The sequence below is a fragment of the Lactuca saligna genome, chromosome 5, assembly GCF_052625555.1.
Source record: "Lactuca saligna cultivar CGN05327 chromosome 5, ASM5262555v1, whole genome shotgun sequence".
Taxonomy (NCBI): domain Eukaryota; kingdom Viridiplantae; phylum Streptophyta; class Magnoliopsida; order Asterales; family Asteraceae; genus Lactuca; species Lactuca saligna.
Window position 1 is genome coordinate 263,588,772 of NC_136421.1, and position 72,089 is coordinate 263,660,860.

General features: G+C 37.5%; 2 protein-coding genes and 1 long non-coding RNA gene across 5 annotated transcripts; 2 read left to right on the forward strand and 1 right to left on the reverse strand.

Annotated features, from left to right (window-relative positions):
- The first annotated feature begins 7,666 nt into the window (after positions 1 to 7,666).
- LOC145047670 (O-fucosyltransferase family protein) lies at positions 7,667 to 10,808 on the forward strand. 2 transcript variants are annotated; one of them, XM_078996007.1, is made up of 10 exons: positions 7,667 to 8,080; positions 8,335 to 8,410; positions 8,517 to 8,584; positions 8,679 to 8,767; positions 8,881 to 9,078; positions 9,149 to 9,353; positions 9,427 to 9,594; positions 9,669 to 9,836; positions 9,918 to 10,105; positions 10,216 to 10,808. In XM_078996007.1, exons 1-10 carry the CDS (start codon positions 7,739 to 7,741, stop codon positions 10,382 to 10,384), a joined length of 1,671 nt encoding a protein of 556 aa, XP_078852133.1. In that variant the 5' UTR covers positions 7,667 to 7,738; the 3' UTR covers positions 10,385 to 10,808. The 2 variants fall into 2 exon arrangements, with proteins under 2 accessions (XP_078852133.1, XP_078852134.1); XM_078996008.1 differs by lacking the exon at positions 7,667 to 8,080 and adding an exon at positions 8,167 to 8,237 and having other exon boundaries at positions 10,216 to 10,806.
- Positions 10,809 to 10,887: 79 nt separating this feature from the next.
- Positions 10,888 to 16,369, reverse strand: LOC145047669 (uncharacterized). Of its 2 annotated transcripts, XM_078996006.1 has the most exons (8): positions 16,115 to 16,369; positions 13,943 to 16,024; positions 13,725 to 13,839; positions 13,529 to 13,617; positions 12,620 to 12,858; positions 12,449 to 12,535; positions 12,265 to 12,364; positions 10,888 to 12,193 (listed from the first exon to the last, which is right to left on the reverse strand). In XM_078996006.1, exons 2-8 carry the CDS (start codon positions 15,938 to 15,940, stop codon positions 11,318 to 11,320), a joined length of 3,504 nt encoding a protein of 1,167 aa, XP_078852132.1. In that variant the 5' UTR covers positions 15,941 to 16,024; positions 16,115 to 16,369; the 3' UTR covers positions 10,888 to 11,317. The 2 variants fall into 2 exon arrangements, with proteins under 2 accessions (XP_078852132.1, XP_078852131.1); XM_078996005.1 differs by having other exon boundaries at positions 13,943 to 16,369.
- A 3,624-nt stretch (positions 16,370 to 19,993) lies between these two features.
- LOC144998042 (uncharacterized) lies at positions 19,994 to 22,404 on the forward strand. Its single transcript, XR_013660087.1, has 4 exons — positions 19,994 to 20,485; positions 20,575 to 20,775; positions 20,913 to 21,149; positions 21,897 to 22,404. It is a non-coding gene; the product is annotated as an uncharacterized LOC144998042 (long non-coding RNA).
- The last annotated feature ends 49,685 nt before the right edge of the window (positions 22,405 to 72,089 follow it).

Genomic DNA, 72,089 nt, shown 5'->3' on the forward strand with positions numbered 1-72,089 from the left:
CAAGGTTACTGATAACCCATTGGGCATGCTATTTGCCCACTGAGACTTCGAGTAGTCTCCATGGTTGCTGATAACCCATCGGGCGTGTTGTTTGCCCACTGAGACTTCGTATTGTCTCTAGGGTTGCTAATAACCCATAACTGTTTATTTATGATGTGCTATGTGTGGTATTTTATAGAACTCACTAAGCCTTATGCTTACGGATTGTGGTTTACATGTTTTAGGTTTTCTTATATTAAAGGAGGGGCGCAGCTCGACTGCATCGCATCAATGGGGGACTTGTGCACGTGATAATTATTAATGATACCCTGATAATTGTTTTAAGATCTTATGGCTGTGATTTAAATAAACACTTAATGTTTTAATTGAAAATTTTAGGGTTGAAATTTGGGGAGTTACAACACGAACCCTAATCAGGTATGCATTCTTTAGTCATTTCACTCTTGGACTCTCCTTCAACCACTTGACCTATCCTCTCTATATTCTCATTGGCGGAGTTTAAATTAATTATATTTGTGATTCTAGCTTTCTAGTTTCCTTTTTTTTGTTCGTCTGGGGTTATGATGCATACAGTATGCATAATTTCTTCTCTTTCCCCTCCTTCTTAGACCTTCCATGTTTTTGTTTTTATTGAAATGTGTAGGGATTTGGTGAAGGGGATTTATCTGTGTGTTCGAGAATCCATTGATTTCAATATTTATCTAATTTGAACTGGGGTTGTATTTGACGCTCCAAATTAGTTTCAAACAGATAACCAACTTTTTGTATTTTCAGTTCATAAATAGTAGGGGTGAGCAAAACCGAACCCGAAAATCGAAAAATTGACAAAAACTTAAACCAAAAAACCGAATCCGAAGCATAAGCCGACAGTTTGGGTTTAGAATTTTCAAAAACCGAAATTTTCGGTTTGGGTTTGGTTTTTAGGTTTGGTAAAACCGAAAGAAACCGAACTGAACCGAATTTCATATATTATATGTATTATGTGAGTTATATATGTATATATATGTAGTTCTTGGGTTATAAACACAAACTGAAGCATTGCACCACTGGTTAACGAATTTGGCGATTGTTTGAAATGGCGCAGGTACTTTAATTGAGTCCCACATCGCTTGGGATATCTAAATATCTCTTGACCTCTCCATTATATAGTTGATGGTTGAGGTGGGATTAGGAAATAAGTTTGAGATTTGGTTTGAATTATAAAACTGAAACCGAACCGTGAAAGCGAAGTTTAAAACCAAATACCGATAAACCGAACCCATTGGTTTGGGTTTGAATTTTCAGAAACCGATCATTTTTGGTTTGGGTTCGGTTTTAGGTCAAAACCGACCCAAACTGACTCATGCACAACCCTAATAAATACCGAAAGATTAATATAGATTTCACCAGCTTGCTTTTGTAGTTCATCAAAACACGTATATTTTAGTTTTTAGTTTTGCAGTTAACATTATTGTTAACCTTAATATGTATGTGACATCCCCAATTTCATGGCCAGAAAAGACCGATTTAATTTATGCTTTTAAAATAAAATCAGAGTAATCATTTGATTAAAAGAATTATGGAATTTGTTCTCAAAACAAAATATGATAAAAATTTATCAAATCATTTCTTAAAGAAATGTATATTCATTATATAACAAAACATTGGGATGTCATGTTCCGATACAGACCAAAAGCATAAACAGTACATTATAAGCCTTACAACAAATATTTACAACTACGGACTTATAATTCAAAAATCCCTCTTCAACCTTCAAACTACGCTCGGGGTCCACTACCTGTAATACAGAAAACTGAGTGGGTTAGGCTTGGGAGCCTGGTGAGCATATAGGGTTTTCAACCCACAATAAATAAATTTATTAATTTCATCAAACATCAATAACCCGATTTCTCATTCCCGTTATCCTCACTTTACGTCCCTGAAACAACTATCACAAGGGACCTAACCTAAGGATTTTCATCGGGGCAAAAACACTGCTTTGGGGTTTCCCAGCAATTTATGTCAAATAAGGCAACCATGTGGGGGATGAAGTACAACAAATGAACACCCAAGTTCAATAACACCTACAGGTTGCGAGCTTGCCAACGTTCCACAAGACTATCTATAAAAGTCTGTGGTCGTCATCCATACTCCGCTAGATGACTGGATCACAATAACATCGAGGCCTCTCATCATTTTATTTCATCACACATCAACTATCTACCCATATTTTACCCAACATTTTTGTAGATAAAAATACATATACAATTTAAATCATTTTAAAACCTGTATAAAAACATTCATTCAACACTTATCTCAAATAAACAAACAATAAATATACACATAGCATGTATTTTATAGAAAATACTTCGTATCTATGTGTAAGATGAAAGTGACTATATACTCACTTGATTAGACAATAATCGGGCAATACTTCGGCTTTAAAAATAATATTCTTCAATGAAACCGGAAGTTTTCTCAAAAACCGAGCTTCACGCGGGTAGAGTTTCGGCTCAAAAACTCTTTTTCTCGGGATCTTCGGGGCTCTCGGACTTGCTTCGGGTGTCAGGATGATACATTAGGCTTGGGGGGTTAAAAGTAGGCTAAAAGATAAGTTGGGAGTGAGAGAGAATTGGGTTTGTAAACAAAACCCGTAAGCCCTCGAGTTCTATTTATAGGGGCTGAACCCTGAAAATTATGATGGATGTAATATCTTCGTACGTTGGGCGTACTATGAGGCGGTCCGGTACGCTGCGCATGCACCGAGTACGCTGGGCGTATTTCTCAATTGGTCATTACGCGGGGCGTTCATCCTAGTACGTTGGGCGTACCCTGATGCGTGGCATCAGATGTGTCAACTTCTCTTGATACGTGTTGTATGTGTCAACTTCTCTTGTACGTTGGGCGTACTTACTTACGTTGGGCGTACTCCCATTTATCAAACTTCAAAAATTCGTAATTTTTGCATCGAACTCCATTTTTAACGTTCTTTATATCCACGCGTAGGTGAGATTATGCTCTACAACTTTCGTTTAGACTCCGTCGGCTAATTTTGACTTTATTTTTAAAGTTATATTTTTAACAAAATGAGACAGAAAAAGTCCGTTAAAAATTCATAACTTCTTCATCCGACATCTGTTTTCGTCTGTCTTTTTACCGTTAAACTACAATCAACAAGATCTTCGATTCTCGTTTAGATTGTTTCAGTTAAAAATCACTCAACCTAAATTTTGAGTTTTGGGCTGCATACTGCTAAGTCAAAACTTCGAAAAATTATAACTTCCTCATACAAAGTCAGATTTGGACATTTTTTTATGCACGCTCTCGGTTTAACGAATACTATGATTTTCGTTTAGATCATTAAGGCTAAAAAGCACTTTAACGAAAATTGTTTTTTTTTTACGTCATATAGCGTTGTGTTGGTTCTGTCGCGAAACTTTGGCAGGTCATAACTTCTTCGTTATAACTCAGATTTCGGTATTCTTTATATATCACTGGAACCCTTATTTCAACCACTACAACTTTCTACGTAGATATCGATTTTATCTAATATTTATTTTCGACGCTCATTTTATATTCTTAATTCATTAAATTATAATAATTAACCAAATAAACACATAATTCACATAATATTCATATAATTCCTCTTTATTACTTCAATATGAGTTACAAAGGTTAACCTAGACTATTACATTATATTTTTTACTTATCCCAGAAACACGGGCGTTACAATGTAATAGGTCTCAACCTTAATATGTACAACCTTACTTCGTGCCTTTTTGTAGGTTGTGAGAGGATAGTTCATTGTACTCCCCAATAAGAATTCTTTCAAGATATCATAAGCATCATGAAATCTTATTTATATATACTTGCATTCTTTATTTATTAATTTATGACAGTAGCATCTTCCCCCGATGAATTTACCCATTAGACTACAATCACATGGATAAGAATATTCTCTCAATTTTGAACCTATTTTTTATTTGTTTAAATATTTATTCGATTTCGTGCAAATAAATGAGTTTGTAAAACTTAGTGGAGATCAACTTGTTCCTTATTATGCTGATAGATTGTGATATCTTGCCAAGCATAGCTGATAAAGAAGAGGAAGTATGGGTCATAAGTTTATACTACCTTTTTTTAAAAAAATGAAAATGTTTTTCATATAATATGTAATATAATTATTTTATTATTTATGGTTTTGGGGTAGCTCCGGAAATAAACGATGAGCTCCGTGCAATCCAGGCCGACCTAACCGAAGGTTTTGATGTAGGGGCAATTATGTTAATTGCAAAAGGTATACCGTTACTACTATTGTTGTTCTAACTTGCAGTGATTTTTATTGTATATGTTGTTATTTAGAATTTCTTTTTCCCTTTTACCAGACAGTTGTCTAGTGAATATGAGCATGCACGAATTGAATCATTGCACTAGATTTCAACCCTTTAGATACATATATTATAGTTTTTAGTTTTGCACTCAACCTTAATATATAAAAGGTCTTGTCCTTTTTAAATACTTTTTGCTCTGATATAAAAAGAAGAGATTGAGGGGATTTTTGCACTTGTAGCTCTAATTTTTTCCTTAGGTTTATGGTTATCTAGCTTAAAGGATAGATTTCTTTTACACATTCTTAATCCTATCGATAGTTCAGTACCATCTTTGTTGTTTTCAGGTTATGTGAAAATGATGAAGTCATTGATTTTGAGAGCATGTTCTACACAACATTCTCAATCCTTCAATAGGTACTAGTTCATTAAACTTCGTATATATCTCAGACAAAAGGACTTCATTTTAATTTATTCCTTTCCTTTTTCATTCATAATCTTTACTTATGTTAGAAAATATAAAATTTGTATTGATTTGCTTTTTTTTATTGTGCAGGATATAAAGTCCCCACATCTCTAACAAAAGTTAAGCTTAAAATGGGAACACACCAAGGAAGAAATAAGGTGAAGACAAACCTAATCCAATCCAATTGGCAAGAGAACAATTTTAAAATGCTGCAAATTAGGAGATGAACTTAGATTGAGAGGTTTTAAAAGATTTAGAAGGAAGAGAAGCGTCTCATTGTCGAATAAAAAATGTACCTTATTAAGCATTTTGGAAGATATTTTTGTTTGAAATATTGATAATGTTGTTGTAAAACAAATTAAGTTTTAATTTAAGTAATGCTTTTGTGTTTTCTATTTGTTATCTTAATTGTTTTTATTACTTTATATTTCATTAATTTTTATAAATAAAACTAGACCAAATTTGCAAATATAAATGTTTGTGGTAAAAACAATTGTAGCTAAAAACAAAAAAAAATCTTTTATTTAACAATTATTTAGTGGCATTAAAAAAAATTAAAACCAAAAGTGCTACAGTGGCATAAAAAAGTGTCACTAAAACCCAAAAGGCTACAACGACACAACCAAAAAGTGTCACTAAAGGTCTTTAGTGACAGTGTTTTTAGTTACACTTTTTTTGTGCCACTGATTGTCAATAGGGTTTTTAGTGGCACTTTTTTGGTTTTTAGTGACACTTTTCTGTGCCACTAAATGTCATTTTATTTGTAGTCAATGTTCTAGAAGGAGGCGATGTGGACCAACAACGAGGCAACATGTGGCAGCGATGCAATGGAGGACTGTCATCACAGGGCGCAACGTGCCTATGAAGAGGTGCACGACATGCCTTCCTAACAACTATAAATATGCTTCTGATTTTCATTCATTTCACACAATTTTAAATTTCCTTCTCACTCAAACACTTCCCTCCTTTTTGGTCCAACTTTTCCCTAGACTTTAGAAGTATTTAACGAGGCTCAGAGTCGTCGGAGAGTCCAACAAATAGGAGCTTTCAGGTCAAAGTTCTGCCTACGACTTTTCTGGTTTTCACTAGAAATTTTTGTAAGTTAATCTATATTTACTAGGATTTTAGGGTAACTTATCATTATGTTTATGACTCTTATTAGGAACCTATAAGTACTAGATTAGTCATTAATTTCAATTAAATATTCTGATTGGCTTACTTACGGGAGAGATATCTAGAATTGGCATGTTAGCTTGGTTGTTGGATTTCAAAAAAAGTTATATACCGAAATGGTCTTGCCTCCCAACTGTCATGCCTGACTGATCCTTATTTGATAGTCATGAAAGTATATTTGGAATTAGTGAATGATCTAACTTCTACCAGATTGTCATATATATATTAATAAGTTATAATACTAGATGTTAATACTTGATAGACGCGTTACCACCAGTTGGATCATTCGAAGGATAACTGATAGTCGTCTGAATAGTTGTTCAGGTGAGTTTTCTCACTATATTGTATACTCTAGTATGTATCATATGCATGTTAGGATGTGATTGCCTTATAGTATGCTATTAGGCCACTAGACCAACTTAGTTAATTGTCTGTTGTGTGGAATTGTTTGTCTGCTAGATATTTATTGAATAATTATGTGGGATTTAAAGCGGACCAACCCCGTGCTGGAGGCCAATAGACTCGGGCGGACCAACCTCGTGTTGAAGGCCAATGGGTGGACCAACTTTATACTAAAGGCCAAGGGGCAGACCAACTTTATGCTGAAGGCCATTATGTGAAATTATTGGTGGATCGGCAAAAGGTCGTGAGTCAATATGTGTATGTATTGTATATGTATTATGATATATGGTATTTTGGAGAACTCACTAAGCTTCGTACTTACCCAGTTGATTATAAATGTTTTCAGGTACTTCCTAGGTTTGTGAGAAGGGCAATGCTCGACTATACACACACGAATTTGCATCATGTTTTCCGCATAATGTAATTATATTATGATATATTTAAACAAATAAAAATGAAAAGTTTGTGTCGAAAATCAGGACAAACTCAAACCCTAACTCCATTATATTCTTATATTGGCCAAAACTTATGCATGGTTCCAAGGAAACCAAAGCATACTACTTTTTCTACCAACACAAGACCAGAAATGAACAAAAACCAAACCTAAGGTTCTGGAGTTTTCTAAAATCCAAGAACACTCTTCTAAAGTACCTCAAAACATGAAATGAGAATCATAAGCAATAAATGTAGGAACTTTATACCTTCAAAAGCTCCAAAAAGTGCAAGAGATGCAAATTATGAAGTATCAATCACTTCCCCAAGCTACAAGATCACCTTCTTCATCATCCAAGAACATTCCTATGTTTGGAACATTAAAACACGCACTCAATGCACTAAAAACACACTCACACACAAACACACTGGATTTTTATTTTGGGGGTGGAGGCTGATGAATGCATGCAACCCTAAAAGTTAGAGCCATTATATAAGGCCCAAAAGCAAATACCTAGGGTTTTGAACCCAGTGGCTACCTTTTCGCGACCAACACGGGACCATGTCGCCATTTAAGTTATGTGGCAGCACCACAACCATCATCTAACTGTGCTGCCATTTAAGGTTTTTCCTAAAAACCTTATTCTCCTAATTTTAAGTACTTAACAGATCAATCCAGAAAACGGATATTACATATACTAAATTTTTGGGTTTTGTTTTAAACGCACTATTATCACTGTATGATCGACCATGATCCTCGTCCCAATACAGTAAGTATAAATTAAGAGTAGTTAAAAAGTAATTATTAGTTACCGTTCTAAAAAAAAAAACTATACAAAATAATCGAATTCGGAGACGACTTACTCCTTAAAAATGGGATGTACAGAAAAAGACAGGAGAGAAGATCTCACTTTTCCCCCAAACGTCACTACGCCTTGAACCCAAAAAATAATATGCCATGGATGCCACTCTCAATTACTACAGCAGCAGCAGCAGTGGCAAATCTTTGAGCTCACCCCCGTCTCCTCCTACTACTCATTCCACTTCTCGCCGGCGAGGTCGCTCTTACAACACTCGTCGACGGCGTCCACATCTCTTAAACGGAAATTTTTTCCGGCGACGGATCTTTGGCTACTTGCTTCTACTCCCGTTATTGTTCTTATCGGCTGTGATCACGTTCGTCGGCCCCTTGTCCGCAATGCTATTTCCCAATCCTTTGCCTGGCTCCATTTATCGTAGTCATGAGATCTTCCAGAATCTCCTGACTGACATTCAATCTGACACTTCTTCTGGAATCCAGGTATTATATAGTTTATTATACTATTATTATTCCCAATTTTAAATCCTTTTATCCCCAACCTTTACTGCTACAGTTCTGTAATATCTAAATCTCGAAGAGGGGGGCTTTCACATCTTAATTTCTATTGGTTTCTCATCTTTATCCAAGATAGATCACAGTATTGTCCATTGATTCAGCGAATACAGTAATTAATTGTCGGCTACATTACATTATATGCTTGAAGCTGATTGGAAATTTGTATTTTGTTGACTTAGTTGTCAGATGTATGGAGACAAAAAATGAAGTTGACAGAGCAGAAACCTTGCCCTATAACATCTCATCAATATCTTGGTATTTGTACTTCTACTTCAATTCAGTGGTAGTCTCTTCTAATGATTATGTATTTTTCCATCTTCTTTATGTGTACCTATAAACTAATGAAAATCTTTTATAACAGAAACTGGCATACCTGATCAATACTTGATTGTGGAGGCAAATGGTGGTCTAAATCAACAGCGTTCATCTGTAAGCCTAATGAACATCCATAATCCATTAGCTTACTTATTTTCTTCTCCTCCTTGTTATATGTTAACATAACAATGAAATCTTTAAATGGCAGATATGTAATGCAGTGGCAGTTGCAGGTCTTTTGAATGCTACACTACTCATTCCTCTTTTTAATTTTCATAATGTCTGGAGGGATAGCAGGCAAATCCTATTACTTAATGAACATCCATTAATCTTGAAATGCAATAAGGAGTTTTTTTTTGAGTTTTTGTTGCTTGCAATTAATATTCTTTTCTAATCTTTGTTCTTTACAGTGAGTTTGCAGACATATATGATGAAGACCATTTCATAGCCACCCTTAAAGAATATGTTAATGTAGTTCGTGAGCTCCCAAAGGAACTAATGGAAAATTATAATTTTAGTATAAGCAATATACCAAACTTTCGGGTCCCAGCTTGGGCATCTGCCAATTACTACTTAAAACAAGTTTATCCTGTCCTCAAAGAACAAAGGTTGGTTCTTAATATTATTTTAAAATCTGGGTATTTCTTTATTTTTAATTCTGTGAAAAATTCAATTCAGGATTGTTCGAATAGCTCCTTTTGCAAATAGATTGTCTCCAAATCTCCCTCCTCATATTCAATATCTTAGATGTGTTGCTAATTATGAAGCATTGAGATTCTCTAACTCCATCATCACAGTTGCCAAGATGCTAGTCAACAGAATGACTGTTGATAGTTCAAATTCAGATGGAAATTACGTTTCTATCCACCTTCGGTTTGAAGAGGTGTGATACTATTATTGTCCATTTGTTTTCTCAGTTTTATAGTTTCCAATCTTATTGATTGCATGTGATTCAGGACATGGTTGCCTTTTCATGTTGTGTGTATGATGGAGGGAAATCTGAACAACTTGAAATGGATTCAATACGCCAAAAAGATTGGGGTGATAAATTTAAACGTAAAGATTATATTATAGATCCTGTTCGTAATCGAATCAATGGAAGGTGTCCAATGACACCTTTAGAGGTTAGTTTCAAGAACTCATGAATTTTATAATTTCTTGAATTTTACTTCGTGTTTGAGGGTTAATTTCTTTAAAGGTAGGAATGATGCTAAGGGGTATGGGATTTGCAAACACAACTCCAATTTATTTGGCATCAGGAAAAATATATCAAGCTGATAAAAATGTAGCTCCTTTGAGGAAAATGTTCCCCCTTTTACACACAAAGGAGTTACTTACTACCCCAGATGAGCTTGCTTCATTTAAGGTTAGTGTCTTAATACATTAAGCCATATTAAGGTAAAAAGAAACAACACCTTAGTTTAACTTGTGTAGTTTCTTGATGTAGGATTATTCTTCAAGGATGGCTGCTTTGGACTACATTGTGTGCTTTTTCAGTGAAGTTTTTGTAACAACACAAGGTGGAAATTTCCCACATTTTTTGATGGGTCATAGGAAATTTCATTATGGACATGCAAAAACCATCATGCCAGATAAGCGCAAGCTTGTTGTTTTGCTCCACAATACAACCATAAGGTAATTCATAATATCTTGTATGAATAAACATATAAGCTTATGATTGATGAATCTTTATATTTGAGTAAATACAATACCAAAATTGTTTTTTTATTTTTATTTTTTGCTAGTTGGGATGAATTCAAGAAGGAGATGCAAGTAATGCTAGCTGAAAGTGACCACAAGGGTGTTGCGATACCCAATATCAAGAAAATCACAAGAAAAAACTCGTTATATTTAAACCCCTTCCCAGAGTGTCAATGTCTTAAAAAACCAAATTTATTTGAAGAAGAATATTGATGCATTCATGATTGATGTAAGAATGTGAAAATTCCATAAGTGAGGTCTAAGGTTGGCATATATGCATGCATGCCCGTTCAAGATACCCTGATACTGTGATTTACCTTCCTCATGTTGGTAATGAGACTGGTTGGTGGTGTCAAAGATATCACCATAGATTTGTACTCATTCCATGATGTGGCTCTTATAAGGCTTCAAGTGAAGATTTTAGTTTTGTGAAGCCACATGGATTAAAAGTTCTCTTTTTTTTTTTGACCAATAGATTTCTAGGTCTCAGATTTTAGGCTCTGTGTATTATATTATTAGTTAATATTCATTACTGTTGCTTTTAACCCTTTTCCTATATGGGTAAATGTATGACTATGGTGCAATGTAACAATATATGTAGTTAAAGAATAATGTATAAATCTATAATGGTTTCTTGCGTTTGATTACAAATATATCATTTAATCATGTATTCAATTTTATAAATCAACATAAATCCAATATAGAAAATAATGGTGTGACTAAAGAAAATAGATCTGAAAAGTCAAATACTACAGTCGTTATGATACAAATAAGTAAATTGTAATGGCAACACCAATACTCCCGTTGAAGATAGTTGTAATTATAAATTTTGTTACATATCGAATAGAATTGGTAAAAAAATTACTCTGATAAATATGTTGTCCTCAAAAACCCAATCAACCTAATCGTTTATTAACTTTTCTTGATACAACAACAGTGAGTCAAGTCGAGTCAACCCACAAAACCAATTACAAACTCAAACCTCATCAGCAGCATCTTGCGTTTATACATTCCATTCCAGGCTCTGCAGCAACTCACGAATGGAATTACTTTTCATGTGATTTGGAAAGATTTTGGTTCATATTCTTCCCATCATCTTCAAATCAATAGGTTATATAACATAATCAAAAGCTTTAATATGGATTTTCATTTCTCCTTTCCTGTTGAAAATTGAATTAATTCTGCTATATTTGCAGCTGAATTTGGAACAGATGGAAGTGATTCCATTCCAGACAATTGTGGTTTGTGTTCAAGAGAAACGTTTAAGGATATTGCGTCCATTGGAATAGCATCAGTGATTCCGTCATCCTGCACATCCGTTAGTTCTTTGCTGGAATCGGAATCCGTAGATACAGAAACTGATTCCTTTCCCATGAGCTCACGTGGGTTACCTGGAACGGAATTGGCACCACCTGTTTTGGTGGAAGGCATCACATTCCCATTCTGTGGAGCAAATCCTACTCCCTTGGAATCGGCATCAGCAATTCCGTTTGTAGTCTCATTACCACCCCGCACACCTTTTCTCACCGGAATGGCAACAGAAATAGCAAAATTTTCAGTACTCTCTTCACCATTCTGCATAACTGTATCATCACCATCAAGCTGAACATCGGAATCACTAATAACATTTGGTTTTCTTTTCAGAACCGGAAACGGAATATCAACTTTAACAGAACTGATAGAAAGAGTGGCATCGCTAGCATCTTGAGAACCGGAATCCGATGGAGCAATTCTTTGTCTCGACTCTTTAACATCGGGAGAACTTGATTCCGATTTGTCAGGCTTCGGAATGTTGCTTTCCAATTCCAATTCCATTCTTATCTTATGTAATGATGAACCTTTCTCTGGAATTAGCGGTTTCTGCAACATATCTGTTCCAGGAAACACCAACATGTTGATGGACCTCATTTCTTGTCTGTGTGTTTCCTCAAGAGGCTTGAAACCAAAAACATCAGTCCATGTATGCATGTGTTCAGCAATGGCAGGAATGATCAATTTCTCAATATGAAGGGATGAGAGTACCTGAAAAGAAAAGGGTATACAAGTAATTTACACGCACCAAAAGCAAATAAAAAGGTTCTACTTTTTCTTACCGATTCAATAGCAGATAACAGCCTACGACACATCCCTTGGCGTCTATACATATGGCGGGTCCCAATAAATGGCATCTCTGCTAGCTGGGTCCCGTGGATCCTAAACAAATTTTATTAAAATTTGAAATTAAGGTCAGAAATTGACAAATTTTATTAAAAATTAAGTAAAGCAGCAGAAGCCTACCTGATGGATGCAGCACAAATCATTTCATCACCCCTCTCCAATATAGCTGTAAAGAAGCCACTGTAGTTTAACCTGTTAAAGTTTGATCTGCAAAAAAAAATTACAAAGAATTAGCAAATTCAGACATCAACTTAATGGGTAAAGAAAGTAACAGGGTATTGTTAGACTTACCCACAATTGTAAACAACATTATGGATTAAGTTGATTCCACTTCTCCTATCAAGAACAGGAACAAAGCACTCATCAATGACTGAAAGAGCAACAGCTAGCTTGGAATTGCATTCCACTCTTTGTGATAACTCCATGGATGAAGCATCTGGTGGAAGATCTGATCGACGAATAAGAGACCATGAGAATCCAGAACCCACTTCATGTTTCACCCCAAGAAGCTTCTGCAGGTGGCTGTATACCTGCAAATTCAACATAATTACAATTTACACCACAAAACTAGAAGAGAGAATGTCATAAACAAATAACACAACAAAAAGATAGTTTCTCTTTTTTTTTTTTTTTATGTCCTCCCAAGGAAATTGGAACTTTAGATATTTCTTGCAACTTTTAATTGTTATAAATATTGTAACATGTTGTGTGTAACTTTCACTGACTTTAATTGCTATGTTTCAAGAAAAGAGGCTGTTTTAACAATCTCTTGCATCTAAATGAACACGAGTGTTATTCTAGAAGTCTAGTGTAGAATGTAATCTTTCCCTCAAACTTCTTTTTTAACAATCTTCCTATTTTGGTCTTCCATATTTCTAAAATCTAAACACTCCCCAAAGTTACCATATCCCTAGAATATACCAAAGACCTAGTCATTAAAACAAATATTTTGTCAATGAGTTCTCTCAGTATGCTTATATATACATGCACAAAGGCACAGAGCTCTAAACATAGAACAATCTAAGAGATAAAGAGATATGAATGCAGGGTAATGGTGAAATGAGAAAAGGTGAGAATATAAATCATGATCTCTTTGCACACATACTGCACATCAAGCTTAAAGCAAGTGAAAACTAATGATGATGATGATTATGAGATTAAAACCCATTAACTCAGAATAGGAAAGAGAACTTTTAGTACCTCTAGACACTTCTGGCCACAGAATGACAGGTTTGGATCAGTGGGATCAACAGGCTTCTCATTCATCTCCAGGCTGCATGATTCATGATCTGCAACAGCAACAAGTTTTAAATTTAATCCAACCAACAAACATTAAAATCACAGTGATTAATGAAACAATCATATGATCAGATCACAAACAAATAGCAAACATTACATTTTTTCTCACAAAGGCAGCATGCAAGAAGTTGACTTTCAGTTCTAACACCAGCTTCAGTTTCACAGTATTTACATGAGCAATTTGGACAATGCCAATCACCTTGAGGAAGCATCTGAAATCACACGATTCATAACAATGAATTCATAATACACATACAAATAATATATCCATATATCCATGGGTATAATATAAAGCAATAAAAACACAATTAATACCTTTATGCCTAAACAGCTCTGGTGAAAGGTGGATGGACAACCATCACAACAAATCAAATCACCACCATCGCCACATAAGCCACAGGTGTCATCATTAGGATCATCACCATCAACATCTACAGCATAAAAACCCTTCCTTTCCAACTCTCCTTGTTTATTCCATGCCTCAATCTGACACTGCATCAAAGATTTTCCAGATTGTCCAAAAATATTCAGATATGGCTGCTTGAGTTTGCTTCCTGCATGAAGCTCAAACTTCAAAACTGATAAGATTTTGCTACAACAGCCACAATGGATTCCATCTTTTGTAATCCACCCTTCTTGCATTACTCGTGTCCTTCTTCTGTTCATATATTCAACTTTCTCACTCATTTCCACTGTTCCAGAATCAATCAACCATGAAAGAAGGGTTCGTTTCCCTGAATAGGAAACAAACCTATCATTTTCAGAGCCTTTCCCTTCACTTCTAACCAACAAAACACACCTTCCGAGTTTTCGACTTTTTTGCCCCTGTGTAATTTGAGAATCATATTCATGCCCAAGTCCAACACTTCTCTTTGCAGCAGGCCTCTCTTGCTTGACTGTTTCCATGTAATAATTATCATTTGAATCATCAGCATCACCATTGTTGTTGCCTTCATCTCTTTTCTTCTTTTTCATTTCTCTTTCAATTTTCTTACGGGTTTGCCTGGTTAGTTTACTAAGTGTTTCAACGGGTAAAGGGGTAAATTCACCACCAACTTGTGAATGATCTTTCTGTTCTTCCTTTTGAAGTGCCTCATAAGCTTTGATTATAGACCAATAAGCAGTTCCTGTTGGATTGATGTAGACAGCATCAAGGTAGTCTCTGTTCCTTCTTGGTCTATAATCAATGGTCCAACCAGCACCAAGAAGCATACTTCTAATCTTCTCTCTTAATAATTGCTTTTCAGTGCCACTTCCACGTTTAACCTTGCTTTCCTTCCCTTTAACTGGAGTATCTTTTTTGGTTTGTGGGGTTATTCTTTTTTCAATTTTAACCATTTTTTCAGCAGATGGTTTTATTGGTAATGATGTGTCACTATCATCTAAAACTGGCTTTTCCAAATCCAAATCAACTTCACCTTTCACTTGATTCTTAAATGAAACTGGTTTCTCAGGATGCCTTGAAGCAGAGTGCAATGAAGATGGCTCCATAGCTGCTTTTTTCCTATTAGGACCTTCCCAATGATCATGGCTTTTATGGGACATGTTCTGTTGTTTCTTTTTGTAAACTACTGGCCTAGATTCTTTCCACTCTTCAACTTCTGGATGATGATTATAACTTTGATGTGGAACACTCATCTGCTTATGCTTTTTTACCATCACCTTTAGGACACCATTTTTCCCTTGCAACCTGATAGGTTCATCAGAAACTTCTCTGTAATTAAGGGGTAAATGGGATTTATCGTCCTCCATCTTGTATCCACTTTTGATGCCATGAATAGGCCTACTACTCTTTCCACCCAAAATGGCATTCCTTTTATCATGAAGGAATTCCCTTCTCTTATCATCGATTATCCTACTACTACCACTTGCAGAATTCTTTAGATCCCCACTTTGCCAATGTAACTTCAACCCATGTCTATGATCGTTAGCATCCTTCCTATTCATCCTCTCATGGAATCCATTATACTCATCAAACTCATGCATATTTATCCCATTATTTACCCTTTTCTCAATCTCTGATTCTCTATTTCCCATAAAACCCCTATTACTAAAAGATGAACCATTGTGAAAATTATCAAGTTTTTGGCGGTAAGGCTCTGTGAACTCATCACTGGACTCGGAATCACTCCTAATCGGTCTGGGTCTTTTTTTCTCTTTTGCCGAGTAATATAGCTTCCTTGATGACGAATCGCTAAACCCTTGAACTCCGCCAACACCATCTGCTACCTTCTTTTTGATAATCAAGCATCCAGAAGAGCTTTTTTTCTTTACCACGTCTATCGAATGGACAGATCTCCCCACCTCTTTCATGTCACCAAAGATAAACAACAGATGCCCCCAATTCTATCAAATCCGACATAACAGAAACACCGGCAATCAACGATACTTACAGATCTAGGCTCGCCAAATTGAAACAAGACAACAAATCAAGATCAACGACCTTGAAAGCGAAAAGGCATGTGAAAAGAATATAGGTTTTCTTACCAGGAATTAAGTAAGAATAAGCAAAGTTTCCCAGCGGAAAAATGTCGATTAAGGGAATTTGATCAGGGAAAACCCAATTTCAATCCAAGGACTTGGATTTGCGTGTGTTGGAAGAATACTACTAGTGTGTATCTGGGGGTCTTGTAAGTTGTAATGATGCAATCTATAGCATGGATCGGATACCTGTAACATTAGCAGGCAAAACCCTTTTCCTCCATTGTATCCGGTCGAATTATGTTATATTAAAATTCTTTTAACTTCTTTTTTCCTCTAGATTTGGTTTTGGCATTTTAAAGCTTATAACTGGAAATAGATAATTATTTTTTCGTTTATTTATATTTTAATAAGTAACGATTTTTTTTTAAATGTTGATAAGTTACAGCCGACCATAATAATTATACGTGAACACTTCTAACAAATTTGTTACTAAAAAAAATTTAACCAAATATGAAAAAACAAAAAGATAACTACAATGATAAGTTAATTTCTCTTCATTTTTATTTTACCTTTAAATTTTGATCTAATATCTAACCTAAATGATATATATTTTAAAATCATAATATTTTGATAAATATCTTTTTAAAATATTTTCAATAAAGTTTGCTCCGTATCTTGACTTGTTTTTTTCTATAACAAATTGAACATGCTTTGCAAGTATATGCAAATCTCAAGTGTTCTCATAAATTTTAATTTTTATATTTAAATCTTAAACAATAAAATTATTAAATGATGATATGTGTTTTACCGGTCAAATCAGGAGTTTTTATTTTATTTTTATTTTTTATATCAACGTAGTGTATTTTAAATATATATTTACCACACTGATGTAGTTCTAAAAATATTTATCATTTATGTTAAATTTTATATCAAATCAAAATTAATATGCAAATTAAAAAAGAAAAGAAAAATTGACTTATCATGATAATTACCTTTTCGTTTTGTTCATATTTGGGTAATTTTATTTCTGTACACATCTATGTAATTAACTTATTGGAAGTGTTCACATCTGACAATTATTTATTAATATAAATAAATAAAATAACTTAATAGAATAAAATATTTTTTTATTTGTATATATTTAATTATCGATTTTTTTTCATAATTAACTATTTAATTTGTTTTTATAAACATTCAGTCTTTATAATTAACTACCCTGGTTAAGCAAAAAAAAAAAAGTTAATAAGATAATATATTTTTCAATTTATATACATTTAATCCTTAATATTTTTAATTTATTCTTTATTTTATGTTTTCTTTCTTCTTGTCTACATTTTAAAATCAATAACTACTAATTTGATGCTCTAAAGCCTAATTTCTGTAGTTGCAAACATTGGATGTTGCAGACATCAAATATTTACAATCAAGCAACATGCCATTTTCAAAGTGGCCTATTCATTTTAGATCAATTAAATATTTTTCTTTTTTAATTGCACTTTTTATTGTAATGACTACACATTGGAATCTTAAAGTCATAGTTATACTTTTAACTGTGGTTTCTAGGTCTCCAACCTTTTCACAACTAATTTATTGGGTTCCAAAACATATAGTTATCTATTTTAACATCTCGAATATTCAAATTTAAAGGCGTTAAAAGTACATATCCCTTAAGAAGATTATGTCCACGAAATCACTTTGTAGTCTAAGAAAACAGGGTAACAAATATATCATCTCTTATTCTTTAGTCTCCCAAGTAAGGTTTTGTTTATAAGTAAGGTTTCATTTCACCTATAAGTAACCCTTCAATACGTAACTCACGTTGATGGTTAACTTTTCATATACCATGATGTTGATGTTACATCAAGCAAATATCATAAACATGTGGCCTCAAATATTTTCAACATTGTTCTGATAAATAATCTAAGACTTTATGGACATAACCTATAGTTGCTACTTGGTTCACTTGTCCACCAAAAACTCTTGTCATCGTGGTATTGTAAAACAAAATAACGAAAAGTAACATTGACAAGGAAAAATGGTTTATGGTATTTTTCGTAGGCCACACCTGTGAAATGATCAAAAATGGCTTGTGAAAATACCACAAACATATAATTTATGAAAATACGAAAAACATATAATTTCACATGCATGGATTGCGAAATTACCAAAACTGACATACAAAATACCGTAAACAAGTAAATTTGTAGGTACGACATACAAAAATAACATAATTTACAGGGCCGGTCATATGAAATTAAATCCTGAAAGGCCCAGGACAAACCAGAGAATAAGGATCCCTGTCGTTATTATAAGTTTTTTAATTTTTAAATAAAAATATATAATATTTTTTTTTTGGATAATCTGCAACTGTCCACTTTGCATCCCCTTCCCCATAATTTATCAATGAAATTATTTATGTTTGAATTTTAAAATTAGTCTGTTTGTAGATATGATGAGTAAAAATACATAAAATTATCTGCAAAAAGATCAAAAATCTTTTTTGAATTAAAAGCAAAAGCAAAAGCAAAAAATTGCTAGAAACCTATTTTAGACACTTCAAATATGGAAAAACATTTATTTTCGCAGAAAATATATGGAAGATGGATTTTTGCTATTTTGTAGTGTTTAATTGTCAAATCTATACAATTTACAATCTATACGAATATAACAAAAAAGAAACTTACTACCTTCGACCCATTTATACTCTTTTTTCAACCATATTGTTCAAAGACAAATTTCCTATATTACGAAATCAAAAGTCGAAAAATGGGATTTTAGCTAAAGGCCCATTGACCCATTTGGTAGTCCATCATGTCCATTTCGTAGGCCTTCTGCACTTCTCTAACAAATTGGTGAATGGTGATTACGTTTGGAAAAAAAAGTTAATTTTTTTTATAATTTTTTTTAGAAAAAAATTTATATTTGTTCTTAAATTATTAATCTGTTTAGTTTCCCATTTCTTTTTCTTTGCGTAGGGCGGGCTTTTATTTTTTTTTTGACATATTCTTTTTTCTTAGATTAAGTATGCATTTTTTTTCCCTTTAATTCTCCTTTTTCATGGTCGTATAATCAATTAATCATGCTTCATCTTGAATACATCATATATCAAGCTTTGGGCTCCAGTTTCGCCTCAACATCATAATCAATCATCGAATCCTAAAAACTAAATTAAAAGATATATAGTTTTGTAATAATTTCGCTGCTCATGTCATTACTAATTGATAATTTAACGACTTACAGGTCATTGGTGGGTTTTCTAAGCATGCAAAAAGAGAAGTTGGAAAAACTATCCAACAATGAGTCATGGAAATGGATGGTGGAAGTAAATATGGAAGGTGGCTTCAATTAATGTTTCCCATACGAAGGTGAATGTGGGTGGTTTTTGTTTCAATGAAATGAAGAAAAACACCATATGGTTTAAAGTTAATTTGTCACATTTGTCATTTTTGTGCAACAAATAAATGTTTACCCGATTACAACCAACATGTTCTGTTATACAATCAATTTTCGTCATACTGTACTTTCTAACGTTTCATAACCTTTTACACATTCACTTTACTGGTAGCAGACCTATTTACTCATCTTTTTTAAGCATTTGCATCATTTAATATTTTTGTTAGGAGATAATGCAAAACTTGCAACCCAATTTCGTTTATCTGTGTAAATAAATTAATGTTAATAATGTTAGAATGATATATAGAATGGCTTGTAAATAGAGTATTTATATATATTGGTAGTTAGCTCTTGTAAATTTTATAGAATAAGAATGGGAAGTATCGAATTTATTAAGCTGGTTAAACCAAAACTTAAATAATCTATAGAGAAAAATATTAAGTAAAATAGTTGAAATTAATAAAGTTGGCCCCTCGATGGAGTATATAAATAGGAGATCTTCCATATCATTCACATGCCGTTATGCACCATGCAATCTCTCACTGTCCCATCTTCGTTAAAAAGTTTAAAATTATATTCAGATTTTTAAAATTATATTCAGATGGAGTATATAAATAGGAGATCTTCTATATGATAACACAGAAAACAACCAACATAACATAGAACTTCATATGCAGAGAGGTGCAACCCAAGAGTTAGAAATGATAAGAGTTGCTGTAGAAGACTTCTTACCAAAGACTAATCTTGGAAGATCCTTGTTCGTTTGTGCTATATGGATTGAAAGGGGCAGGATTAGATTTCTCAATTTTTGGAATTATGGTTCCAGTTTCTTGAGGCACTTGTTCATGTTGAACATAAGGATGAGTAGTAAATTAACCTCCTTAAGCCATGTAGCTCCATTGTCACAACCCTCTTTACAAGCTCTGCTACAGCTTGTAACTGGTCAACACTCCCTTCATTTAGTAATCGTGGTTCCACAATTTGAAAAAGACCGGTTTTCATTCATGCACTTGACAAAGTGGGTTTGGGTCTGTGTACAAGGTATGATATATATATAGAAAGTACTTTCAGTTAATTATTATATCTCTATATATAACTTATAATACGTAGTAACTTGAGAATCTCAGCAGGATAACCTTCCTGGAGGAAAACTAGTTGCAGTGAAGAGGTTGTTAGGCCACTATGGACAAGGCTTACCAGAGTTTAAAAACGAGGTTACAGTGATTACTATAAACTACAACATGGAAATCGTTATTGCATTAGATGAGATGAAAAGATTCTACTCTACCAATACATGCCAAATAGAAGCCTAGATTCCATTGTAGTATTTGGTTAGCCTCTTAATTCATTTTTAACAATAGAATTATCATTAAAAGACTAGCCATATTATTCTGTTTGTGAAAATATACACGCTTATTACTCCAAAATATACATAAACGTGAAAAAATTATCTTCATTCTTTTGCAAGATCCAAAGTTTTGCACATGATTGGACCATAATATGAGATTCACTATCATTATGGGAGTGACAAGAGGACTCGACTATATGCATCGTGATTCATGGCTGAGGATTATTCACCGGGATTTCAAAACAAGCAACAGTTTGTTAGACGAGTATATGAATTCAAAATTTTCAAATTTTGGTTTGGCAAGATCCTTACAAGAAAAGATACAAAAGCTATCACTAAAAGAGTTTTCGGAACCAAGTAAGTTTGTTAGTTTCACAAAGTCAAATTAAGTGTTGGTAATTTGTTATCATGAATGTTATTTAAGTGTAATGAGATTACTTTGTTAACCAAAAGTGATCTTGATAAATATTAAACAAGTAAGGAATGTGTGGAGTACACACTAATTTAAGTTTGATCAAGTATCAAAGTACACTGTCATTTAGGGGCGAAGCCCCTGAACGAACGGGGTTCCAGGGGCAAAGCCCCTGGGAGCAGGGTCCAAGGGGTGGTAGCCCCTGGTGGGGTCTAAGGGGTAGAGCCCCTGGCTGGGATCGACAGTTTTCAGAATACCCGTTTTATGACCGTTTTGGTGGTTTTGTGACGGTTTTAAACTGTCATATGATAGTTTTCAGACAAAGATCTAAATTCAATTTTTGGTCTCTTTTTTGGTACTCACAAAATCATATCCTCTCATTTTCTTTCTTTCTCTCTGATTTAATCTGAGTCTTATCCAATTGAAGATTTGGGAGTACCACCCAAATACTTCGATTAGAAAGTGATTATCACGATTCTCAGATTTCCAAGTGTCATTAAACCCATAATTTTAACATTAAGTGTATGCATTATGTGGGATGTTCTCTGTGAAATCTGATGTTTTTAGCTTGAGAATAGTATTAATCGAGGTCATAATTAAGTGGAAAAACGAACAAAGGATTATATCGATCCCAAAGAAGTACAAGCCTTTAAGATAAGCCATTGGAGTTGTATAATCTTTATATATTTCAGGCACAGAGTTTATGGAAGATAAGCCATTGGAGTTGATGCATTAAATACTAATGGAATCATGCAATCCAAATGAAGTGTTGAAGTGTATTATTGTTGGACCCTGTACAAGGACAACCTACATGGAAAACATGGTTTTGAAGCTTGGAGGTGAAACAGCTAGCCAGTAGCCACCCTCCCAACTGCAAAAGAACAACCCATTAGTTTTAGGAAAAAGAACATGCTACTTCTTCATCTATAACTTGTCTAAACCAGACACCCAAAGCAAAAACATTATTATAATCACTGAATTAATTAGATGGACGCTACCAATGTATATATGCTAACTACAACTTGGATTTATCAAAGTGGCTAACAATATCAAGAGTAGGGGTGTACATAAAACCACATAAACTGCCCGCACCGCATAACGCGATTTAGAACTTTAGTGGTACGGTTTGTGGTTTGAAATTTTATTAAACCGTACTTTGCGGTGCGGTTTGCGGTTTATAATTACAAAATTGCAATCCAAACCGCACCGCATGTGTGTATATATGTGTATATGTTTTTTGATTCAATGTCATAGTTAAGTACTATCTATGTATTTTAATTATTGTTATTATTGTATTAATTAATTCTTAATAATATTGTTTTTAAAAACCACCAATAATTATAGATCTTGTTAAAAGTGACACAATTAATCAGACATATAAGTTATACGAATGTACATTTTATCGTCGTATCAATAAACAGAGATATAAACTATATATAAAATGTTGCATGAAACTTAATTTCCACATCTAAATCATAATGAAATGCGAGAGTGTCATTTTGTAATTACGTATTTAAGATTAATAATATGTTACATTATGTAGGCGATTTTTTCAAACCGCAAAACCGCACAAAACCGTCTGCGTCAAACCGCACCACACAATGTTGTTTATAGCTTTCGCGGTGCGGTTTGTGGTTTTGGGTATAAACCGCACCAAACCGCACCGCGCACACTCCTAATTAAGATTTGTTGGAAATATATCCATCAATCAATAGGTAGACTAGGTGTGAACCCATATATTACATGAGTGTATTTTAAATAATTAAATATGTATAAACATTTGGGAAATTTGAATTTATAAGAAAAATGATAAAAATATTGAATTACTAAAATTAAAGTGTTTTTTTTTCTTTTAAACTTAAAAAAATCATTTAGATAGCATAATCAAATCAAATTAATCATATTTTATTTTAAAATTTTGAAATTATAAGGAAAATCCATTAATGAAATTGATATGCATTTATTATTAAATTTAAATACCATATGGAATTTAATAAAATAGGAAAACCACAAAATTACATATGGAATAAAAAATAATTCAAAATAACCACAAAATGATATGTGGCAAAATGAATGAGAATGTAACAAGTGGCAAAAAAAACCTTTATTTATGAGAGAAGACTAGTTGTGATACTCATATATTATACGGGTTAATTAAAACAAAATGTTAAATACAAATTATTAAACAACAAGTTTATTTGAATTTGGAATTTGAAATAAATATAAATTAAAAAAAATGAAAAAATTAACTTAAAATTATGTATTTAGTTCTCAAACATGTGTATTAAATGTGTTAATTATAACAAAATTTTAAATACGAAGGTTTCAGTTGTAAATTTATTTAAAATTGAAATTGAAGTTCGAAATTTGAAATTAATATATTTATTATGGTATGTTTAATTTATAGAAACTAAATTAATGGTATATATTCGATATCAATAATGATAAATGAAGTAAATGACAAATGGAAAATAAATATCTCAAAATTATGATAAAATTACATATGACATAATGCATTAGAGTGTGACAAGTGGCAAAAAAAACCTTAATTTATTAGAAAAGATTTAGGAGTAGATTAAAAGGCATGTGAGTTAGCCATTAAAATTTGAGTTGGATTTGGGTTTATTAAATTATTTGCACATGTGAGAAAACCCTATTGCGATCCTCGACAAATGTCTATTTTCAATAAAGCTTCTTTTTTAATACTTTTTTCTTAGTTGAATATGCGGTCAATTATATTCTTTAAATGAATTTTGATAAGACGTAAAATCTTTCTTATGCAATATATGATCGTTTGGTGAGTACAAGTTTTTTTAATCAAACGTTGCTCATCAGAACGAGTTGTTGGAAACCCGAGATCGAGCTAGTGACTTTCTTATCATTTGTCATGTTTCCGGATTTAATAAAGGAAATGAAATAAGGGGATGAAAAATAAGGAGAGAAAAAGAAAAAGAATGTAATGTAAAGATATATTTTATTTTCGTGTTCTCCGATTCGAAAGAAAATGAAATAAATGAAGTTGTTTCATGATAGAAAACACAACGTTCGTGAGATGTGTCGAAGAAAATAATTATTATAGATGCTAAGTAATTTTTTTTTTAATATTACGTTGAAGGGTAAAATTGGTAAATAACATAGACTTATATTTGTATAGAATTACTTTATTTCCAAATGGTAAAATGACTTGTAAGGGTAACGAAGTATTAGACTTGTACAAAAAATATCGTTGAACTTTCTTTTATACACATCATCAATCAACTATAGCTTTTGTACACATATGACCATTAAGCTTCACATTTGTTTAAAAAATACCATTATGTTACCGGTAATAGTAGGTCACCAGTCACGTAACATGCCATGTGGCTGCTGATATGGATTTTATTGTATATTATGTACACATTATACCATTAAACTATTTTTTGTACACATTATACCATTAAACTTTCTTTTGTGTACATTTTACCATTAAACTTTTTGTATACATTTTACCATTAATCTTATATAATTTATTCAAAAAATATCATTTCAAAAAATACATATTTTTACATAAAGTGAGTTTTTCATCACCTATTGTGACTCACTGATTTTGTAAGGTTTGGGGAAAAGGTTTTTTTTTACAATGATACTAAGGACTTTCTTTTATAATTACATTGTGAATTTATGTTGGCCATACATTGATTGAAACCCACAAGGTTTGAACTTGAGACTTCTATCTGGAGCGGCGAAGAAATACTAAATTGTTCATTATTTTAGCTAATGTCTAATAAACATATTCTTATAAGTCATTTTCTTAGGAAACTACGTTTCATGCACACTTATAAACTCATGAAACATTTTGTACATGTTACCTTATTATAACCCCCCTCCCCTTCTTGATTATGGTTGATGATTAAAAAAGTGCATTAAAATCATATCGTTGTTTACCGATAGGAAAATAACTTATAATGATAAGTTTACTAAAATTTAGAAAATCAGTAAAATCCACATCATGTGATGGGAAACCTACTTTTATGTAATAATTTGTATTTTTTGAAATGATATTTTTTTCAATAAATTATATAACATTAATGGTAAAATGTGTACAAAAAAAGTTTAATGGTAAAATGTGTACAAAAAAATTTTAATGGTATAATGTGTACAAAAAATAGTTTAATGGTATAATGCGTACATAATAAACAGTAAAATCCACATCAGCAGCCACATGACATGTCACATGGTATGCTACGTGGCTGATGACCTATTATTACCGGTAATATAATGGTATTTTTTGAACAAATGTGAAGTTTAATGGTCATATATGTACAAAAGTTATATTATATTGGTGATGTGTGTACAAAAAATAGTTCAATGGTATTTTTGGTACAAATCTAATACTTTTTTACCTTTACAAGTCATTTTCCCTTTCCAAATCAGTCAAAGGAAAGTTGTGAGGTATAAAGTAGGATCACCAATAATCTTTCTTTTTTCTTCAATCTATTTTTTCCGTTAAAAAACTAAGGTACTGTTATAAAATATGATCAAATAACAAGATAAATTATAGAATAAAGAAAGACATGAGAGTAGAGAGAACTTTTTATTCCAATACTTGTGATGAAATCATCAATTTCTAATACATATGGCTCACTATTTATACTATCCAAATAAGAAGAAAGATGAGCTATAATATGAATGCACATTATGATGGTGTAATATTACATTCATAAAATACATTGAAATGGTTGTTACTAATGCTAAATAATGATGGAGAGTTATAGGAGAAATGGAGAATCCAATGGTCATTCACAAACTAATATTTCATAACACTCCCCCTTGAATGACGATTGTATCATGCCTCGTTAAAACCTTAATAGGTAAAACCTCATGGGAAAAAACATTTGTTAAGGAAAAAGAGTACATGATTAATAATAGATATTTGGAACAATTGCCTCGTTAAAAACCTTGCTAAGAAAACCCAGTGGGAAAAACATAGCTAAGGAAAAGAGTACAATGTGTTTCCAACTCCCACTGATCATCACATCACTTGATTTCCTTAAAGCGTCGCATTCCAATATTTTGTACCATGTTTTCAAATTTGGATGTAGGGAGGGCTTTAGTGAAAAAATCTGCCAAGTTGTTACTTGATTGAATTTTCTGGATGTTGATGCCACGCTCTTTTTGAAGATCATGAGTAAAAAAAAACTTTGGTGATATATGTTTGGTTCTGTCTCCTTTGATAAACCCTTCCTTGAATTGGGCTATACAAGTCGCATTATCTTCATATAGTATGGTTGGAACGTCCCTGTTAGAAGTTAGACCACAACTCTCACGAATGTGATGAGTTAAATTTCTTAACCAAATACATTCACGGCTTGCCTCGTGAATTGCTATAATCTTTGCATGGTTAGAAGAAGAAGCAACTAAAGTTTGTTTAACAGAACGCCAAGAAATTGCGGTACCTCCACAAGTGAATAATTAACCTGTTTGGGATCGAACATTTGTGTGGATCAGAAAAATATCCAGCATCTGCATAACCAATTAACTCCGCATTTGATGAATTTGAATAATATAAGCCCATATCCATTGTACCTCGAAGATATCGAAAAATGTGTTTGACTCCATTCCAATGTCTTCTTGTTGGGCAAGAACTATATCTTGCTAATAAGTTTACAACAAAAGATATATCAGGTCTCGTATTATTAGTAGAATACATTAGTGCACCAATAGCACTAAGATATGGTACTTCGGGACCAAGAAGTTTTTCATGTTTTTCATAAGGCCGAAACTGGTCCTTTTTGGCATCTAAATGCCTTACTACCATCGGGGTACTCAATGGATGTGAGTTATCCATATAAAATAAAACTTTTTAAGCACTTTTTCTAGATAACTAGATTGATGTACAAAAACTCCATTTTTGGTGTGCTTAATTTGAAGACCCAAACAAAACTTCGTTTTACCAAGATCTTTCATTTCAAATTTTTCTTTCAAACAAGAAGTGACATTTTCCAATTCTCCAGGAGTTCCAATTATGTTCAAATCATCTACGTAAACAACAATTATCACAAATTCTGATCCGGATCTTTTTATGAATACACATAGGCTTAATGGATCATTTTTATAGCCCTCTTTTAAAAGAAATGTACTTAAACAATTGAACCACATACGGGTAGACTGTTTCAATCCATACAAAGATTTATTTAATTTTACCGAATATACTTCACAAGAATTAGGAGTTTGTGCTTCTGGCACCTTAAACCCTTTTGGGATTTTCATATAAATATCATTCTCAAGTGAACCATATAAATAAGCGGTAACTACATCCATCAGACGCATCTCCAATTTTCATGTGTTGCCAGACTTATTAGATAACGGAATGTAATTGCATCAATCATAGGAGAGTATGTTTCTTCATAGTCAATTCCGGGCCTTTGGGTAAAACCTTGTGCCACAAGTCTTGCTTTATATCTCACAACTTCATTCTTCTCGTTTCTTTTGCGCACAAATACCCATTTTGTGTCCCACTGGTCTTACTCCGTTTGGTGTACGAACTACAGGTCCAAAAACTTTTCATTGAGTAAGAGAATTAAGTTCTTTGTTGATTGCATCTTTCCATTTTGGCTAATCTTTTCTATTTCTACATTCATCTATAGACTTAGGTTCAAGATCCTCATTTTATTCCATAATCTCGCATGCAACATGATATGAAAAATTATCGTCAACGTCTATCTTATTTCGGTTTCATCTTATTCCTGCCATGACATAATTTATTGAGATCTCTTCATTTTTATAATTTTCAGGTACCCCGGTTTCTTTTGTTATGTCACTGGGCTCTTCTGGAGCTTCATTAATCTTTTCAAAAGATTTTGTTTTCTCTTTTGGACCATCAATTATATTTGCTCCCTTTTGTTTTCGAGGATTTTTATCTTTGGAACCGGTTGGTCTTCCACGCTTTAGGCGTGCCTTTGATTCATTTGTAGTTGTATTTTTTCCTTCTGGAATATCAATTCTAACCGGAGCATTTACAACTTAAATGAGACTTTGTTACTCACTTAAGGTCAGTAAATGCTTGTGGCAATTGATCTGCTACATTTTGTAAAGGAATTATCTTTTTTATTTCAAGTTCATATTAACTTGAACGAGGATCTAAAACTAAATGTGATAATTCATTTCAAAAGATTTTATTTTTCAGCTTCTTTATTTCTCCCCCTAATGTTGAAAAATATGATTCATCAAAATAATAATCATCAAATATAGCTATAAATAAATCTCCGATTGATGATTTTAAATATTTTACTATAGATGGAGATTCATATCTAACATAAATTCTCATTCTTCTTGAGGATCCATTTTTTGTGAAGTGAGGTGGAGAAATGTGTATATAAATTGTACATCCAAACATCCTTGGATGGTAAATATTTGGTTCCTGGCCGCAAACCAGTTGAATAGGGGAGAACTCATGATAACTAGTTGGCATTATGCATAGAAGTGATGTTGCATGTAAAATTTCATGCCCTTATGTTGATTAGGAAGTTTATAATGCATTAGTAATGGTCTTGTAATTAATTGAAGGCGTTTGATTAACGACTCAGCTAAACCATTTTGTGTATGAACATATGCAACAAGATGTTCAATAGTTATCCCAATCGACATGCAATAGTCATTAAAAGCTTGTGATGTAAATTCTCCAGCATTGTCAAGTCAAATTTTCTTAATCGGGTAATCGGGAAAATGTGCCCTTAGGCAGATTATTTATGCTAGTAATCTTGCGAAAGCGAGATTACGGCTAGATAACAAGCACACATGTGACCATCTAGTTAACGCGTCAATTAAGACCATAAAATATCTAAATGGTCCACATGGTGGATGAATTGGTCCACATATATCCCCTTGAATTCATTTTAAAAAAAACTAGGACTTTCATACCCAACTTTATTCAATGATGGATAGGAAATTAATTTTCCTTGAGAACATGCAACACAAGACAATTCATTAGCTTGAAAAATCTTCTAGTTTTTCAAGGAATGACGACTTGAACTTTTAATTATTTTGCACATCATAATTGATCCGGGATGGCCCAACCGGTCATGCCAAGCGTTGTAGGTGTTATCATACCTTTTTTATTTTCAATAGCATGAATCATTGTAATATTTGTATAGTACATCCAGAGGACAATACTAGATTATTTTTTCCAAAAAACTTTTCTTACCCGATATCATTTTTGTAATATTGAGATACTCTTTATCACAATCATTGGTTGTTTCAACATGATATCCGTTGGACCGAATATCCTTAAAACTTAATAAATTTCTTGATGATTTTAATGAAAATAATGCATCACCAATTATAATTATTTTCACTTGTGGTAATACTATATTCGCTCTTCCGGAGCCTTCAATCTTGGTGATTTAGACGAAAATAATGCATCACTAATTTGTAATTAGTGTCCATTGTTGTAATATTATATTCGCTCTTCCAGAGCCTTTAATCATTTTTGCATTACCTGTTATTATATTAATATTTTCTTCTATAATTGATAAGTAAGCAAAATATTTTTCATTATTAAAAATGTTATGTTTTATTGCATTGTCTGCAAGAAATATATCTTCATTATTTCTTTTGCGAATATCCACATTTCTTTTCAGTAAATAAATAAAACATAAGAAACATTCGACTTAGAGAAATAAATTCATATTTTATTAATTTGTGAAGATTGTGACGACATCATTTCTCATGAAACGAATATGATATAAAAACATAATAGATGTAATGAAACAAAACTACACATTATTCTGATCAATCACCATCCATATCACCACTTGTCCCTTTCGGGTAGACAAGAAAATCGACAACATCCAAATGTGTCATTTCTGGTTGATCTTCATTAATATCACTTTGAATAAAATTTGTTTCGATATTTTTCTTTATATTTTAGAGAATCTTGATAAAGATCAATAAAATGCTTTAGTAAGCGGTATGTACAAGACCAATGATCGGTCATTCCACATTAGTGACAAACATTTGCAACCTTTTTTTTTTTTTTTTACCTTGACCACTTTTATCATTAGGGTGTGGATTTTTGCTATTTTCCAACTTCTGGTGGTTACTTGTAATCGTGTTATTTTTATGATAATTATGATAACCTCCACGATCTCGGTTAGACCCATAACTATTATGATTATATGATGTTGCATTCACTTCAGGGAATGCACTAGAACCGGTCGGGATTGATTGGTGATTTTTCATCAATAATTCATTATTTTATTTATCCACAAGAAGACATGAGATTAATTCATATTTATTTTAAACCTTTCTCATGATATTGATACTGCAAGAGCATGTTAGTAGTATGAAAATTAGAGAAAGTTTTCTCTAGCATTGTTTTCCATAATGAAAATAGAAATCAAAATAAAGACTTGTATGTTAAGGAAATGTTAGTTAAGAAATTCCATAAAATAAGTTGCAAGCATTGACATGTAAAATTATAAAAAAATACATACCTGAAAATGACAAGAACAATAAGGAGTTAGCTCTATGGTAGAGTCGTGTTGATAACGTGTTATAAAATATGATCAAATAACAAGATAAATTATAGAATAAAGAAAGACATGAGAGTAGAGAGAACTTTTTATTCCAATACTTGTGATGAAATCATTAAGTTTCTAATTCATATGACTCACTATTTATACTATCCAAATAAGAAGAAAGATGAGAAAGAGAAGTTGGGAAAAATGAAAAAAGTGTCAACTTTTAATGGCTTTTATAATAAAAAGATTATCATGAGAAAATCGTAAAAATGATAAAACTATAATAATTTTCTTACCTTCTGCCGCCGTCTTCCGAGTTCTATTTGGATAAAATAATTAAATCTATTTCAGTAAATAATTGAGGGTCTATATATTGCAATTTTCTACCTTATCTAAAGTTGTAAACTGTTCTCAAGTACTTGGTTTTAACACATTTCATTTCATTTGAGGTTTATTTTTGTAAAGCTAGTATCGTATATATATAATAACAAGTATTGTATAAATATATAATTTATTCTTAGTCAATCATTTAATAAAAACATAACAATATATAAATTAATTAATTAAGTTTAAATCAAAAGCCATAGATTATGATGATATTTTTTTTTGGGTGTTTTGGATGTTTAATATTTAGTGTTTAGTATTTTGCTTCATAACTATATTTCAAGATTTTGGTGTTTGGATTTTATATTCTTATATCTCAAGCATAGTTAATTGCGTGCTTACATTTTTGCTACACAAGTTCTAACCTTTTTTTTCAACAGTGAAGCAATTATGTATATACTTTGTATTATTTTTAGTTAACAAATTTGTCTTTTTAAAAGACTTGTAATGGAATCATAAGCTACAAAATTCATAAAAAAAAATACAATGTTTATAATCATATTGTAAATGTTATTTTTGGTTATTTGAATTTTAGAATTCTAATACGGTTATTCAGTTCTTTTTGGTTATATTAGGTCGTTAATCACTTTGTACATATTATTCAGGTAATAACCGAATCGAACCAATTAATACTCGAACCGAACCGAACCCATGTTGGTTATTTGGTCCAATTCTTGGTTCATGCAATTGCCCTTATTCGGTTTTCGTGTTATTCGGGTTCGGGTTGGTTTAGTCTAGTTCCAACCCGAATAACATCCCTAGTCACATTGACTATTTGGTTATGAATCCTTAATGAAATTTCTTGTTCTAAGAATTTCTTCCCAGTAGGTTATATTACCAATACTCACAGAGCTACATTTCTATACTCATTTCAATATTTAGAGATGTATGTTTGGTCCTTATTTCATAGTAGAGGTACCATGATTCTTTAACCAATCTTAGAAACTGATGACGTCTTGGATATATACAAATCCAAACATAGGGTTTCTTTCTAAACCAAACATGATTTTTTAGTAACCTTTGACATTCCAAGTCTATAACAACTTGGAGTTATGGTTTTTCAAAGATTTTTTTGTGATAAATTTCATTGTCACCATGAGATTGTGAGAAACTCGATTACATCTTCTTATATCATATTTCTTACACTTTGCACACACAATGACGCATATCTCAATACATCTCTATTCTGAAACAACTAGAATGTAAGTGGCCAAAAATATTCATTTATGATCTTATCTTCATTATCACCATGATGAGAGTGAGACCAAACAAACAACACATTTTAAGGAATTGAGGGGGAACAATTTATTGTTTTAGTTTTTAACTTATGAATTGACGGAACTTCCCAATCTTCAAAATCTCATAATTTTTCGTGTTGCGATACCTTAATGAAATTGATTGATTCCAGATCATTTCTATTCAAATAGGTTCAATTTTTTTCTTATTGTGAGATTTCTGTTTGAAAATTCATTTCAACCTTGTCAATTAAATATCAATCAAAGCATATGATTACTTGAATTTGATCAAACTGATCAATCAGGTGTTTTCTTTCGTATCATTTTTTATATCACCAGATTTCCAATTTTTTTAAAATTTGATCCTCTATTATTTTTGAAACACATTTGTACTAGAATCCTCGAGGTTATAAGTAAAACCACCTAGATTCTACCAAGTCTAGTTAATGATTCCGGTAATTCTTCTCTTGATTTGATGAAACTTTTCTTTATCCTTGATCTATTTGGAGACATTGTAACACTGGTTGTAATTCCAATGGATTCTATTTCAATTTTAGAAAATTGAAGGCTGGACTCAGTCGTTACGAAACTACTGCAAATTGAAATGGTACGTTTCTCTTATTTCGAACGGTTGCGATCAATCAAAGTGGATTGTAACAAGTTCAATGTGAATTTCGGTTCGTAGTGATTCTATGACATCCCCAGATTTTAGGGTCATTTTAAAACTTTTTATTTATGCTTATTTAATACATAGTTTATTCATTAGTGTGGAATTTGGTCCCGTAAAAGTATTTACGAAGAAATGTTTCCATTGATTTATTATGGTTGGGGATGTTATCACTGATACAAGAAAGATAAGCATAAATGGAGACTTACAATGTCTCAATGTACTAACGATCTACATCTCTTTGAATCTCTCAACAGATACATACATCATTACCCAATTATCTTTATTTAAGGTCATGTTGGTAAACCTGGTGAGCATATAGGGTTTTCAACCCATAATATTATATTTTTTTTAATTATATAACAAATTGACACATCAGATAACAAAACAAAGGTTTTATATTATTCATTGAAACGATTACATAGGTGTTCAAGTTCAACTTATAGTATGCCTCTAATAGGCTACACCTCCTGATACTATCCGCTTGGCTTCTTCATAACTTGATCCTCGGATATCCATCCTCACTCCGGATTCCTTGCATTGCCATCTACTTCGTCAAGGATCATCTGGAATGCTCTTGCTTTTGGCTTTAGCGACGCATTTTGCCTTGTAGCTTCGTTCTTCTTTGGACAGTTCTTCGAAATATTCCCATCATTTCCACATTCGTAACATTTCTTGTTGTCAAATGTACAATCTTTGGAATAGTAAACGGTTCTACCACACTTATAGCACATCACTTCTCCATCATATCTTCTGAAGTGATTCTTTTTGCACTTTTCACACCATATTGCTTCACCTCCTCCTCCTCCAGACTTCAGGAAATTTCTCTCCTTGTTGGACCTTGAAGATCCTTCATGCTTCCTTTTCTCGCCAACTTCAGCTCTCTCCATACCCTTTTCTCTTATCTGGGTCTCCACATTCTTAGTAGCCCAGATGGCGGCTTTCAGAGTGGTTGCTTGCTTGACCATTGGACCAAAGTCTGCTGGTAATCCGTGGGCAAACTTGTTGACCTTGGAGAGCTCAGTTGGAACTAGTTAAGGAATGAGCTTCATATTCTCCGTAAAACTTGCAACATACTCGGTGACACTCATCTTCCCCTTCTTCAGATTCTGGAATTCATTGTTGATCTCCAGAAGATCCTACTTAGAGCCATAATGCATCTTTAATTGCACTAGGAAATCTTCCCAAGACATCTTACTTTCTTTGCCCTTAGGCATCGTGTTAGCTAGTAGCTTCCACCAGCTCAGTACTCCATACTTTAACAGAGGGACCGCAAGGGCGGTCTTTTGTTGGTTGCTACACTCGCAACTCTCAAACATTGTCTCCATCTCGGAGATCCAATCCATAACTTCCACCGGTGATGGGCTTCCAGAAAGACTCAGGGGTTTGGATGCCATGAAATCCTTGTACTTGCATCCACGTTCGTCATTTCCTCCATCCTGATTGTTTCGTCTAACTATCAGTGGGTTGTCTTGACCAACTGTCCCACTGTAGTTCCCTCCTTCTAACGGCCCATCATTCAGCTCGGGCTGTTCAATAGGCATCATAAGTTCCTCTCGATTTTGTTGAAGTAAACGCCTTGTTTCCTCCATTTGATGATCCAACATCATTTGGATCATCGTTGTACCCCGACCATGGTGATTGGCTCAGGTGTGGTTACTACAACTGGTATTTGTTCAATCATTGGGGGTTGTTGATTCCTATTTCCATTCGTGTTCCCGACTCCACTTCGGGTTCTTGCCATTTCGATCTATACACCAAATCAGACGGTTGGTGTGTAATAACGAGAATTAAGATAGGAAAGATTTTATTTATGATTGATGTATAAGTCCCCTTATTTCTCCAAAAAGTTATATGCCACTTCTAATACCGTAATTAAACGTTTAGAAACCAGGACACGTAAAGTTTTCAGATCCGGCCGACAATAGACCATAGATCCGATCATATAATGCATATCATAAATCATTTAGCACATAAAAGCATGTTAGGCATTTTTCCCTAAATAAGCTAGTGCTTGTGTCTATTCAAGTTTATTACCTAAGACACACTCCTCACAATCATTGCTTAGCATTCTAAGTTTAAGTTTACAAATAAATCCATGTTCCTAGTTCGCTTAAACTAATGCTCTAATACCAACTGTGACATCACAATTTTCACAGCCAGTAAAGACTGATTTTGTTTATGCTTTATAAAAATCAGAGTATCTCTTTCAATAAAAACGTTGCGGAATTTGTTCCCAGAAAAACATGATAATTTCATTATCAAAGCATTTCCGAAGAAATGTATTTTTATTCCTTTTAAAACATTTGGGATGTCATTGTCAATTCAGAAACATAAGCATAAACATAACTTACGTTCATTTACACTAATGATCTATATCTCCTTAATCTCTCAGTGTAATGTAACTTCACATCGTCACCTGTGATACAAGTAAACTGAGTGGGTCAGGCTGAGAAACCTGGTGATACATAGGGTTTTCAACCCGCAATAATATCATTATTATGTTTAATCATCAAACAATTAACCCAATTACCCATCCTCATTATCTTCTTTATCACTAAGTACCTTCCTTAAGAATTTATCCTACGGGTCGTCTCCTACATCATATTTACCTCTCATCTCCTTACATCGCATTTCCTTATATGTTTGTTCCTAAGGACTCTCCCTAAGGATCATCGCCTACATCGCATAGACAATATTGATTCAGTGATTACTCCCTTAATACATGCCCAACAAGGGCTAGGGTATCATCGCATGAATACGTAGTTACAACATCGCATGAAATCGTAATTCATAGTAAGCGATCAGAGTATCATCGCATAAATACGTAGTTACAACATCGCCTGAACTCATAATTCATCACCTACAGGTTATGAGCCTGGTGGTGTTTCCACGGGGTTGTCTATAATAGTCTGTGGTCGTCATCTATACTCTGGTAGATGACTACATCTCCAAATTGCCGGACAAGGTTATAATATATTTCATCCTACATCACCGATTCATCATCACCTATTTATCCTCGGCTAATTATCATCACTTATCTCTCATCATTTTATTTCATCACACATTAACTTTTCATCTACCCCTGTTTTATCCCAACATATTTGTAGATATAAAATAAATATATAGTTTAAATCATTTAAAACATGTATAAAATCATTCATCCAGCATAGACAGCAAGTATCCAGATAATATGCACACATGGCACGTAATATATATAAAATACTTCATATCTATGTGTAAGATGAAATTAACTATGCACTCACTTGTTAAAGTGATGATTCCAAACTCGGACAGCGCTTCACTTCTTAACAATATAATTTCCTTCGACGAAACCTAGTATTATTACCACTAGATTTTAGTCTATAATTTATCGTGACTAATTATTAGTCTTATTATTATTATTATTATTATTATTATTATTATAAGGTCCTAATAACATTAGTTTATTTAAATAAAAGCTATATTAGAAATAGTGTAGGCGTTGCTCACTTACAACAGTTTTTATTAAAAAGATCGGGCTTCGCTGGAGCAGCGTTTCCGAGCCGAAAACTTTTCTTCTCGGAGTCGTCAGGTGCTCCGGGGCTTCATTCTCGTGCTAGGTAGGTTCCCTAGACTTGGGAGGGGTATAAGGAGGCTATAGAGAAGTTAGAGAGAGAAATAGAGGTTATGGTGTGAAGAAAATATGAATGATTCATCCTTTATTTATAGGGATTTTATCGTAGAGTAGTCTCTAAGCTTCGTTCGTATCTTCCGCGTACGAGCTCCATTTTCTATGTTATTTATATCCACGCGTTGATATTTACGAGTACTGCAACTTTCATTTAGACCCTGTCGGCTAATTCTCACTGTATCTTAGATTTACAAAACTATATTCGAATTCGTCGCGCTCGAAAAGTAGAGACTAAGCTTCATCCATATATTTCGCATACGGGCTTCGTTTTCGACGTTATTTATATCCACGTGTTGGTATTTATGAGTACTAAAACTTTCATTTAGACACTGTTGACTAATTCTCATTCTATCTTGGAATTACAAAACTGTATCAGATTTGCCGCGCTCGACGAGTAGAGACTAAGCTTCGTCCATATCTGTCGCATACGAGCTCCGTTTTCATCTATATTTTTATCGTTTAACTCCTATTAACGATATCTTCATTTCTCGTTTAGATTATGTTGGCTGAAAATCGACCGATCTAAAATTCGAATTTCGGGTTGTGCACTACTATGCTAAATCTTAGAAAAATCATAACTTCCTCATACGAAGTCAGATTTGGATGTTCTTTTTATGCACGCTCTCAGTTTAACATATACTAAAAATGTAATCTATATCGCTAAGGATAGAAAGTATTTTGTCGTAAATTCACTTTTTTACGATTCCCGGTGTCACGCCGGTTTTGCCGTAAAACTTCGACGGATCATAACTTCTTCGTTTTAACTCGGATTTCGGTGTTCTTTATATGTACAGAAACTTTTTGATATATAATATAAATTGGTTAAGATTATTTATTCTAAATAATGTTCTATCAAAAATTCATTTTTGATGTTCATTGTCTCTAAAGTGACTAGCCCAGATCTACATGCATTACAGATATGAAGATTGGACGTCCAGTTGTAAGCATTAAGTGCTTAATGGAAAGAATTACTTAATGGGTGCATACGTTAGGCGTACGTAAGCATATGTTGCACGTATGAATTCGAGTCCCCGATTAGGCAAGCCACCCAGTACGTTGGGAGTACGTCTGGTACACGTAGTGTACTAGGCATGGTCTTTGGATTTTATGGTTTGGGCTATATTTGGACTATTGGAGTTTTGGGCTTTGTTGGGAAACTAGGCTTCCTATCTATAGGCTATTGTTAGGATCTGGGCCTTCTTGGATTTGGGCCCATATTAGGCTTTAGGTGTCCTTTAGGAATTGGGCCACTATTAGGTTTTTAGTGCTATTGAGTTTGGGCCAAGTAAGGGAAGGGTAAAATGGTCTTTTATCCTGGGTGTTGGACAAATGAACTAGATTCCCAGTTATTGTTTCTGGCCTAATTATTAATTGCGGTTTTTCGATTGGTTAGCGTGGGGATTCTTTGGTCCAGCAGCTCGATCATCTCTTTCACTAACAACAGACTAAGGTGGGTTTCCTCGTAGTGTTTGCGGGTCGAATGGACTAATGTCGGCCCATTGGATTATGCTATAGTATGCTAGTTGTCTTTGTGAATCTTGCATGGATTGTATGTGTTTGTATGCATACCGGGCGAGTCCCGATGCCAGGCGGGACTTGATGAGTGTGTTGGGCGAGGCACATCGCATGTTACTGACATATATGTTTCGGGTGGGGCTCGATTTCTGGTGGGGTCTAATGTCGGGAGGGGCCTGATGATTGTAGGGCCATGCCCATTGCATGTATCGTATGTGGTATTTTTAGGTACTCACTAAGCTTCGTGCTTATGGTTTTTAGTTTATGTTTCAGGTACTTCCGGATCAAAGGGGAGAGCTCGAGATAATTGCATTGAATCTGGTGTACTTTTGGGGTGTTATTTTGTTTACTCCTAATATTTTATGGTTTGACAAACATGTTTGGTTGATGGTTTATTTACTATAAAAACAAAATTTTTGGTTCTGAGTTTTGGGACACTAGAAGTTGGTATCAGAGCCTTGGTTTGAGGGATTTGGACATACTCTTGGGTATGTCTGAACTCAATATGAGGATTTGGTAGATTTTTCATAAAAAGAACTGTTTTATAAAAGAGTTTTCTAATAAAAGAAAGTGTAACACACTATTTCAAGTCATTCCATAGTTCGTGGCCATGAGTCGAAGATCAATTATCATACGGGTTCGGGCCTTGGGGAAGGAGAAGTTTTGGTAATGTGGATTATGTTATCCAAGAGTTCGGTTTGTCTTTTGGAGCCCAACAGTACAATCTTAAAGTGATAGTTTAGGCCTTTTATGAATTTTGGATTTAAGTTCAGAAAGTTTTAAGGCAAAGGATAGTTGATAGGATTGTAGAGCTTCTCATTACCTTTTCATGGATATAAAGAACGTCTAAATTAAAGTTGTAACGAAGAAGTTATGGCTGTTTGAAGTTACAAGGATTTTCGGTTAAGTCGAGTCCAATGGGCGTACACGAAGCACGTTGAGCGTACGGGGCTTAGATGATCGCTATGAACCACCCATGTATGTTAAGCGTACAATATGTACGTTGGGCATAAGCTTAATAGACCAATACCCTAACTTTGATTATTGGACCCTATTTAAACACCTTAACTTCTTGGGAACCCTTCTTATCTTCAGCCTCCACCTCTCCAAATCCTAAGAATGAAACCTTAATTGCCTTTTGAGTTTTTTGAGCTTGGAAGTTAACTTTGAAGGTGTTTTTGGTGAACTTGAAGGAAGAAGAACTCTTGGAAGTTGCATTGTTGTGGATAGAGCTTGTGGATCTAGAATCATCTCCAACTTCGGAAGATTTTTGAGGTATAAAGCTCTTAACTTGCTCGTTCATTTTAATAGATATAGTTAGGGCTTGTTTTTGTGCTTTTTATGGTCCTTTAAGTCATGTGTGAGTGTATGAGCTACTCCAAAAGCTAAGGATGGTAGATCTTAGCATTTTTGAGGTTCATTGTTCATAAAAATGCAATCTTGATGTGTTATATTGGACCATACATGAGTAAGGGTTCTTGTTATAAGTTTTATTGAGTATTGGGTCCCATTAAGACAAAGGAGTAAAGTTGCTAACCTTACGTGTTAAGAGATCATTTCGGATCAGATATGAGAATTAGACTTAGTGGCTTAATCAATTAAGCACTTAATGGTGAGTTGGGTTGGCTGTGGAGTACGATGGGTGTACCTAGCTCGTACGCAATTCGTACTGTCTAGAGAGGGCATAGATAGGGGCGTACTCAACAACCATTGACTTTTGTTGACTTTTGAGATTTGGGTCTTGTTGGGTCACTAGTCTTTCTGACTTTGGTTCATTATGAGGCTTTGGGCCTTCTTTGATTTGGGCACATAATGGGCTTTCGACATCATTAAGGAAATTGGGCAGTATTGGGCCTTTGGGTGTCATTGGATGAGGCATGGCTATGGTTTATGAACTAATTATTAATTAGGGTATTATTTGATGATATTTAGTGTGGAGGTTTCCCGGATCAACAGTCTGAGCTTTTATCTGGTTATTTCATCAGTTTGAGGTGAGTCTCCTCCCAGTGCTTAGCGGGTCGAAGGCACCAATGTTGGTCCATGATTTGTGGTTACTGGTTTGCTAGATGTCTATGTGACCTTATATGTGTTATATGTGTATAGGGCGGGGTCTGATGATTGTGTTATAGTATGATAATTGTCACTGTACTTGCGGGTCGAAGGCACCAGTGTCGGCCTAGTGGATTATGTTATAGTATGCTAGTTGTCTTTGCAATTCTTGCATGTCTTGTATGTGTTTGTATATATATCGGGTGGGGGCCTGCTGAGTGTGTTTGGTGGGGCCCATCACATGTTACTGACAAATCCATTCCGGGCGGGGACCGATGGTTGTGGGGCATGGCCCATTGTATGTTTGGTATGTATGGTATGAGGTATTTTGGGGAACTCACTAAGCTTCATGCTTACAGTTTTTAGTTTGTTTTTCAGGTACTTCCATATAGAAAAGGAAGAGCTTGGGGTGATCACATCGTACACACACCATGATTTCCGACTTATATGACTTTGATGTACTAAGATGATTGATTTACTCTGATCTTTCCTTTATGGTTTTATGAACATGTTTGGATGATGGTTTATTTATTATGAAAATGAAAATTTTTGTCTTGATTTTTGGGACGTTACAGAAAGGGGTGTGGTGCATGCAATCGACCGAGCTCAAGTAAGTTTTCCCAAAATACACATACATGTTCTATGTGAAATGCTTTGAATTATGAAATTATGAACTGCATGTTAGACTAGAGACAAGGATCTGCTCAGGATTTGTATCATAACTAGAAATTTTGTGCCTTGTAATCACAACACTCAAGTAAAATGTTGAATCAAAAACTTAAGAGCATGTAAGATGCTTACTTCATGGCAACAAAAGTTTCAATCAAGTACACCATACAAGCATTTCAAATAGTCAACAAGCAATTGGAAACCCTAGAAGTTCTTGTTTAGGTCCATTTTGGACTAGGACTTCCTTATTAGGCCTAATGGACCAATAAACTTCCAATTTGACTATCTTGGGCTTAGAACTCTTAAATGGGCTCTAATTGGACCCACTTACAATTATTTCAATGTTTTGGGCCATATTGGGCCTAGAATGAAATAAATCAATTATAGGAACTATTATGGACCATAATTAACCTAATCTAGCCTAATAAAGCATAAAAATCACACTTATATTTTATAAGGTCAACAATCATTCAGCCTAACTCCTATATGGGCTTAGGGGCATTAAAGCCCAATAATCTCCTTTTTCTTTCCAAATCTCGGCCCAAAGCCCAAATCCAAGGAGTGAAGAGTTGACTTGAGAAGTGCCACCTCACAATTATTCAAGGGTCTTCCATGCATCTTATCCCATGTTTCCATGCATACATCACTTCAAGATCTCTCTCTTTCCCTCCTTCTCACTCTCGGCCAAACACAACACACACACACTCACAGAAATGCATTCCATTCTCTCTAAGTCTTGAATAACATCTCCTCCCTCCTTCTTCAAAAATTTCGAGAATCAAGAGCTTTTCAAGGAGGTTTTTCCCACAAACACATCATCTAAGGTAAGTTGATGACTAATCCATGATCTAGCTACTTCATTTCATCAAAAATCTCTTCTAAATCTATTCCAACTTGTGATCATGCACCTTAGAAGTCACTAAACTCGAGATCTACCAAGGAGACTTGCTAGGATCGAAATTTTCTTCTTTTCTCTCTTCAAAACCGAAACTACAACTCAAGGTGAGCTTCATACTCCCTATTTTTCGGTTTTACAAGTTTTATTGGGGGGGGGGAATACAAGCAAATGTGTAGATCTATGTGTATATGTATGCTTTGTGTGATTTCTATGTTTATATTTGTGTTTTTATGTGATTGTCATGTTTCTATGTTTATATGGGCTTAGGGGCATTAAAGCCCAATAATCTCCTTTTTCTTTCCAAATCTCGGCCCAAAGCCCAAATCCAAGGAGTGAAGAGTTGACTTGAGAAGTGCCACCTCACAATTATTCAAGGGTCTTCCATGCATCTTATCCCATGTTTCCATGCATACATCACTTCAAGATCTCTCTCTTTCCCTCCTTCTCACTCTCGGCCGAACACAACACACACACACACTCACAGAAATGCATTCCATTCTCTCTAAGTCTTGAAGAACATCTCCTCCCTCCTTCTTCAAAAATTTCGAGAATCAAGAGCTTTTCAAGGAGGTTTTTCCCACAAACACATCATCTAAGGTAAGTTGATGACTAATCCATGATCTAGCTACTTCATTTCATCAAAAATCTCTTCTAAATCTATTCCAACTTGTGATCATGCACCTTAGAAGTCACTAAACTCGAGATCTACCAAGGAGACTTGCTAGGATCGAAATTTTCTTCTTTTCTCTCTTCAAAACCGAAACTACAACTCAAGGTGAGCTTCATACTCCCTATTTTTCGGTTTTACAAGTTTTATTGGGGGGGGGGGGGGGAATACAAGCAAATGTGTAGATCTATGTGTATATGTATGCTTTGTGTGATTTCTATGTTTATATTTGTGTTTTTATGTGATTGTGATGTTGGATCTAGTCAAAAAGCCTTTAAAACCGAGAATTGCATCAAGTTATATGATATTAGTATAAATTATATTAATACATACAAATCATTTCTACAAAAATAACCAAGTTGGTTAATATGAACTTCTTTGGGCTAAAAACCCATTTTTGGACTCAAAATGTCAAAAATATAAAACATAAGGGCCCAAAATGATAGAATAGCAATTCTGATGGTTGAAGTGAGTCAAAACGGTTTCAATAATGTATTTTCTGGAAATACACTCTTTTGGAGGACTAAAATGTAAAATTTTAAGTATAATGGGCCAAAAATGAATTTTTCGGCCCAATAAGGCCCAATATGCGAGACTTTCAAATTTGAAGGGTTGAAACTGTATTTTTCTGTAAAACAGGGGACTACTAGTGCTCCAAGTCCATTTCAAGGGTTAAAAACACTTTTCATATTTAAAAAGGACCAAAGATGCAAAAAATTTCTATTTTGGGCCAAAAGTGTAAAAGTTGCGAAAAATGAGGATTTAACCGAGAAAACTTCATTTTGAGGGACTAAAACTGTTGTCAAATAAATATGAGCTGAAAAATACCATTTTCAACAAGTTTTGATATTAAAATGTCAAGAAAAATGGTCTAAGGACTAAATTGGAAATTCTTTTATTCGAAGGGTTAAAAGTGTAAACTCATAAAAGAAAGGGGCTGCAAACAGAAAAACTCCAAAGTTTAAACAATAAATCCGTTGAGATAAAATACTGGTACCGCGACTACCGACAAAACCTAATACAACATCAATACCAAAAATCGTTACTAAACGAATTGATTCGGTCTCGAATCAATAACGAATCTGAAACTACTAACACGACGATATTCAATACACACGCGGAACTTTCGGGAAGTCAATACACACATGGGATTACACAGACGTCGATACACCATCTTTGGGCCCAAAAGTGTCAAATCTTGCTTGTTGGGCCTAGCTAGCCCAATGACCTGATCTTTAGGCCCGAAGACAACTTACTTACATGATTGTTGGGTCTTACATGACCTAACTCCGTGTAAAAGGACTTTTAATGGCTTTTAGGCTATTGGGCCCCAAGGGTCCTTTGGTATGGCTAGTAAAGTCGAGAATTCACAAAAATGCGGGTCAGGCCAAGGGCCCTTCGCATTCACTATAGCCTTGAACGACTTATGAATTATTGAGGTCTTCGTGCCCTCTTTTCTCCTCGGTTGTGGGGCTATAACAAGTCAGGGTGGTTGGATTAAGTGAATAGTACGGACGACACCTAATGGATCGTTAGTATGGTTGTAAACTAGTCGTTTCTATTAACGTGTGTTTATAACAATTCACAATACACATTTAATTCAATGTCACCTGGAATCATTGACTTCACATGTCGCAACGATACAACACCACACAAAAAGCGTAATTCAAAGAATTAGGAAAACATCGGGTTTTCCTAGGGTTTTTCAATTCATACAACTACGAGATGCATACCAAGTACAACAAATTCTTTTTACATTTATAGAAACAAACAATCATACTTACGGATCTTCACACTTTTTATACGACACTCTTTTCAGAAAATATCGGATTTTCTGGTGGTTTTCAAAACAATACAAAACGTTTTATTTCAAACATTACTTATGAAATCACCAACATTTCATATGTTGACGTTTTTCAAAATACTTGTATTCTCAGGTAACAGGTAAACCGAGGGAAAAATGTACTCAGTGATGACTTGCTATTTGTTTAACTATTATCGAACAATTTACTTTTGGGGATGTAATGTTTGAAACAATGTACTAAGTGTAAACTCTATTAGTTGTACTATCTCAATGCATGGTGATGAATGATGTTATGTTTCATGTATATTCAATGTAATGGTATTCAATTGAGTCACAACAACCCTCGGACGTTTCCGCCATCTGGTTCGGGGGTGTGACAATTTGCATGGTAGAATGCTAGGATAGATGCCTTTCTATGCTTATTGTATGAGCTTGTAGACTTGCATGCTAGTACTGATCACTTAGTGATAGGATGGCATGTTTAGGTTATTCATTGATTCTGATTACTTAATACTCGAATGTTGCTTGCTTTGTGCTTTTAGGAGTTTCCATTAACATCAGTTAACTAGTAAGCGAATACGTAACTTACATATTACCGAGATTAGATAATTTTAGAATGTTAGGTTTAACTCTATTGTGCAGCTCTTGTTTGTGTCCAACCATTGTAGTGTGAGAACTTTCATTCAAAGAACTATCAGGTGTCGATGGTATGTAATTGTATTCGTAAGCTAAATAGAGGGTGTTAGGGGGAGTTCCTTCTGCAGCTGATGGCGGAGAGTGGTGTGGTGGTATCCCTAGGAAAACCTATGAGGTGATTCGGTTCCAAGAGCTTGCTACGCTAGAGGTTGTTTGGATTAATAAGGAAGTAACTTGGGGGATTCGAGGTGATCCTTGATGAAAGTACGAATAGATGTGGAAGGTAGTACGGGCTCGTACTAATGGAAGTAGATGATCTGTACTCGAGTCGAGGGAAGTTACGATTATACCAGAAATCTTGTATAATGTTTGAGTATATTATGAAGGTTTATATGGTTTATTTTCAATATGGTGGTCACTTGAGGAAGTTCTGGTGGAGATACGGGTATTGGTGTTCATTCTGGTACTGGTTATAGTTCGTGTTCGGGCTCTAGGGTCGGTGTGACATCCCCAAAATCACGGCCAGAAAAGACCGGTTTTGTTTATACTTTATTTCAAAATCAGAGTAACATTTTAATAAAAGAGTTGCGAAATTTGTCCCAAAACAATAATATGATAAAGAGTTATCAAAAGCATTTCCTTAGAAATGTATTTCATTAAAAGACTCGGGATGTCATGTTCGATACAGTACATAAGTATAAACAATACAATATACGCCTTACTACATTATTTCATATCTACATGCCTATATCCGTAATCCCTCATCCCAACACATCACAACTATGCTCGAGCGCCACTACCTGTAATACATAAAACTGAGTGGGTCAGGCTTGGGAGCCTGGTGAGCACATAGGGTTTTCAACCCACAATAAATAAGTTTATTAATTTCATCGACCAACAATAACCCGATTACCCGTTCCCGTTATCCTCACATTACGTCCCTAAACACCTATCATAAGGAACCTATCCTAAGGATCATCATCGGGATGGACACTACTGCTAAGGGGGTTCCTCAACAATAAATGTCCTAAAGGCAACCATGAGGAGGGATGGAGTACACCGGTGAACACATCGTTCACAAACACCTACAGGTTGAGAGCCTGCTAGTGTTCCACTGGACTGTCTAGAAGAGTCTGTGGTCGTCATCCATACTCCGCTAGATGACAGAATCAACAACATCAACATCGAGGTCTCTCATCATTTTATCACACATCACCTATTACATCTACCCATGTTTTACCCCAATATTTTCGTAGATATAAAATACATATACAGTTTAAATCATTGAAAACATGTATAAAAACGTTCATCCAACATAGATAGCAAGTATTCAGATAATATGCACACATAGCACGTAATTTATATAAAAATATTTCATATCTGTGTGTAAGCTGAAAGTAACTATGCACTCACCTGAAAGGTGGTGACTCAGCACTCGGACAACACTTCGATACTCTCAAAACAATTTTCCTTCGATAAAACCTAGTATCAATACCATTAGGGTTTAGTCTAACGATAACCGCGACAAATTAATAGTCTGACTATTATTATTATTATATAAGCGTTAATAACACTCAATATAACTCATAATAATAGCCAAATAACTATTTTAAGGACCTACTAACATTCCTATAATTATTTGAAAGCTATATTAAAAATTGCGTAAGCGTAGCTCACTTACAGCGAATTTTATCGAAAACCGGAACTTAATTGGAGTAGCGTTTCAAAACTGAAAGACTCCTTTTTCTCGGGACTTCGGGAGCTTCGGGGCTTCCTTAGGGTGCTAGGGGTTCACCTAGACTTTAGGGAGGGTTCAAAACCCTAGAGAGAGAAAGTAGTGAGAGAAGAAATGAAGAAAGGTGCAAGAAATGAAGTTGCCCTCGGTATGTTGGGCGTACCTTGGACCTACATTGGGCGTAGTGGCTCGGTCGTACTACACGCGTCGCTTCGCTGTTGGGTCATCGTGGCACTCCTCCGAAATGCTCAATCCGAAGTTCGTTGGGCGTAGGCTTCTTTCGACGCGGGGCATACCGTTCCTCTCGTACGCGAGGCGTAGAGAGGCCAGGTGTCCGAATCCGAAGACCAGACCGTGATCCGCAAGCTACGACCCTGATCGAGCCACGTCATCCCCCTTTGCACCAGCTTCGCAAATTCGAGTTACAACTTCAAAAATTCGTAACTTTTACGTACGACCTTCGTTTCTGACGTTCTTTATATCCACGCGAAGGTGGGAACGTACTCTACAACTTTTGTTTAGACTCCGTCGGCTAATTTGGACTCGATTTTAAATTTTATATTATTAACAGGACGGGACAGGATTGGTCCGTTAAATTCTCATAACTTCTTCATCTGACGTCCGTTTTCGCCCATCTTTTTCTCGTTACGCTACTTTTAACAAGATCTTCGATTCTCGTTTAGGTCGTGTCGGCTAAAAATCGCTCGATCTAATATTCTAATTTCGGGTTGTACACTGCTAATCTGAAACTTCAAAAAATCATAACTTCTTCATACGAAGTCAGATTTGAGCATTCTTTTTATTGATGTTCTTAGTTTAACATATTCTACGACTTTTGTTTAGATCGCTAAGGATAAATCGCACTCTATCGTAAATTCACTATTTACGCTTCCCGGTATCGTGTCGGTTCTGTTACGAAACTTCAACGGGTCATAACTTCTTCGTTATAACTCGGATTTCGGCATTCCTTATATCCCCGATTTCCTTGTTTCGACAAATACAACTTTATGTAGAGATATCGGGATTATCTCACACTTTAATTTTGACGCTTATTTTTATTCTTTATTAATTATACATTTATAATTAAATAATAAGCACATAAATACACATAATTCACATAATACTCAAATATTTCATCTTTATTACTTCAAAAAGAGTTACAAGATTTGACCTAGACTATTACATTGTATAAAAATGCTTAGCCCTGAAACCCAGGCGTTACAGTCGGGGTTATGGATGACCAGATGTGGGAGTTCGTTTCATCATATATTACCCACAATATTCTTGAGCAGACTCATGTGATATTCGGTACTATCAAGGAGGGTATCATGGAGATTCTGGATGATTTCTTGGGTGCTTTTCGTTCTTAGATGGCGGTGATGATGGGAGCTTGCACTTCGACTTTTCGTGAGTTCCAGACTTGTGGGGATCTGGGGTTCTTCAGGAAGAAGGACCTTATTACAAGTAGGTGTTGGTTAGAGGATGTCACAAATGCCTTCCATGCTAGTTGTTGGCCCGAGGGGGTAAAGTTCAGACTTGCATCATGCCTTCTGAAAGACAAAGCTCAAGACTGGTGGGAGGAGGTTGGACACGCCTTAGGAGGCGAGGTGGTTGAGTCGATGACTTGGGAGGATTTTGTGATGAGGTTTCGGGTTGAGTTTGCACAGGTGATTAAGGTCCATCAGTTGGCGAGGGAGTTTCAGGACCTTCTCCAGATTGTTGAGACGGTGGTAGAGATCATTACTATGTTTTGATAACTAGCGTTACTGGTTCCACAATAGGTGGCAGACGAGGAGATGAAGAAGGCAAAATATCACGAGATATTGAGGAGCGATATCATAAAATTTGTGAGTAGATCCAGTTACAAGACACTGGATGATATGGTGATGCGAGCCAGAGAGAGGAGATTGACCTAGAGATGGAAAAGAAGAGGAAGCCCGATCAGGTTCATAGTTCTTAGGGTTCAGGAAAGAGGCCCAAGGTTTTTGACTCGAGATCTAGGGGCTAGTAGGACCGGGGTCGTTGTGGCAAGTGCATCAAGACGCATGATGAGGAGTTTTGGGTGGGTGTTTATGGTTGTTTCAAGTACGGTAGGATGGGTCACTTTAGTTGGGAGTGTACTAACACCACCACCACCCAGATATCTTATCTGATTTGCTTCCATTGCAATCAGAGGGGCCATAAGAAATCCAAATGCCCAAGTTTAGCAGTGGAAGGACCAATTGTAGCACATGCTTCGGTGACCTTGCATATTACAGACGACCGTCAGGGCAAGACGAAGGTGCCTGTTGTGAGGAGTACGACATTTTAGTTGACAGCCAAGAAGGCTCATGTGGCAGCAGATGTGGTGACATTTATGTATCTTATCCCTATCTATTTATTTATGTTGATTTTTCTGCTTTTATATGTGCTTTGTTTTTAGGGTCGTTCCTTATGAACGATATCTCTGCCTTGGTTTTGTTTAATTCGGGGGCTACCCGATCCTTTGTATCTCTTATGCATAGCAAGAGGTTTTTTGATGCTCCGAGGGAGTTGGATTGTCCATTAGAGGTTGAGATTACTGATGATCATCATGTTCGAGTATCGAAGGTCCATCGGGGATGTATATTGGAGTTGTTTAGTGAGCAGTACCCGATTGATTTGGTTCTTATTCCTTTATGTGAGAGCAAGATTATTTTGGGGATGGATTGGTTGAGCCCCAATAGGGAAATGATTGATTGCGAGCATCAGTGGGTGCATATTCGGACCCTAATTGGGGGAGAGTTAGTGATTCAGGGAGTGGGTGTTCAGCATGGATTGGATCTCTTTTCAGCGGCTTGGGCCAGACACTATCTTTAGTAGGGTTATTCTGGATTTGGTGCCTATGAGATGGCTACCCAGGAGAAGGGTAAAGCGACTGTGGACGATGTACCAATAGTTTAGGAGTACCCGGATGTGTTTCCTGAGGATTTTCGTGGTGTGCCTCCGTAGAGGAAAGTGGCGTTTCAGATTGACTTGGTTCCTGGTGGGTCTCCGATAGCCAAAGCACCTTATCGATTAGCACGCCTAAAAGATGCAGGAGTTATCTATGAAGCTAAAAAGCTATTAGTCAAAGGGTTTATTCGGCTAAGTAGTTCACCATGGTGAGCGCTGATCTTGTTTGTGAAGAAAAAGGATGGGTCGCATCAAATGTGTATCGACTATCGGGAGCTGAATAAGTTAACGGTGAAGAATCGTTATCCGCTCCTAAGGATTGACGATTTATTTGACCAACTTTAGGGCGCATATTGGTTCTCCAAGATTGCTCTACATTCAGGTTCTCATTAGATGAGGTTTAAAGAGGAGGATATGTAGAAGATGACCTTCCGGACTCGTTATGGTCGTTATGAGTTTCTGGTGATTTCCTTCGAGCTCACCAATGCTTCAGCCGCATTCATGAATCTCATGAATCGTGTATGCATGTCTATGTTGGATTGTTTTGTGACTGTGTTTATTGATGAAATCCTGGTCTACTCCAAGACCATGGAGCAGCATGAGGAGCATCTGAGAGAGGTATTAGAGACTTTGAGGAGGCATAGATTGTATGTGAAGTTCTCCTAGTGTCAGTTTTGGTTGTGTGAGGTGCAGTTTTTGGGACACTTTGTCAACCAGAACGATAGTATGGTCGATCCGGCCAAGGTTGAAGCGGTGATGAGGTGGGAGGTTCCGAGGTATCCATCTGATATTCGGAGTTTCCTTTGATTGGTAGGTTACTATCGGAGATTCATTCATGATTTCTCCAAGATAGCGATTCCTTTGACCAGGTTAACATAGAAGACTGTCACTTTTAATTGGGGGACTGAGCAGCAAGCAACTTTTGAGACACTGAGACACAGATTGTGTGAGGTGCCAATTTTAAACTTGTTAGAGGGCGTTGAGGACTTTGTGGTATATTGTGATGCGTTGATCATGGGTTTGGGTGCAGTGTTGATGCAGTGGGGTCATGTGATTGCTTACACTTCGAGGCAGCTAAAGCCGCATGAGGCAAATTACCTTGCACACGATTTGAAGTTATGGGTTGTGGTGTTCACCCTCAAGATTTTCCGATATTACCTCTATAGGGTTCGTTGTACTATCTACACAGATTACAAGAGCCTAAGGTATTCGATGGATCAACTGAATCTAAATATGAGGCATCATAGATGGTTGGATGTGGTGAAGGATTATGATTGTGAGATCCTTTATCACTCGGGGAAGGCCAACGTGGTAGCCGATGCTCTTAGCCGCAAGGCGGTCGCTACTATGATCAGGGATGTGTGTTTGAGGTGAAGGTAATTACCCCACTCTTAGAGCATATTCGAGTGGCTCAGGTTGAGACGATGAAGGAAGAGCACCGGAAGAGTGAGTGCATAGTGGGTCATGTGGCTTCCTTTGATTATGATAGTCGGGGGTTATTGCCCCTTCATCGGAGGGTGTGGGTTCCTTATTAGGGTGGTTGTAACGACCCAAAATTTAAGACCAAAAATTTCTTTTAATAAATCATTACTTAAAGTAAAGTCATCATTCCAAAACATAATATGAGTATAAGTTTTCAAAACACATGTTCATTATCAGAGTAAACATTCCCAGGCTGTCTAATCTATGGTGTGTGCCATGCGATCACCCCGAGCTCTTCCCTCCGCTACCGGAAGTACCTGAAACCAAAACTGAAAACCATAAGCACGAAGCTTAGTGAGTTCCCCACCCTACCACATACCAAGCATAACCACATACTGCACATACTGGGCCACGCCTACTATCTTGGGCCTCGCCCCCTACCTTGGGCCTCGCCCGCTACAACGGCCCCGCCGCTCCAGGCCCCGCCTGGCTTCGAGCCCCGCTCGGATACAGATCTGTTTTACTTAGGCCTCGCCTGTCACAGGGCCTCGCCCGCCAACAAATAATAACACATAAACATTTCACAACACATAACTAACACATACAACTGGTTATGTCCTAGGGCCTCGCCTATCTTGGGCCTCGCCCAAGTCCTGCTACTGATGAGTCATGGGACCCCGTCCATGCTCCTAATGGTAGTAAGGTACGGGCCTAGCCCACTCTCACTCCTGTTCTAGTTTGGGCCTCGCCCCTATTCTGCTACTAATGAGATATGGAACCCCATCCACACTCTGCTATTGGTGAGATACGGGACCTCGCCCACACTCACCTCCCTACCAGGCACATACATGTATCACACAGACAACAAGTATAAACTATCATATAAACAATTCCTTGGGCACCCGCCCGCTATTACTGGACCTCGTCCTGAAAATAATACTAGCATACTAAGCCTAGGGCTAACCCCCGGGTCTTCTACTCATAACTACATGGCCCGACATTGTGGCCTTAGACCCATTCACACAAAGGGAAACTCACCTGCATTGGTTGAACTTGCTGATGATCTCACTAGTCGCTGCCCGACCACTCACGGAACTCCTGCTCCCCTTGCTCCCCGAACTACCAATATCAATGCAACACTGAGTCTAACTGACCCCCGAAAGATAACCAAGTCCACCCTAGTCCAAGGTCAAAGTCCTGGTCAAAGTCAACCTTCCAGGTCAACCCTACTCACCGAGTCACCCTACTGACTCGCCGAGTTCATAATGTTCAGATTCCTTCCATTTCGCGACTCGACTCGCCGAGTCAGTCCATGACTCGCCGAGTCTACCGATTTCTGAGTCCAGACCTGTCCAACTCACTGAGTCTCCACCCGACTCACTGATTCGAGTCTCAACTCGAAGGGTTTGGGGTTTCGCGACCTGACTCGCCGAGTCCAAGAACAGACTCGCCGAGTACAAGGCAATCTTCATACAACTCGATGAGTTGTTCATCCCACTCGTCGAGTTTCTCCACAACTTCATGCTACTCGCCGAGTCCACTCAAAGGACTCGCCGAGTCCCTTCAGTTCTCCTTACATGCAGAGGATTTTAGAGTCATGCATGGACTCCAAACTGTAGATCTACCCTTCCCAACCCTATTTCACACGTAAAGTTGCAAACTTTACGTGTAGAGAAGGAGATCTAGGCAAAATATGACATAAACTAGGGTTTAAGGCCAAGGGGCTTCAAGATCGACTTAATGGCTGATACTTTATGCTTCTCCAGACCATAACACACTTGGATCTGAAGTAGCAACTCCAGATCCGACTTCTAACCCATAAGGGTGGCTAATCATGGCTTAAAAAGCCCAAAACTCACAACCAAAATAGATCTAAGGGAAGGAAATGACTTAATACCTTCAATACTTCAGAAAGGTTCCACAAACTCCAGATCTGAAGCAAATCCTTGAAGCTTCACTGCTTCCCCTCCTTCTTCTTCCTTCAAATCACCCAAAAATGGCTTGGAAGCTTGAATGCACAACAATGGAGGCTTAGGCTTCGTTTTCTGAACAAGGGAGGCTCTAAGGAACCCTAATGGAGAGAATAAGAAGCTTAAATAGCGCCCAAAGTCCTGGATTTAGGGTTTTCCTCGCATAGACCAGACTCGCCGAGTCCACTTGGCCGACTCGCCGAGTTGGCCACTTACACCTTGACTCGGATCCCGCTCGGACTCGTCGAGTCCCTCCTGGGACTCGCCGAGTCGACCCTTAAAATTAGGGCTTTTCTTTCCCTTCTTGGCCTTTAAAACTTTGGGTGTTACAACTCTCCCCCACTTAAACTAAACTTCATCTTTGAAGTTTACTGTACTCTACTGCCTGCGATCTGTCTCCAATACCCCACCATCCATTCTAACACCAGCTGCCTAGCTTTGCTGGCCTTCCGTTCAGTCATTCGGACTAACGCCAATCCTTACCGATAATAATCTCGGGTGCATCCTGACCCTGAACATCCTGGAAACACAACTTACTCAACCGAAAATCTTTCTGGTATTCTCCGAGTACTGCAACATAGGGGTTCACCCCTTCTTTCCTTGCGCGATTTCCTTGCCTTCCCACGGTAATGCTACATAACCATTTATCTCCTCTGCCACTGTGAAGACCCTGTCTTCACCCATCTATTACTTCCGCTACTCTGTACGGGTCATTGCTAGTATCCACTTGGCATTCTTGTTACTATCATTCGGTGTCGAGCACCCCACGATCAACTAACTGAATTCCACCATACTCTGCATCCCCGCACTGCTACTGGCTAGAAATCCTGCTATTCCTTATCTGGCTTCCGAATGAACTGACACCATCCTGGTCCCTACCAACCTATCAATATCTGGATTACCGACTCTCACCGATTACTGACCCAGCATAACCACTAGTCACTCCCAGCGACATTCGAAGATACTTCCACCACCTATACTGCTCAATCTATTCTACCATGCTGGCAATACCATTTCCTAGGATCCCCCGATCCCCTTATCTAGACACTAAGATCCTTACCGGGTCCCACCTGTGCTGCTAAAACTCACGGGCCTCGCCCACGGGTCTCACCCATCCATACTACTGAGCAACCCTGCTCTCAGGTCTCACCTATACTGCTATCCTCATACGGGCCTCGCCCATGGATCTCACCCGACTATATCCTAGAGCGGCCTCTTCCAAGGTCTCATCTCTCAATGGCTATACAGGCAACTCTTTACCATTCTCATCCATTCCCCAATCTCGATCCCTATCTGAAAGCTAGGAGATAAGGGCCTCGCCCCGACTCCGCTAACGAAGCTACTACGGAATGCTACGGCTGCCCCGTAGTCTTACATCACTTTCCACCACTGACTGCTGCTGAGGAAAACCGAGGCTCTCCCGCCACTCTTCCATGCTCTACATGCTGCTCCTGCCACTGACTGCTAACACGAAAACATCTCCTGCTATTTGACATCAAGATCTCCATTCCGACTCACACGAGTCCTACATGCAGCCTTTTAACCTGAATCCGAACCACATACCCACCATTACCCTTTACACGCACGCCCTGATGGGAAGTTCTCAAACTCCCAACCCTGAACTACTCAATCCGTCAAACGCTGAACTACCTCCTTTTCTTCTCAGAAATCATATACCCGATCTGGATTTGCGTGCCCTTACCCTTATACACTCGGAGGATTCTCCCCCACTTTGATCCTGCTTACACCTCGATGCTCGATGAAGAGAAATCCCAATCCTTGCTACCATAATCAATCCGCTGAGGAATCCCAAGCTTACCATAGCTAAGGGTCTAACCTGACCATTCTAAAACTTATACGACTCCGAACTAGCGAGACATACCGAGTCTCTCCAAGGCATACTACAGATACTGCACTCTAAGTAACCTTCTTCGATACAACTCATCCCTTAATTACTAACCAAATCCAAGGTATGCAGATGGCATATAAGTCGATCATAATCAATTCGCTCAAAATAAAATACTCATACAGATAACGATGCAGAACCATAACAATATAATCATGCACAAAATAAAAGAACTGAAAACGGAAGTCGCATACCTGCAACATCCGGCGCTGTTCGCGTCTCCAAAGTAGCCATCTGAAAAGCCCTGCCTCCAACCGCAGGTGCCTCCGCACGGCCCTGACGGTCGTCTGTGACCCTCAAAGTTGCAGGGGCAGGTGCCATCACCTGTCCTGCTGAAAGCAAATTGGGGCACTGGGCCTTCTTGTGGCCGCGCTGATTGCAGTGAAAACATATCAAGTCTGATCCCTGAGTGATGGTAGCAGTACAATCTCTGCTAAAATGACTAGTCCGACCGCACCTAAAACAGCTAGACTCACCACCACTACCACTCCTGCACGCGCCCCCATGCGTCCTGCCACACCTTCCGTATCGACTGCGGTCCTGATAATCCCTCGATCTCGACTCCGATCCCTTGGACCTTTTGCCCGAACTTGCGGCTACCTGAACCTCATCCGGCTTCCTCTTCCGGATCTGCTCCAAATCAATTTCCCTCTCCTTGGCCCGAGAAATCATATCCTCCAGAGTGTTACAACCGGACCTGCTCACGAACTCCCTGATGTCATCCCTCAGCATCTCGTGATATCGTGTCTTCTTCATCTCCTCATCCGCGACATACTGCGGAACAAGAAGGGCTCTCTCTCTCTGAACTTGGCGGTGATCTCCGCCACAGTCTCAGTAGTCTGTGTCAAATCCTGAAACTCTCGGGCCAATTGTTGCACCTCAATAATCGGCGAAAACTCCGCTCTGAACCTAGCTGAGAAATCACTCCAAGTCATCGCGTCCAACGCGGCATCATCACCTAAAGCATGACCAATCTCTTCCCACCAATCCCTCGCTCTGTCCTTCAGAAGACAGGAAGCGAGTATGACCTTGTCCTCCTCACGACACCGGCTCGTACGGAAAGCGTTGGCAACATCAGCCAACCATCTGCTGCTAGCGATGGGGTCCCTAGCCCCATGATAATCTGGTGCCCCGCAAGCCCTGAACTCCCGAAATGTCAAGGTACGCGCTCCCAGTAAGGCCATCATCTCAATACGGAAGGCTCCCAGCCTCTCATCCAAAATCTCCAATATACCCTCCTTGACCGTGCCAAAGATCACAGGAGTCTGAGCTAGAATACTGCGCGTCACCTCGGCTGATATCAACTCTCTCATCCGCTCCTCGAGCTGCTCGGCCCCTAAACCCGAGCCCAATCCCTCTCCGGCGCCTGATCCGCCCGCTGGTCCCTCTTGCAATGTCACCATACTGAAACATATAACATAACCATTATCAAAATACTCCTCACTGCCGCGAGACCAAACATACTCACTACCAGGTTCCCGGTCTTGTCTCGGCCTTTCCCGAATCGAGTACGGATCCTCTGCTTTCAGTAGTACGGGCCCATACTACCTTCCACATTTATCCGTACTTTCCTTAAGAACTGCTTTGACTCCACCAGGTCCCTTTTCTACTACTACTGCTACCAGCACTACCTCATCCTAGGCTTACCCTAGGGAAACCTTTGACTCAACTCAAACCAGTCCTCAGCTGCTGAAGGCCTCCTTGCAATGCCAATTAGCCATCACCTGGATACCATCACATGTGACGAGGCTCAGATAATCCTTCAAGTAAAAGACTCGTTCATACAACGGTTGGACTCAAACAAGAGCTGCGTAATAGGACCAAATCCAACACTCTGAGATTATTCAACCCTGATCACATGTGACGTGACGTATCCACCTAATGGCTAACTCCCATCACTTAGAATCCCACAATGCACAAAGAAAGCAACATTCAGACAAGGGAAAATCTAACCATAACATACTCAAGCAATCATATCCACATAGCAAGAATCTGAACTAGCATGCAACACAACTCATAAACTTAGGCATAACCTAATCAGGCTATCCTACTACTGACTATTCAGCACTATCATGCAGATCAAAAGCACATATAACAGGCACATAAGGCATCCTCCCTAGATCCTTAGTCCTAATCTAGCATGTTGTTCTATTAAATGATAACAAAACCATAAGCTTGTATGGGTATTTTGGGGTACTTACTTGAGCTCGGTTGATTGCATGCACCACACCTCTTTTCTCTTTTCAAAGTTCTTTTCTTTCTGAAGTCTTTTAACTTTTCTAAAACCATTTTCTTTCTCAAAACTCTTTTTACAAAACTGTCTTTCCATTTTGAAGACTTCCTTACCAATTCCTCAGTTTGAGTTCAGACACACCCGCGAGCATGTCCGAATCCCTCAAACCAAGGCTCTGATACCAACTTGTAACGACCCAAAATTTAATACCAAAAATTTCTTTTAATAAATCATTACTTAAAGTAAATTCATCATTCCAAAACATAATATGAGTATAAGTTTTCAAAACACATGTTCATTATCATAGTAAACATTCCCAGGCTGTCTAATCTATGGTGTGTGCCATGCGATCACCCCGAGCTCTTCCCTCCGCTACCGAAAGTACCTGAAACCAAAACTGAAAACCATAAGCACGAAGCTTAGTGAGTTCCCCACCCTACCACATACCATGCATAACCACATACTGCACATACTAGGCCACACCCATTATCTTGGGCCTCGCCCGCTACAACGGCCCCGCCGCTCCAGGCCCCGCCTGGCTTCGAGCCCCGCTCGGATACAGATCTGTTTTACTTAGGCCTCGCCTGTCACAGGGCCTCGCCCGCCAACAAATAATAACACATAAACATTTCACAACACATAACTAACACATACAACTGGTTCTGTCCTAGGGCCTCGCCTATCCTGGGCCTCGCCCATGTCCTGCTACTGATGAGTCATGGGACCCCGTCCATGCTCCTAATGGTAGTGAGGTACGGGCCTAGCCCACTTTCACTCCTGTTCTAGTTTGGGCCTCGCCCATATTCTGCTACTAATGAGATATGGAACCCCATCCACACTCTGCTATTGGTGAGATACGGGACCTCGCCCACACTCACCTCCCTACCAGGCACATACATGTATCACACAGACAACAAGTATAAACTATCATATAAACAATTCCTTGGGCACCCGCCCGCTATTACTGGACCTCGTCCTGAAAATAATACTAGCATACTGTGCCTAGGGCTAACCCTCGGGTCTTCTACTCATAACTACATGGCCCGGCATTGTGGCCTTAGACCCATTCACACAAAGGGAAACTCACCTGCACTGGTTGAACTTGCTGATGATCTCACTAGTCGCTGCCCGACCACTCACGGAACTCCTGCTCCCCTTGCTCCCCGAACTACCAATATCAATGCAACACTGAGTCTAACTGACCCCCGAAAGACAAACAAGTCCACCCTGGTCCAAGGTTAAAGTCCTGGTCAAAGTCAACCTTCCAGGTCAACCCTACTCGCCGAGTCACCCTACTGACTCGCCGAGTTCATAATGTTCAGATTCCTTCCATTTCGCGACTCGAATCGCCGAGTCAGTCCATGACTCGCCGAGTCTACTGATTTCTGAGTCCAGACCTGTCCAACTCACTGAGTCTCCACCCGACTCACTGATTCGAGTCTCAACTCGAAGGGTTTGGGGTTTCACGACCTGACTCGCCGAGTCCAAGAACAGACTCGCCGAGTACAAGGCAATCTTCATACGACTCGATGAGTTGTTCATCCCACTCGTCGAGTTTCTCCACAACTTCATGCTACTCGCCGAGTCCACTCAAAGGACTTGTCGAGTCCCTTCAGTTCTCCTTACATGCAGAGGATTTTAGAGTCATGCATGGACTCCAAACTGTAGATCTACCCTTCCCAACCCTATTCCACGCGTAAAGTTGCAAACTTTACGTGTAGAGAAGGAGATCTAGGCAAAATATGCCATAAACTAGGGTTTAAGGCCAAGGGGCTTCAAGATCGACTTAATGGCTGATACTTTATGCTTCTCCAGACCATAACACACTTGGATCTGAAGTAGCAACTCCAGATCCGGCTTCTAACCCATAAGGGTGGCTAATCATGGCTTAAAAAGCCCAAAACTCACAACCAAAATAGATCTAAGGGAAGGAAATGACTTAATACCTTCAATACTTCAGAAAGGTTCCACAAACTCCAGATCTGAAGCAAATCCTTGAAGCTTCACTGCTTCCCCTCCTTCTTCTTCCTTCAAATCACCCAAAAATGGCTTGGAAGCTTGAATGCACAACAATGGAGGCTTAGGCTTCATTTTCTGAACAGGGGAGGCTCTAAGGAACCCTAATGGAGAGAATAAGAAGCTTAAATAGCGCCCAAAGTCCCGGATTTAGGGTTTTCCTCGCACAGACCAGACTTGCCGAGTCCACTTGGCCGACTCGCCGAGTTGGCCACTTACACCTTGACTCGGATCCTGCTCGGACTCACCGAGTCCCTCCTTGGACTCACTGAGTCGACCCTTAAAATTAGGGCTTTTCTTTCCCTTCTTGGCCTTTAAAACTTTGGGTGTTACAGTGGTGCGCGTCAGCTTTTGATGGAAGAGGGACACAAGTAGAGATTCTCTATTCATCCCGGAGCAACAAAGTCGTATAGAGATCTTAAAATTAACTATTGGTGGACATGCATGAAGCGGGATATAGCCTGGTATGTGGAGAGGTGCTTGACTAGGAGGAAATTCAAGGTCGAGCATCAGCAACCCCACAGAAAAATGGAGCTCTTGGGTATTTCCGTATGGAAATAGGAAGAGATTACGATGGATTTTATCACCAAATTGTCTCGAACGAGGCACAAAGTGGGTTCGAATGGGTCATCATGGATCGATTTGTTGGATAAGGTGTCTAAGTCCATAACTTATTTGGTATATACTTGACCCGACCGGCATGGTCCATTTGGGATGCATCTCATCCAAACTATTATGGATAATTTTATGAGAGTTATACACATATGTTTATTAATATATTATAAGTTATAATATATTAATATGAAGTTACGTTATTTAATTAGTTTTAGTCTTAAATTAATTATGAATTAATTTAGAGATTAAAAGGAAGACTAATTAGATCATGGGCTATTTGTTTTATATAGTGTGGGCTAAGACTCATTTGTTAATGGGCTAGGCTTATATGGAAGTCCATGGATGATCAATGGAGCTTTTAACCCATGGATCCTTGGAAAGGAAAAGACATGGGTTATTAGGGTTTCACCCTAACCATGCACACTATATAAGCATGCTTATGGAGCATGAAATGGAGCCTAAGGAAAAACTAGTGAACTAGTGTGTGTGCATGTGTGTGGCCGAATTTATACAAGTGTGTATACTCTCTCAAAGTTTTCCAAGAGTTTGTGGTGTTTTGTGATTCCATTTAAGGCATTCACACTATTGGTGCTTGGACCTCAAACTCCTTAGAACCAAACTCATCAAAAGGTATGTAATCTCTTCTAACTCTTTTATGTTGAAATGTTCCCCATGCCATGTTAGATAGGTTATAAACCTTGGAAAATTTAATATTTTGCATGTATTTAGACAAACATAGATCCAAGGTTTATTAGGGTTGCATGCACACTTAGGAAGTGTTAGATTGCTCAAAACCCAACAGTGGTATCAGAGCCTAGGCTTGCTTGTTTGATACTTGATGCAAAATAGTGAAAAAGTCGAAATCATTGCTGTCTGCATGATGGACTCGCCGAGTCCATGGGGGGACTCGACGAGTCCAAGGCAAACTTCAACCTACTCGTCGAGTAGGTTCATGCACTCGACGAGTAGGATCGAAAGAGTGCAGTTTTTCGACTTTTATTGCTGGAAATGGACTAGAAACATTACCCTAAACTGTTTTGGTGTTTTAAAACTTATTTTAGTTGGTGTAATGGTTGTTCTAATCCATTTACAATAGCATATATCAAAATTCCATGATTTTATGTGTTCATATAATTCTTGAATTTTTGATGATCATGTTCATGTTCTTATGAATTTAGAAAATGATAGGAATTATTTGCTGAATTGTTTAGAATTAATTCTTGATCATTTATGTGTTTTAATGGAGTCCATAATTTGTCCTCAAGTTATGGATTTCCAAAGGTCACTTCTATTTAACACACACTTAAAACACATAAGTTACATGAAAATGAAGAGTCTTCATTTTTATGAACCTTTAATTCATAAGTTATGAAATGAAGAGTTTTGCATAGTTACAAAACTTGCCCTCAAGTTTTGGAATTTGTAAGGTTTCACACACTTTAATAAACTTTAATTCCAACCCTTAGAGTTTTAATAGTTAAAATTCAACCCTTATACTATTTATAACATTAATGGTTAATTATTATATATGTGTATAAGAATAAGTCGTTTTACCGTTAGTAGGCCTCATTCACGAAGCCGGTCTATAAGGTGGGTATAAGGTTGTTGCCTATAAAATGGCGACTTAATGGGTGTCCATTCTCACCCACCGCTTGCTTGATCGGTGGAGGGTCGTTAGCCGAACGGGTAAAACAATGAGTTTAAATCCTCATTAAAAGTATAATGATTATTATAAAGTAACTAAACTCTTTTAATTCCCAATCTTAGTTATTTTAGGAAAAATGTGAACATGGTGCTAGTCCATGGAATTCACACTTTGTACCTTACCAAGTCGTTGGTGGAGCGTGTGTGGTTAACCGGCACAATAACTAGGACTAGTAAGGATCACGAAGGGTGACTTAATGTTTTTCATAGATCAATGGAGCGTGTGTGGTTAACCGACACATTGATTAGGTGATAATATTAAGGGTACCAAGTGAATTAGCATGGTTATTCACACCTTGTTTTGTGATCCTCGGCATCCCAGTCACAAAACTTGAAGGGCACAATCGAGATTGAAACATGCCATTGAAAAGTTCAATGAATCTCAAAAGAATCTAGGAATTTCAAATCCAATTAAACCTAATAAATCATTTCGTTTTCATGGTGGAAATTGGTGAATCGTCATTCACCTACCTTTCAAATATATTATTACTTAGATTACGGCATCCCTCTTCTAAGTGTAATATATTGTGATTGGATCCTAGCCTTAATATTACATTTGGGTGTCTTATTAAGGATCCTATATATCTAATCTAAACCTACTCTCTTCTTTCAGATGTCATCCAACACTAATGCTTCGGGCTCTAACCCAATTGGTTCTTTCTCTCTCATGAATCTTTGTGGGAGGGTCATCTTTGATGGTTCCAACTTCATGGATTGGATTAGGAACATCAGGATGATTACTCGTTATGAGGACAAAGAATATGTCCTCGATAAGGAGTTAAAAGAACTTGATGAGTCTACTGCTACTCCTGAGGAGATCGTTGAATTCAGGACTCATGAGAGAGATGCTACTAAGGTGGCATGTATCATGATGGTCACGATGACAGCCGAGCTCCAAAAGTCATATGGAGATTTCTACCCTTTTGAGATGCACCAAGACCTGATGGAAAGGTACCATCAGAGTGCTCGTCAGGAGCGGTATGAAATAATCTCCTCCATAATAACTACTCGCATGAAGGATGGTGAATCCGTCACGGCCCACATGCAAAAGATGCAAAGGTATGTGGACCGTTTGCTGAAGCTGAATGTTAACATCCCTGAGGAGTTGGCAATTGACATCATTTTGCACTCTTTGCCTTCTTGTTATGATCATTTTCGAATGACATATCATATGAACAAGGAGGAAGTTACTCTCAGCAAGCTTCAAGGACTCTTGAAGACCGCGGAATCCGGTCTTAAGGGCAAAGCGGTTGTTACCTCTCCTACTTCTACTCCAATATCTACCCCTGTTTTAGCTATTGGGCAAGGCAAAGGGAAGAAGAGGAAGCACCCTTCGAAGGGTACCAAGGGAAAGTCTCTTGAAGGCTCCTCATCAAAGACCAAGAGCGGTTCTGTCACTCATTCTGCCATTCCCAAGGATGCTGAATGCTTTTATTGCCATGAAAAGGCACACTGGAAGCGAAACTACCCTAAGTACTTGTAGGATCTAAAGGATGGGAAAGTGAAACCCACCCATGCAGGTATTTACACTATATTGTCTAATTACTCAACATATTCTAACTCTTGGGTGCTTGATACAGGATGTGGTATTCACATATGTTCTGATTTGCAGGGCCTAAGAAGAAGTGAGGATGTGGAGCACGGGAAGATAAACTTGATCATGGGGAATAGGAAGGCTTCACCTGTTTCCAAGATTGGAGTTTATACTTTGTTGCTTAATAATGGGTTAAAATTAGATTTGAATAAATGTGTGTACTCGTCTGATATGGCGAGGAATATTATTTCTTTTCATGCTTTGTACAAACAAGGTTTTACCTTTTTGTTTGATAATGAATGTGGTGGTATTAATGCTTTCTTTAATAATGTGTTTTATTTTAAAGCATTACCTTGTGATGGTGTGTATGAAACTGTGTCGATTATAGACAACTTAGGAAATAATGTGTTGTATATTGATTCTTCTACTAGCCTAGATAAAGCATCATTGTGGCATTGTCGTCTTGGACATGTAAACAAGAAACGCATAGGCCAACTCCAAAAGAGTGGAGTCTTGGAATCATTTGACCTTAAATCGGATGATAGTTGTGAATCTTGTCTACTTGGAAAGATGACAAAATCACCCTTCACTGGAACTTGTGAGAGGGGTGAGGGTTTGTTGGACCTAATACATACTGATGTATGTGGGCCATTCAAAACCGCCACAAGGGATGCTAATCGGTATTATGTGACTTTTATTGATGATTTTAGTAGATATGGGTATGTCTACTTAATCAAACATAATTCAGAAACCTTTGAAAGGTTTAAGGAATTCAAACAGGAAGTAGAAAATCAATTGGGCAGGAACATTAAGATGCTTCGATCCGATCGAGGTGGTGAGTATCTTAGTACCGAGTTCCTTGACTATCTTAAGGAGTGTGGGTTTATCTCACAATTGACTCCTCCCAGGACACCACAGCTGAATGGTGTGGCTGAGAGGCATAATCGAACTTTGTTGGACATGGTTCGCTCTATGATGAGTCGAGTTTCGTTACCAATCTCTTTTTGGGGGTATGCCTTAGAGACTGCCTCCCATATCCTTAATCTAGTCCCTACAAAGAAGGTTACCAAAACACCTCATGAGATGTGGACTGGGAAGGTTCCCAATTTGGACCACATCAAAATTTGGGGTTGCGAGGCTTTCGTGAGACGTGAGACTCATGATAAGCTTGAACCCCGAAGTGAAAGGTGTATTTTCATCGGCTACCCATAGAAATCCTTCGGTTACCTCTTCTACAGACCCAGTGAGAATGTGGTCTTTGTAGCAAGAAGAGGGGTCTTTCGCGAGAAAGAATTTATAAGCCAAGGAGACAGTGGGAGGCAAATTGATATTGAAGAAATTCAAGAATCAATTGGTGAAGGAACCTCAGACACTAGCAATCAACCTGAGGAGGAAACTCTTGTTGATCCAGCTGACGAGTCTGTACCTCCGAGGCGTTCCACACAGGTTAGTAACACACCTTCGTTTTATTATGGCTTTCATATTACTACGGAAGGTGATACGTTTATCAGTGATAGTACATTGGTAAATTTGGATGAACCTAGCAGTGTTAAGGAAGCCATGGCAGGCCCGGAGTCTGCTAAATGGAAGGAGGCTATGGACAGCGAGATACAGTCCATGTATGACAATCAAGTTTGGAACTTGGTTGACCATGTACCAGGCCGTAAAACAGTCGGGTGCAAATGGATCTTCAAGAAGAAGACAGACATGGAAGGAAAAGTGCATATTTATAAGGCTCAACTGGTTGCGAAGGGTTTTACTCAAACTCAAGGTATTGATTATGATGAAACCTTCTCGCCGGTAGCAAAGATTAAGTCTATTAGGATTATGCTAGCCATTGCAGCATTTCATGATTATGAAATATGGCAAATGGATGTCAAAACCGCTTTCCTTAACGGAAAGTTGGCTGAGGATGTGTACATGAATCAACCAGAGGGTTTTGTCAGTGCAGAGTACCCCAATAGAGTATGCAAGCTTGAGAAATCCATTTATGGATTAAAACAAGCATCTCGTAGCTGGAATCTTTGTTTTGATGAGAAGGTAAAAGAGTTTGGATTCTCGAGAAGCGAAGATGAGTCTTGTGTGTATGTCAGAGCTAGTGGGAGTATAGTTAGCTTCTTGGTACTGTATGTGGATGACATACTACTTATAGGAAATGACATCCCAACTTTGCAGGAGGTTAAGTCCTGGCTTGGGAAGTGCTTTGCTATGAAGGACCTAGGGGAGGCTGCCTATATCCTAGGGATAAGGATATTAAGAGAAAGGAGTAGAAGACTAATTGGACTTAGTCAGAGTACCTACTTAGATAAGGTGTTGAAAAGGTTCAACATGGAGAATTCCAAGAAAGGAGATTTACCGATCCAAAGCAATACCAAACTGAGTAAGACTCAGAGTCCGAGTATAGAGGCAGAGATAGCTAAGATGAGCCAACTACCGTATGCTTCCACTATTGGCTCGATCATGTATGCTATGACTTGTACCCGTCCTAATGTGGCATTTGCTTTGAGCATGGTCAGCAGATATCAGGGGAACCCTGGCAAGGCTCATTGGACCGCGGTAAAGAACATTCTCAAGTACCTGCGGAGGACTAAGGATTGGGTCCTTACCCTTGGTGGGAGTGATGACTTGAGAGTATTAGGGTATAGTGATGCTAGTTTTCAGACTGATAGGGATAATTTCTGCTCTCAGTCAGGCTGGATCTTTACCTTAAATGAAGGGGCAATCTCTTGGAAGAGTTCCAAGCAGGAGACGGTGGCTGATTCGACTCTTGAATCAGAGTATATAGCAGCGAGTGAAGCAGCGAAGGAGGCGATATGGCTAAAGAACTTCATCGGAGACCTTGGAGTTGTACCAGCTATTAAGGAACCTGTAGAGATTTTCTGTGACAACAATAGTGCAGTTGCCTTAGCCAAGGAACCAAGAGATCATGGCAGATCCCGACACATTGACAGAAAATTTCACTTCATAAGACACAAGATTGAAGAAGGACTCCTCGTGGTAAGGAGGATATCGTCGGATGAGAATCCTGCAGATCCCCTTACGAAGGGACTGACGAGGGTTAAGCATTTTCAGCATGCGAGACGCATCGGGCTAAGGGATGATATTAGTTTTACAGATTAGATAGTTTTCCTGAAACTTGTAAAATGTAATCAACGTTTGATGATGAATAAAATTTGTGGTTTATTTATGAGTAAAGTGTTACTATCATTGTCAATTATTTACTATTGTTTCAGTTTTGCATGTTTTGACTTCCAGAATAATTAATTTATTCAAACCTCCACAATCGATCATACGTCGGAAGTAGGTATGACTCAAGATTGTCATGAATTGGGTTTGTAGATGGCTAAAAGGTGCTTAGACATGGCAATGGTTGCTGCAACATTCATGAGTACTCATAAGTTATGAGTATTGGTATAAACCCACGCTCACTTGTATCACTTCATGGAATTTATCTCGAGTGATCGTGAGACGATAATATCATATAAATCTTCAAACCTAGAGATATGAGTTGTTACCTATGAGTTGGTTGTGCATTGATTGCACGTAAACGCATCAGTAACTTGATGTTATAAAACGTGTCTTTGTGTACGATTCAATAAGTAGTAGAACAAGCATATCAGTCGAAGTTTATCTGTTCCTTCTAGAAATAGAAGCGATATCTGGGCCCCTCGATGATTTTGTGTTGACCCATGTATTGGGCCCGGTCAGAACTAAACCGATGTGTTCAGTGAAGTTCTTCGTCAAACAAATCGGAAAATCGAGAAACAACTGCTAGACAATAAGCAAGACATAGTTCCATGTGTTTGTCCGGCTGATATCATGAGAACAGAGGATTATGTGATCACTTGTCTTAAAATGGCGCTTCATAGTTCGACGGAGTTTTTGAGAGCTACGATTGTTGGTTGGTTCCTGAAGTTATATAGGCAAATACAGTTATTAGACTTATCCAAGTGGGAGTCTGTTGGATAAGGTGTCTAAGTCCATAACTTATTTGGTATATACTTGACCCGACCGGCATGGTCCATTTGGGTTGCATCTCATCCAAACTATTATGGATAATTTTATGAGAGTTATACACATATGTTTATTAATATATTATAAGTTATAATATATTAATATGAAGTTACGTTATTTAATTAGTTTTAGTCTTAAATTAATTATGAATTAATTTAGAGATTAAAAGGAAGACTAATTAGATCATGGGCTATTTGTTTTATATAGTGTGGGCTAAGACTCATTTGTTAATGGGCTAGGCTTATATGGAAGTCCATGGATGATCCATGGAGCTTTTAACCCATGGATCCTTGGAAAGGGAAAGACATGGGTTATTAGGGTTTCACCCTAACCATGCACACTATATAATCATGCTTATGGAGCATGAAATGGAGCCTAAGGAAAAACTAGTGAACTAGTGTGTGTGCATGTGTGTGGCCGAATTTATACAAGTGTGTATACTCTCTCAAAGTTTTCCAAGAGTTTGTGGTGTTTTGTGATTCCATTTGAGGCATTCACACTATTGGTGCTTGGCCCTCAAACTCCTTAGAACCAAACTCATCAAAAGGTATGTAATCTCTTCTAACTCTTTTATGTTGAAATGTTCCCCATGCCATGTTAGATAGGTTATAAACCTTGGAAAATTTAATATTTTGCATGTATTTAGACAAACATAGATCCAAGGTTTATTAGGGTTGCATGCACACTTAGGAAGTGTTAGATTGCTCAAAACCCAACACGATTAACCAAGAGCGTGCATTTCATTCCAATCCAGGAGAGTATTTAAGCAGAGAAACTGACTGATATCCACATTCAGGAGGTGGTGGCACGGCATGGGGTGCCAGTTTCTGTAGTCTATGATAGAGATGTTCGGTTTACTTCCAAGTTATGGAAGAGGTTCCACGATGAGTTGGGTACTCGTCTACACTTTGGCACAAATTTCCACCCACAGACTAATGGTCAGAGTGAGTGGATTATTCAAACATTGGAGGACATGTTGCGGGCATATGTATTGGATTTTGGCGGTAGTTAGGATACATATCTTCCTTTGTCGGAATTTTCGTATAACAACAGTTACCATTCCAGCATTGATCGACCTCCTTTTGAGATTTTCTGTAACGACCAAAAATTTCAACACAATTTAAACTTTTCAAAAACAACCCATTTTAATAATGTTATTACAAAAAGGTTTTCAATACATTTATTATCGGAGTATTCCCAGAACCATGTCATAAACATAAACACGAGGAGCGGTACGATCACGCCTTCGCCTTGCCACGGTCTCATGAAGAACTTGAAAAACATTTAAACCACAACTGTAATCCCGAAAGCTTAGTGAGATACCCCCAAAATACCAACCACATATACGCCCTTCCAGGCTACGACCTTCCGGTCCAAAATATATTGCCTTCCGGCCCATAACATAAATAGCATACATAACATAACAGAACATAGAACAACCATGCATATCGGGTCTACTGTGTGACTGGTCCGCCATATCGGCCTTCAGTCCACCCTCCGTATCTAGTCATGTCCTTCGAGTCTGCAGTGTGGTTGGTCCGCCCGCACCGGGCCTTCAACCCACCTGGTCCACTCTCCGAGTCTACAATATGACTGGTCCGCCCGCAACGGGCCTTCAGTCGGCCTGGTCCACTCTCCGAGCCTCGGCACGTCTGGTCCGCCCTCGTGGGGCCTACAGCCTATCCGGACCGCTCGCTGGGCCTTCAGAACAACCGATCCTCCCTGGGTATCTTGGCCTACAGCACAAAGCAGGACCCGCCTCAACCCAACTCCAGTCCAAACCACCATGTGCACATAACATACAATCATATAGCAATTCATAGTTAACAAACCGATCAAGCATATCACATAACATATCATTACCCTAACCAGGATACCAACCTAACCGGTCGCTAGCATAGCATCACTCTACATATCAAGAAACCGACCTTAACTAGGTTTCTAACATACACCATCCTAACTACCAGGATGCAGACATATCACAACAGTAACATAACAACAAGTATCCGAATCTCAATCCGATAAAGGGTCAGCCTTGGTGCCTTAGACCCTGTCGATATAGTGAGGATAACTCACCTCGCGAATGCCGATACTCTGAACCAAAGGAGCAGACTCTCGAATCACCAACTACCGCAAATCCCGAACTAGCCATCATAACAAAATAAATATTAGGCCAATCATACATCCACTTATCGGGCCAAGACCAAAGTCCAAATCTCATACAAAGTCCAATATTGGCCCAATTTACCAAATTGGGCCCACCTCACCAAATGGGCCTAGATCCAATATCCATAACAATAATTGGGCCCAAAATACTCTATCCATAAATTCTCAAACTTGGCTTAATAACCAACTGCCCACCAACGGCCCAAACTCAAAAGCCCAAAATGAAAGTCCAACAGGAGGATTACGCTGGGCGTACCCTCCTTGGTACGCGGGGCGTACTCACTGAAACGCGACTGAGGATCGGGGCTTTGGCCCGCTACGCGGGGCGTAACTGCAATACTCATTAAGTCCTTCTAACCTCTTAATGGCTTAAGCTCAATAGCCCAAACTTCAGATCCCTAGGCCAAATATGATTAGAATTCATAAAGTCTCAGACTTTATCACTTGGGACGTCCATAAGCTCTTAATCCAAGGTCTTAATCCATTAAGACCTATATATCTCACACATGGAACAACTACAACCCTTGGGACCTCATTTTTCTTACTCAAGACCTCTCCAAAGGTCTGAAAGGACAGGTAATCGTGACCAATTCGATACATGCAACAAGGTGAGGACTTTTGGGACAAGAATGGTGTCAAAGCTTCAAAATACATAGATCTACACAATATGAATGTCAAGCAAGAAGCTTTATACCTCAAACAAGCTCCAAAGGATGGTATCTCTTCAGATCTACAAGCTCCAATCGTTCCTCTTCTTCCTTGACAACTTCTCTTTTCTCCTTCAAGCCTTTCTTTTGTCAAAAATGCTTTCCAAGGTCAAACACACCCAACAATGGAGGAATACGGGTCTTCTAGGGTTTTCTGAGGTTAAGGATGAGTATAAGGAGGCTAAGGGGTGAACCATCATGTTCCTTATATAGTGGCTGACCCTAAATTAGGGTTTGGAGTTTCTGAGAGTACGCTGGGCGTACTCACCCGGCCACCCACAACTTCTCGCCCCCTTACGCTGGGCGTACCCAGCCAGACTTCAAAAATAATTGCATGCATGCATGGGACCATTTCCCTCTTATTCCACAAAGAGCTATAACAATGATTAACTTCAAAACACCGCAACTCCTCTAATCTAAACCCGCTCCCAAATAACTTATCATTCATACGAGAGTGACGAGAAGCCCAATGCTTCTAACACATATACCAGCCCGAAACCTTCTCGGATGAAACTCATTTCTCGTAAAAGGGCCGGAATTACCCTTCCTCTTAAATCTCATGGACTCATAATTAAACACTTAAAGAACGGGGTGTTACATTTTCGATGGGAGAAAGTGTAGGACCCCGATATGTTGAGGTGAGGTCGGTCAGTAGGTCATGGGGAGTACCAAGGTGGTACTCAAGACGACGAAATTAATTCAGCAGGTTCGCGACAGACTTCAGATGACATAGAGTCGATAGAAAAGTTATGCAGACAGAAGTCGATCAGACTTTAAGTTTCAGGTTAGAGACATGGTAATCCTGAAGGTGTCACCTTGGAAAGGTGTCATTCGATTCAGGAAGCGGGGAAACCTGGGCCCCAAGTATATTGGTCCTTTCAGGAGTTTAGCTCGGGTGGGCAGGGTGACGTATCATTTGGATCTGCCAGAGGACCTTAGTCAGATTCATAACACTTTTCATGTCTCTCAATCGTGGAAGTGTTTGGTTGATGATTCCGCGGTGGTTCCATTAGAGGTCATTCAGGTGGACGATCTCCTGAATTATATATAGAGACCAGTGGCGATCCTTGACAGGAGGACAAAGACTCTACGAAACAAGGTGGTGGATCTGGTAAAGGTGTGGCAGTACCGAAAGGGTTCTGAATGGACATGGGAGCTTAAGGATGAGATGAGGGAGCTTTACCCAGAGTTATTTGCATAGTAGACTTCGATGAGGAAGTCTAATTCAAGTGGGGAAGAATTGTAACACCCGGTTCCAAGGTATTTCGCATTTTAACCCTTGATATTAAATTAATTTGCAAATTTGGTCCCAATTGAAACTTTTAGGGGGGGGGGGGGATTGAGTATGTTAGGTGTACTTTTAGTATGTTGGGCATACGTCGTCCAGGGATAAACCCTAATTTTTAGGGTTTGGACCCTATTCAAGCAACATTATGACCCATGATTCCCTCATTTCCCAGCCTCTATTACCCTTTGAGCCTCATTTCGAAACCATAACCTATCTATAAAAGATTTGACCTCTTTGTGTCTGTTTGGTGAGTGTTGATGAACCTTGAGGAAGAAGAAACTTGAAAAAGGAGGTTTGATCAAAGGAGAGCTTGTAGATTTATATTTTACTCATCATTTCCAGCTTCATTAAGTTATAACGCTTGGAACTTGCTCATTGTATGCTTGGATCTAGTTATTATGAAGCTTTGTTCACTTTTTAGTCCCATGAATGAGATCTAGTGGGATTCTTCCGCTCCAAAAGTTATGAGTTTCTTTTCTTGATGTTTTTGAGCTCCCTAGTCTACAAAGTTAGCATCTTGATGGTTGAGGACCAACCATGCATTTGTTTATGACTATTTGGTGATAGTAGGATGCTAAATCTAGGGTTTGAGTTCTTTTGCGCAATGCAAAGGCTCCAAGTTAGTAACTTTATGGATTAAGACGTTCCCCAAGGATTGGATATGAAGTTTAGACGTCTTGTTGTAAGCATTAAGTGTTTAATGGAAAAAATTGCTTAATAGGTGCATATGTTGGGCGTATACAAGCGTGCACTACATGTATGTGTTCGAGTCCCCAATCAGGAAAGCCACCTAGTACACCGTGCATAATTTTGGTACGCATAGCATACTAGGCCTGGTCATGGCATTTTGTGATTTGGGCCATATTTGGACTGTTGGGGTTTTGAGCTTTGTTGGGTCACTAGCCTTCCTGACTTTGGGCCATTGTTAGGATTTGGGCCTTCTTGAATTTGGGCCCATATTGGGC

What these genes read in the sequence shown, in the direction of transcription:
- LOC145047669 (XM_078996006.1), bottom strand. Translation starts at nt 15,940, where the DNA reads ATGAAAGAGGTGGGGAGATCTGTCCATTCGATAGACGTGGTAAAGAAA. An exon ending in CTGCCTTTGTGAGAAAAAAT is followed by an intron (nt 13,618 to 13,724) that starts GTAATGTTTGCT and finishes TTGCTGTTGCAG; the next exon opens with ATCATGAATCATGCAGCCTG. An exon ending in ATTTGTGCTGCATCCATCAG is followed by an intron (nt 12,365 to 12,448) that starts GTAGGCTTCTGC and finishes AAATTTGTTTAG; the next exon opens with GATCCACGGGACCCAGCTAG.
- LOC145047670 (XM_078996007.1), top strand. Translation starts at nt 7,739, where the DNA reads ATGGATGCCACTCTCAATTACTACAGCAGCAGCAGCAGTGGCAAATCT. An exon ending in ATGAGCTTGCTTCATTTAAG is followed by an intron (nt 9,837 to 9,917) that starts GTTAGTGTCTTA and finishes TTCTTGATGTAG; the next exon opens with GATTATTCTTCAAGGATGGC. An exon ending in CTCCACAATACAACCATAAG is followed by an intron (nt 10,106 to 10,215) that starts GTAATTCATAAT and finishes ATTTTTTGCTAG; the next exon opens with TTGGGATGAATTCAAGAAGG.